This window comes from Phaseolus vulgaris, chromosome 4 (assembly GCF_051622355.1).
Source record: "Phaseolus vulgaris cultivar YP4 chromosome 4, ASM5162235v1, whole genome shotgun sequence".
NCBI classification, from domain to species: Eukaryota; Viridiplantae; Streptophyta; class Magnoliopsida; order Fabales; family Fabaceae; genus Phaseolus; species Phaseolus vulgaris.
In genome coordinates this window covers 15,477,232-15,549,320 of record NC_143501.1, presented here as the reverse complement: position 1 = coordinate 15,549,320, position 72,089 = coordinate 15,477,232, and the positions used below count along the sequence as shown (strand labels likewise).

The 72,089-nt window shown below is 32.1% G+C and overlaps 2 protein-coding genes, 2 long non-coding RNA genes and 3 other non-coding genes across 12 annotated transcripts in view; 6 read left to right on the top strand and 1 right to left on the bottom strand.

The window, feature by feature from the left end:
* LOC137837387 (cell division cycle 20.2, cofactor of APC complex) overlaps positions 1-2,887 on the bottom strand; it is a 2,963-nt gene extending 76 nt beyond the window's left edge. The window contains exons 1-6 of one of the 2 annotated variants that reach the window (XM_068646362.2): positions 2,572-2,887; positions 1,956-2,031; positions 1,759-1,895; positions 1,095-1,364; positions 419-1,000; positions 1-324 (exon numbers count right to left, since the gene is read on the bottom strand). The exon at positions 1-324 is cut by the window's left edge and continues 76 nt beyond it. In XM_068646362.2, the coding sequence (XP_068502463.1) occupies positions 181-324; positions 419-1,000; positions 1,095-1,364; positions 1,759-1,895; positions 1,956-2,031; positions 2,572-2,670 (1,308 nt within the window). In that variant the 5' untranslated portion in view covers positions 2,671-2,887 and the 3' untranslated portion in view covers positions 1-180. Of the gene's footprint in view, positions 325-418; positions 1,001-1,094; positions 1,365-1,758; positions 2,032-2,571 lie in introns of both variants that reach the window. The other variant, XM_068646361.2, reaches the window with a different exon arrangement.
* Positions 2,888-26,358: 23,471 nt separating this feature from the next.
* LOC137837386 (uncharacterized) lies at positions 26,359-28,390 on the top strand. 5 transcript variants are annotated; one of them, XR_016520621.1, is made up of 4 exons: positions 26,359-26,685; positions 26,948-27,206; positions 27,655-27,753; positions 27,832-28,390. It is a non-coding gene; the product is annotated as an uncharacterized LOC137837386 (long non-coding RNA). The 5 variants fall into 5 exon arrangements; XR_016520622.1 differs by having other exon boundaries at positions 27,411-27,753; XR_011085448.2 differs by lacking the exon at positions 27,655-27,753 and having other exon boundaries at positions 28,155-28,390.
* Positions 27,465-27,592, top strand: LOC137838970 (small nucleolar RNA U19). The gene has a single exon (XR_011085576.1). It is a non-coding gene; the product is annotated as a small nucleolar RNA U19 (small nucleolar RNA).
* Positions 28,391-33,704: 5,314 nt separating the features above from the next.
* On the top strand, positions 33,705-33,830 carry LOC137838922 (small nucleolar RNA U19). Its single transcript, XR_011085563.1, has one exon. It is a non-coding gene; the product is annotated as a small nucleolar RNA U19 (small nucleolar RNA).
* A 4,481-nt stretch (positions 33,831-38,311) lies between these two features.
* On the top strand, positions 38,312-40,085 carry LOC137837384 (uncharacterized). Its single transcript, XR_011085446.2, has 2 exons — positions 38,312-38,537; positions 39,681-40,085. It is a non-coding gene; the product is annotated as an uncharacterized LOC137837384 (long non-coding RNA).
* LOC137838921 (small nucleolar RNA U19) lies at positions 38,725-38,852 on the top strand. Its single transcript, XR_011085562.1, has one exon. It is a non-coding gene; the product is annotated as a small nucleolar RNA U19 (small nucleolar RNA).
* Positions 40,086-54,590: 14,505 nt separating the features above from the next.
* Positions 54,591-64,183, top strand: LOC137837385 (TCP-1/cpn60 chaperonin family protein). The gene is made up of 13 exons (XM_068646360.2): positions 54,591-54,974; positions 55,341-55,603; positions 55,697-55,843; positions 55,931-56,092; positions 58,493-58,570; positions 59,441-59,574; positions 59,690-59,762; positions 59,840-59,917; positions 60,128-60,250; positions 60,648-60,742; positions 61,720-61,929; positions 62,196-62,253; positions 63,942-64,183. The coding sequence occupies exons 1-13, from the start codon at positions 54,827-54,829 to the stop codon at positions 64,008-64,010; spliced, it is 1,638 nt and encodes a 545-aa protein (XP_068502461.1). The 5' UTR covers positions 54,591-54,826; the 3' UTR covers positions 64,011-64,183.
* Positions 64,184-72,089: the final 7,906 nt, after the last annotated feature.

Here is a 72,089-nt window from a genome sequence, read left to right as displayed (position 1 = left end):
ACACTCCATTCTCTCTGTTTACTGCCTCTATCTACTGTAATTACTTTTCCCTGATCCCATGATTTTTTTGATTATATTGATACAACAAAATGTTGCAGATGATAGAAATTACATAATTAAATGTATTTGCAGCAGCTATTAATAGGTTTAGTGGTAGCCGTGGTAACAAATGTTGGATCTCTATCGTAAACCATTCACATGCCCAAATGGCTCAGTTCTAGCTCTTGGTTTAGCTTTAGCTGCTTTCTCTGGGCCTCCAAACACATTCCACAACCTCAATGTTTCATCTGCCGCTGCTGATGCTACAGTGCAACCTTCAGGACTCTGCAGAAAGATGACATTACAACACAAATCAGGAAAATCTCAAAATTGACAATCTGATGAGGTTTCTACTCAAGAAAATAAAAAACTAAATTACTTGAGTCATGGAAAGAACTCTTGAAGTATGACCGGTGAGCTCTGCCATCTTGACCATTGAAGGATATTTCCAAAGTGTTAACTGATTTCCGGCATGACCATGAGAGCTGAGCAACTCCCTCTCATTCTTGTTCCAAAGCAAAGAAGTCACCTGAGAACCAGTGTCAACTGAGTTCAAGCATGCACCTGTGTGAGTATTCCAAAACTTGATGCACTGATCGCCACTGCCTCCACCAGAAGCTACCAAATTTGCTTGGAAGGGGCACCAAGCAATGGCTTTAACAGCAGATGCGTGATCTTCAAGCCTGTGAAGCCACTGTGTTTCCCTATTAGAAGAAGCTCTAGCTCTGTCCCATATATAAAGTAGATTGTCATTCCCTCCACTGGCTAACTGCGATCCAGAAGCTGACCATTTCAGCCCACAAACCTCTTGCGAATGCCCTCTGTAGGTGTCAACAATATGCGATCTAACTCTTACGTCGTTGTTGACAATTATACCATCCATCCCCCCAGTTGTGAGTATGTGATTGTTCCATGCCAAAGACCCAACTCGCTGCCTGTGCCCCCCTCTCAAAGTTCTCAACTGCAAAAGCAAACAACAATAGCATTAGTAAAGTAGAAACAAACAAGAATAACGTTACTAATTTATTATAGAGCTTTTTCTTAAGATCATAAACCTGTATATACGAAGCTGTATCCCATAGTTGCACTTCAGAGTTGTTCAAACCAACAGCAATATGCTGTCCATCAGGAGCCCAGCTAACGGATGTGACAGGGCCATCTTCATCATCAACTGTGACAAGTTCTGAGGTAGAACGGTTTGTTTCATTCCACAAGTACACTGTGTTTCCAAGAGCAATTGCAAGAACATTTCTACTTCCCCAGTCTAGTAAATTCAGATAATAGTCATCAAGAAGATCTGGAGCATCCAAAGTCTTCTCGGAAGTCTGATGATAACCAACAAATAAATTAGCACAAAATGTTGAATAATGGTTTACCACCAAACTCAATCAATTAAGGTTACAACTCGGACCCACTTGAATTGAAAAAAAATCCACTTAGAGTGTGTTGGGTTTTATGGTGAAAATAATGAGAGTTGATTGTGACAAGAGTCAAACTTGATTTTATAAAGAAAACATATAGATATTTTGTTATTGCTAGATAAAATTGATGTTAGCCCCAAACCTCAGTTTGACTAAAAAGTGATAAAAAGTAGCTTTTGCTTTAAATTTGAAAATTTTACACAGCTTCATAGACAACTTAGTAGAGATAATCAAACCTTCAATTATAAATTGAGGAACAATATTAAGTAAAGGATGCTAATAGATCCAAGTAGTGCACCTGAGGAATAACTCGTCTGGGCTTGGCTGGTTTATTATCCTGGATAAGAGTGGAGAACTGAGAAGGGATCAAGTCATGTCGCTCTGGTGGCTTGTTCTTGAAGGCAAGAATTCTGGTCCGGTTCAAGTTTAAAGATTCTGCAAGCTGCTTCCTGTAAGCCTCTCTAGATGGGGAACTAGCAATTGGATTTTCCTTACCTTTGTTCCTCTCAGTAAGCATGCAGTGAGCATAATCAAAGTCCATTGCCGACCTATTTGGTATGAATCTGTCCAACTGATGATGTTCAAAGAAAAAGAAAAAAACACAACAGAATCAAACACTTTCATAAACAAATGATCGTCACTAAAAGATTTACCATGTGTAGATTTATTTAACCATGAACTATATAGATTGAATACCAAATAATTATCAATAAGAACCTATCAAAACGAACGCAGAAGAATCAAATACCTTTTTCAATATATAAATTCAGAAAGAGAAGTAAATATTTATAATGTATATATTTATTTAACCACCGAATTATATAGTTAACCACCAAATGATCATCACTAAAAACCTCTATTCACAGTGACAAAAGAACAAACACAAAAGAATCAAACACTAGTTTTTCATAAAGAAAATCAGAAAGATAAATAAAGAGTTGTTATGAGTAGAATGCAACCATCTAATGTATTACAAAAAGATTAAACACGAAATGAGTATCATCATTTAAAACCTCATTTCACATTTGAAACTCTGTTTGCGGAGTAATCGTGGAAGCTACACACACAAATTCCACAATCATGAAGAAAGACATCAAAATTATTTTCTTACATTTTCTTTGGAATTCTTTCTGTGAATAAATTGCTGCTGAAGAGGGTAGCGTGATCGGGTTTTGATGATTGGAGAAGAATTAAAGAATCCTGTTTCCATTGTTAGGAAAACAAAAACAAAGACAAAAAAAGAAAAGGAAACAATATGGAAAATAGAGAAAGAAAAGGAAAATAAAGCATAAAAAGAACCCTGCAAAAATCTTTAGACAAAGCACAATCTAATAGAATTGATGAGTAAAATTTAACAGAATGAAAGAGTTTGGAGAGTCCTGTGATGAATTTTGAAGCAAATAGAGAGAGATTTGAATGATTAAGATAATTAAATTGAGGGGGATTATATGTATATATAGTAGAAATTTTGATAGGTAAATGAGAATTTGGGTTTTGCAAATTATGTTACGCGAGATTACGTAGAAACAACTATTTTTTCCTTTATTCGTGAAATAGCCGTTGTAATATTTATTTACTAAATTACTCTTTGTTTAGAATTGACAAATCGCCTACAGTAGCCAATACTCAGTCTTTTTCTACACTTTTTTTTTTGTCAGAGATTGTTAAACCGAATATAATATTAACATACTGTTTAACATGTTATTTTTAATGCATATTTTAATCGTTAGTTAAATTTTATTAAAAAAATTATAAAATGAAGAAAGATATTTGATTTTATCCTCCAAATAATAAAATTATTGTTATTTGTAATTTACAAAAACACAAAACATTTTCATGTCTACATCGCATCATACCATGAAATAAAAAATAGCTACTAAATGGGGACAAAAAATCAAATACATTTTTTTTTATAAAAGTTAGGTGTCATTATACAATTTGACATTTTAGCTAGGCTGACATCTCAAGTAACAATTATCACTGTCTCACCTGAAAAAATATTATTAAAAAAGAGAAAACACAAACAAAAATATGGGGAACTAGACCAAAACACATATATTAACAAAAAACGATATATAGGTAGATTATACTTATTCATAAAGAATTCTAAGAACAAACTATATAGTAATTCTTTGAAGAAGGTTAGCAATTTTCGTTTCTTTTCTATGTGGCTTCAAGACGCTTCATGTATGAAGCTTATTCATGATTCTTGGGCTAATAAGGTTGTTGGTTGTCCTATGTTTATTTTACATCATAAGTTAAAAAGGTTGAAAGTTGAGCTACGTGACAGGAATAAAAATTCTTTTGGTAATGTTCACAATGCAGTTCTTCTTAAACAGGGTCTTCTGCTTGGTATTCAACAAAATTTAGAGACTGCTAGTATGTCTGATATTGATGGACTTCTCTGTCAAGAAAGGATCGCTAAAGAGGAGCTTGATCAGGCTCTTCACTGTCAATATTTGTTTTGGAAAGAAATGACTAAAATGCTTTGGTTTAAAGATGGGGATAGAAATACTGCTTTTTTCCATGCTGTGGTCAAGAGGAGGAATAATTTTAGTGGGATTCATCGTCTACGAATTGATAATGTTGTTACTGAGGATCCTACACTCATTGAGGAACATATTTTGGACTTTTATAAAACTCTTTATGCCGAGTCTATTTCTCATGATCAGGATGCAAACAATATGGAAGATTTTATTGGTACTTATATTCGTGAGCTGGTTTCCTCTGAGGAGAATATGATGTTTCTTAAATGTCCTGATTTTTTGGAGATCAAGAATGTTGTTTTTAACCTTAATGGTAATAGTGCTCCAGGTCCTGATGGCTTTGGTGGTGTTTTTTATCATTCTTGTTGGGATATTATTGGGACAGATGTTTGTAATGCAGTCCAAGAGTTTTTTAAACAAAACTGGGTTCTCCCTGGAATGAACAGTAATGTGGTATCTCTTATTCCTAAGATTCAGGGTGCTGAATCTATTAAAGATTACAGGCCGATTGCTGTTGCTAATTTTAAATTTAAGATTATTTCCAAGATTTTGGCAGATCGGCTTGCTCTTGTGGCTGCCAGAATTATTTCTCCTAATCAGTATGGGTTTGTGCAGGGCAGACAGATTCAAGATTGTATTAGTATTGCTTCTGAAGCTATTAACTTGCTTTCTAAAAAGGTTCACGGAGGCAATGTGGCTTACAAAGTTGATATTCACAAAGCTTTTGACACTCTAAGTTGGAAATTTTTACTATCAATTTTGTCACGCTTTGGTTTTCACCCCTCGTTTGTCGGTTGGATTAATACTATTCTCCGTTCAGCTATGCTTTCTATCAGAATAAATGGTAGTTTGGTGGGTTTTTTTCCTTGTAGTAGAGGTGTTAGACAAGGTGATCCTTTGTCTCCTATACTTTTTTGTCTTGCAGAGGAAGTTCTTAGTAGAGGTCTCTCAAAGCTTGTGAATGATAAGAAGATTCTACATATGGCTAGTCCACAAGGTTTTCTCACTCCCTCTCATATTTTATATGCGGATGACATTTTTATTTTCTGTAGGGCGGATACTAAGTCTCTTAGAAATTTGAGAAATTTTCTTAAAACATATGGTGATTTCTCTGGTCAATATGTTAATAATTCTAAGAGTAGTTTTTTCACCATGGATAATTCTACAAGATTTGTCACCAAAATTCAGCGTATTCTTTCTTATAGTCATGGTTGTTTGCCTTTCACTTATTTAGGAGTGCCTATCTTTGTTGGTGCTCCAAGGGGTCGTTTTCTTCAACCTTTGGCTGATAAAGTCAAATTGAAGCTAGCTTCTTGGAAAGGTAAATCTCTTAGCATGATGGGTCGAGTTCAGTTGGTCAATACGGTGATTACGGGTCTTCTAGCTTATAGTTTTAATTTGTATAAATGGCTTGTTTCTCTTCTTAAGCAAGTTGAACAGTGGTGTCGAAATTTTATCTGGACTGGTGATATTCTGAAAAAAGGTATAGCTACTGTTAAATGGGATACGATTTGTTCTCCCCTTGAGAATGGAGGTTTGAAAATTATTAACCTTCACCATGAAAATAATGCTTATCTTCTTAAGCTTGCTTGGAACTTTGCTTATAGCAACAAGCCTTGGTCTCTGCTCTTGAAAGCTAGGGTCCTTAAATCAAAATATGAGTTTCAAATGGTTTATAGATCGTCATCTCTTTGGCCTGGAATTAAGCAGTTTTATTCTACTATACTTGATTATACTTCTTGGACTGTTGGTACAGGTTCTCTTATTAATTTTTGGAATGATAAATGGTGTGCTACTTCTTCTTTAGCAAATATTGCAGGATTATCTGATGGTGCTAGTATTCCGAATACAGTCTCTCTGTTTTGGACAGGTAGTGATTGGAGTATTCCATTGTCTTTACAACAGATGCCTCATCTTTTTAGTCATATAATGGTTAGGGCGGTACAGGATATTCCTAATTGGATTCTAGATGAGTCTGGTCGTCTCACTCTTAAATCAGCTAGGACTTTTTTCTTGGATCCAGGGGTTTCTTGTGGTTGGGGTAAATTTATTTGGTCTTCATATATTCCGCCTTCCAAAACTCTTGTCCTTTGGAAAGTTTTTCATGGGCGGCTTCCTACAGATCAGCATATTCAAAATAAAGGTTTGCATATTTGTTCTATGTGTACGCTTTGTGAAAAGCACGAGGAATCTATTCAACATTTATTTTTTGAATGTGCTAATGCTTTGCGTATTTGGAGTTGGGTTCAACACATTTTTCCTACTTATCATTTCTCTAATAAGGATGATCTTCTTTCTTTTATTAAGAGTGATGGTAGTCCGTTGGTTAAATTAATTAAGCTAGTTGTGATAACTTTTTCTATTTGGATGATATGGCGTATGAGGAATTATGCTCGTTTTCAGGATAAGATTGAGGTTTCTAGGGCTATTTTGGTTATTAAAGACTTAACTTGTCTAGTGGGTAATTCGTCTAAAGCTTCAATGAAGAATGATATGTTTGATTTCAATGTGCTAAAGTTTTTTGGTATTAACACTCGTACTGGTAAAGTTCTACGTCCTCTTCCTGTTAGATGGGAGTTTCCTTCACCAGGCTGGGTAAAAATTAACACTGATGGGGCTGCTAGGGGATATCCTGGTCTTGCTACTTGCGGAGGTATTTTTCGTGGGAGTATGGGGGAATTTATTGGAGCTTTTTCTGCGTTTCTTGAAGTTCAGACTGCTCTGGTTGCTGAGTTTTATGGGGTTATACATGCTATGGAGGAAGCTCAAAAGATGGGGCTTACTAATGTCTGGCTGGAATGTGATTCTGCTTTGGTTTGTGCTGCGTTTACTGCTAGGACAAATGTTCCTTGGATGCTTTGTAATCAGTGGAATGCTTGTCTTAATTACTGTGGGAAAATTAGGTTTACAGTTACTCATATTTTTCGTGAAGGAAATGCGTGTGCTGATAAGTTGGCTAATTTAGGATTTTTTCATAGAGAACCTTTTCTTTGGTAGAATAGGCTTCCACCTTGTCTGTTCTTAGAATTCTTTATGAATAGGTATAGTCTACCTATGTATCGTTTTTGTTAACATATGGGTTTTGGTCTAGTCCCCCCGTATTTTTGTATTTTTTTTTTCTTTTCTTTTTTCTTTTGTTTAATAATATATTTTTTTCATGTGATGGTAAATGATTGTTGTTACTTGAGGTGTCAGCCTAGCTGAGATCTTAAGTGGCATAGTGATACCTAACAAGAAAGCTTTTATTTAAAAAAACTATATGAGAGTCTATTAAACCAATGAAATGACTCTCTATGAATAAATCGTAAATTAGTCAACTTATCAGCACATGCATTCTATTCACAAAAAATATTTGTAACCCTAAACCTGATTCTCCCACAATAATTAAGACAATTATTCTGTCGATTATGAAGCATCCACGGAACATTAGTCATTGCATTAAATAGGCACAAATCTAACAAAAATATTAACAAAAAATATTATTAAAAAAGAGAAAACACAAACAAAAATATGGGGAACTAGACCAAAACACATATATTAACAAAAAACGATATATAGGTAGATTATACTTATTCATAAAGAATTCTAAGAACAAACTATATGAGAGTCTATTAAACCAATGAAATGACTCTTTATGAATAAATCATAAATTAGTCAACTTATCAGCACATGCATTCTATTCACAAAAAATATTTGTAACCCTAAACCTGATTCTCCCACAATAATTAAGACAATTATTCTATCGATTATGAAGCATCCACGGAACATTAGTCATTGCATTAAATACGGCACAAATCTAAGTATGATCACATTCTAGCCATACATTAGTAAGTCTCATCTTTTGATCTTCCTCCATAGCATGTATAACTTCATAAAACTCAGCAACCATAACAGTCTGAACTTCAAGAAACGCAAAGAAAGCACCAATAAACTCCCTCATACTCCCATGAAAAATACCTTCACAAGTAGCAAGACCAGGATATCCCCTAGCAGCCCCATCGATGTTAATTTTAACCCAACCTGGTGAGGGGAACTCCAATCTAACAGAAAGAGGACGAAGAACTTTACCAGTATGAGTATTAATACCAAAAAACTTAATCACGTTGGAATCCAACATATCATTCTTCATTGAAGCTTTAGACGAATTTCCACTAGACAAATTAAATCTTTAATTATCGAAATAGCCCTAGAAACATCAATCTTATCCTGAAATCTAGCATAATTCCTCATACGCCATATCATCCAAATAGACAAAGTTATCACAGCAAGCTTAATCAATTTAACCAAAGGAAGAAGGTCATCCTTATTAAAAAAATGAGAAGTAAGAAAAATATGTCAAACCCAACTCCAAATATGCAAAGCACTAGAACATTCAAAAAATAAAAGTTAAATAGATTCCTCGTCCTTTTCACAAAGTGTACATATAGAACATATATGCAAACCTTTATTCTGAATATGTTGATCTGTAGGAAGCCGCCTATGAAAAAATTTCCAGAGTACTAGAGTTTTGGAAGGCATAATATATGAAGACCAAATGAATTTACCCCAACCACAGGGAACTCCTTTTCCAAGAAAAAAGTCCTAGCCAATTTAAGAGTGAAACAACCAGACTCATCTAGAATCCAATTAGGAATATCTTGTTCCTCCTAACCATGATATGATTAAAAACAATGAGGCATCTGTTGTAAAGATAAGGGAATATTCCAATCACAACCAGTCCAAAATTGAGAGTTGTATACGGAATGCTAACACTACCAAATAACACTGCAATATTTGTTAAAGAAGTAGTAGAACGCCATATATCATTCCAGAAATTAATAAAAGTACTTGTACCAACAATCCAAGAAGTATGGTCCAAAATAGTGTCATAAAGTTGCTTAATTTCAAGCCAAATAGATGAGGATTTATAAACCATTCTAAGCTTATATTTTGATTTAAGAACTCTAGCTTTCAGGAGAAAATACCAAGGTTTGTTGCTATAAGCAAAGTTCCAAGCAAGCTTAAGAAGATACGCATTATTTTCATGATGAAGGTTAATAATCTTCAAACATCCATTCTCGAGAGGAGAACAAATCTTAGCCCAATTAGCTGTAGCTATGCCTTTCTTCATAATATCACTAGTCCAGATAAAATTTCTACACTGCTCAACTTGATTAAGAAGGGAAACAAACCATTTATACATATTAAAGCTATAAGCTAGAAATCCAGTAATCACCGTATTAACCAACTGAATCCAACACATCATGCTAAGAGATTTACCTTTCCAATATGCTAGCTTCAATTTGAATTTATCAGCCAAAGGTTATAGAAATCAACACTTTGGAGCACCAACAAAAATAGTCACTCATAAATAAGTAAAACGTAAACAACCATAACTACAAAAAGAGAACTTCCAACTCAGAGTGTCAAATGTTTTATGAATATCAACTTTGTAAGTCACATTACCTCCTCTAACCTTTGTAGAAATAATGTTAATAACTTTAGAAGCAATACCAATACAATCATGAATTTGTCTATCCTACACAAACCCATATTGATTAGGAGAAATGATTCTAGCAGCCATAATTGCAAGCCTATCCGCAAGTATTTTTGGAAATAATCTTAAATTTGAAATTAGCAACAACAATCGGGTTGTAAACTTTAATGGATTCAGCACCTTGAATCTTAGAAATAAGAGATACCATATCACTTTTTATTTCAGGAAGAACCCAGTTTTGTTTAAAAAAACTTTTGAACAGTTTTGCAAACATTTGTCTCAATAATTTCCCAAGAATGATAGAAAACACCACCAAAACCAACAGGACGAGGAGAACTATTACCATTAAGATTAAAAACAACATTCTTAATTTCCAAATAATCAGGGCATTTAAACAACATCATATTCTTCTTAGAGGAAACCAACTCAGGAATATAAGTACCAATAAAATCTTCCATATTACATGTATCCTAATCATTAGAAACAGACTCAGCGTAAAGATTTATATAAAAATCCAAAATATGATCCTCAATGAATTGAGAATCCTCAATAACCTCATTATCAATCCATAGACGACGAATCACACTAAAATTTTGTGTTGCAGAGTCTCCTCTTAACCACAACATGGAAAAAGCAGTATTTCTATCCTCATCTTTAAACCAGAGCATTTTGGCCCTTTCTTTCCAAAACAAATATTCACAGTGAAGAGCATGATCAAGCTCCTCCTTAGCAATCTTTTCTTGACAGAGAAGTCCATCAATATCAGACAAATTAGAAGTCTCTAAGTTGAATACCAAGGAGGAGACTCTTCTTAAGAAGCACTGCATTGCGAACATTACCAAAAGAAATTTTATTCCAGGCTCGGAGCTCAATTTTCAACCTTTTTAACTTATGTTACAAAATAAACATAGGACAACCAACAACCGCATTAACCCAAGAATCATGAATAAGCTTCATACATGATATATCCTTAAGCCACATAGAAAAGAAACAAAAATTGTCAACCTTCCTTAAACAACTACTAGCAAGACTATCAAGAATCGGGAAGTGGTCAGAACAATTTTTAACAAAAACTTGATAAGTACAAGAATCTCATTCATTCAGGCACACTCCATTACATAAAGCCCTATCCAATTTTCTATGAAGTTTGTGTAACGCTCTCCTCCCATTACACCAAGTATAACAAGGTCTAGTAAAAGACATACAAGTAAGATCATTGGTATTAATCCAATCAAGGAATTCATTACAAGAAACTTGTGATCATTGGTATATATCACACAAGTCAATCTTTACACACAAACAATGTCATATTCTGTCAAATGTTCTTTGTGTCCCTAAAGGGGGCAACTCTAAGCTAGTTTGCACGACCTCCACCTAATTTCGTTGATTGCTTTAACATATTAGTGGCGAAGTTTGGCACATAGTTCGCAACAAGTCAACCATATCATCTAACATTCATTGTTTTGATCAACATCTAACAAAAGAAGGGTGAACTACTTAGGTTGTTCATGGAAAAGTTTGGGAAGGTGGTTTTGAATATTAGGAACCGAAACCCCAAAGTGATCATACATCATATGGTCACAACTCTCAAGTTTGGGACCCTTTGCAAACAACTTATGCAAAAAGTGAAGCTAAGATCTTAACGAGCTACAAACACAATCTGCCAAGTTTATGCATCTATATGAATTAAGGGATTTTAGTAACAAAGTCCATGTGAAAACTACGACAAAGAAGTAATAATGCAAGAAGGATCAATTAGGCTTGCACAACCTACTAATTCCTACACAGAAAAAAGGTTTCCACACCCCTAACACGAACACAAGCATGACAGGTAGGTACCACCGTAGTTTTGGTCACAACACCAAAGAGTGGGTCGTGCTAAAAGATAAAGTATAATAGTTTATTCAAGCGAGACACCTACAAAAGTTCATAAGAAAGGAGCCAAGACATATGGAAGAGAGTACCACCCCAATAGGAGAGAAGATTATGATAATCGATAAGAAGTGAGACACGATGATCGAGAATAACGACAATTTAATGCCTATATATTTAAGAACACAGTTGTACCCGGTATCTTTTTCATAAACACATTTTATTCTCGATTTCAGCTATTCTTTTTTATTAATATTTTTTTCAATAGCTTCATAATATCAAAACGAGTGTAGAAAGCATATAACAATCATTTGAACAATATATAGAATGGAAAATCCAAGTTTGAAAACTTCCCTGTTAAATTGGGCATCGTCATCTATCATATGCATGACTTTATTATCGTTTTGCACCTTGATGATGCTTTCATCGCCTGTCAAGTGTACCACTTAATAACAATACATTGAGTTCTTTTGTAGATACTAACTACTGTCTTCCTACTCTTTCACAGTATGATCAACTTATATTATTTCCAATTTAGTATTGTACTCGTTCTTGTCATTGTTTGTTACTTTGGGTAACATTATCTTAATTCTTTCATGGACAACATCTGGTGTCCATTTATTGTATAGTTAAGCACATGCACCCATTCCATCGTCTGTCACCTGTATCATTTAATGAATAGTTTCCAAAAAAAAAACACTTATAGTATTTGTTGTCATAAAAACTCTTAAATGCTCATTCTGATGGGTGGAAGATCGTGTAGTATCTTTACATTTCTAACCAAAGAATTTTTACGGGCCTCCTACATGAGTGTGAAGCCAGTAAATAAAGATTATAGATAAATAAACACATTGTTCAAAATTATAGTTTTTGGAAATAGAATGACAAGTAGGGGTTTTTTTTCCTGTACAAGTGAAATGTCCAAATATTGCATGTTTTGGCATAAAAAATGAAGGTTCATGCATGAACTTCATCCAAATAATGAAAAATTTAATTAAAATGCCCTAACATTGTGTAGAACTCTAATAAATGCATGTTTATTAAATATATGCCCTAACTTGTGGGTCATGCACTCATTGGAGTACATGGAATGAAGGAGGTTGATGGAGATTCAATATAGTAATACCTGTGGGTGCCACCTTCAACAACACTGCAGAAAAATAAATGTTTGACGCTGCAAAAGGCCAAATGCTGGTGGTGGAATATGAGAATGGAAGGTGGTGGGTGTTATATGCAATAAAGCCACGAAAATTGTGCTACTTGTGGAAAATTAGTTGCATTAATGCAACTCAACCACCACTGTGTTGAAGTGACAATTGTGCCAGAATAATAAATACCACTGTGATGTCATAATTAATCTAAAGTGGGTGAAATGAATGTTGTCATAAAAAGTGCTTCAAATAAATGCTATAGATATGTCACATTGTAGAGTGAACCACCGTCATTTGAATGGTTCTTTCTTAGATAAAGAAAAAACCATTGCTAAACCACGATACTGCATGTTTTGAAATATCAAAACAATATTCAGTAACACTTTAGCTTTGTTGGATGACGTATATTTTCCCGCTCTTGCACAAACCAACATGAAGTATCTTAATTCTTTGTATTTTCCTCTCTTTGAACTTCTTGTTCTAATTTTCTGATGGCATATTCTCCTTAGAAATTTTTAACAACACCTGCACTATCAAATGACATGCCAACCGTAAGAACTATTTCACTAACATCATTAACATCAGAACCTGTGTTATCAATTTTTTGCGAAGGTTGACCGTCTTCAAACAAGGAAATGTCATCAAGAGAAATATTATCCATGTCTATCCAAAGCTGCATTATATACAAATTTCATATCGCAAATTAACACATGTTATTTGTTAAGAAATATGTCCAATTTTTTATCAAAACTAGGGTTCTTTTTGTGACTTTGGAACTAAAATATGTAATAAGGTCCCACAATATTTGGTGCGAAAAATTACACATTTAAGAGGTTTAACACAACTCATATGCAACCATACTTGATATTGTCATGACATTTTACAAATTATTTATAAACAAACACATTGTTCAAAATTATAGTTTTTGGAAATAGAATGAAAAGTAGGGGTTTTTTTTTCCTGTACAAGTGAAATGTCCAAATATTGCATGTTTTGGCGTAAAAAATGAAGGTTCATGCATGAACTTCATCCAAATAATTAAAACTTTAATTAAAATGCCCTAACATTATGTAGAACTCTAATAAATGCATGTGTATTAAATATATGCCCTAACTTGTGGGTCATGCACTCATTGGAGTACATGGAATGAAGGAGGTTGATGGAGATTCAATATAGTAATACCTGTGGGTGTCACCTTCAACAACACTACAGAATAATAAATGTTTGACGCTACAAAAGTCCAAATGCTGGTGGTGGAAGATAAGAATGGAAGGTGGAGCGTGGTATATGCAATAAAACCACGAAAATTGTACTACTAGTGGGAAATGAGTTGCATTAATGCAACTAAACCACCACTGTTCTGAAGTGACAATTGCTCCAGAATAATAAATACCACTGTGATGTTATAATTAATCTAAAGTGGTTGAACTGAATGTTGTCATAAAAAGTGTTTCAAATAAATGTTGTCATAAAAAGTGCTTCAAATAAATGCTATAGATATGTTAAATTGAAGATTGAACCACCATCGATTGGATTGTTCTTTCTTAGATAAAGAAGAAACCATTGTTAAACCACTATACTGCATGTTTTGAAACATCAAAACATTATTCAGTAACACTTTAGCTTTGTTGGATGACGTATATTTTGTTACTCTTGCACAAACCAACTTGAAGTATCTTAATTCTTTGTTTTTTCCTCTCTTTGAACTTCTTGTTCTAATTCCAAATCCTTTTCTGATGGCATATTCTCAGCAGAAATTTTTAACAACATTTGCACTATCAAATGGCATGCCAACGGTAAGAACTATTTCACTAACATCATTAACATCAGGACCTATATTATCAATTTCTTGCGAAGGTTAACCGTCTTTAAACAAGGAAATGTCATCAAGAGAAATATTATTCATGTCTCTCCAAAGCTACATTATATACAAATTTCATATCGCAAATTAACACATGTTATTTGTTAAGAAATATGTCCAATTTTTTATCAAAACTAGGGTTCTTTTTGTGACTTTGGAACTAAAATATGTAATAAGGTCCCACAATATTTGGTGCGAAAAATTACACATTTAAGAGGTTTAACACAACTCATATGCAACCATACTTGATATTGTCATGACATTTTACAGATTATTTATAAACAAACACATTGTTCAAAATTATAGTTTTTGGAAATAGAATAACAAGTAGGATTTTGTTTTCCTGTACATGTGAAATGTCCAGATATTGCATGTTTTGGCTTAAAAATTGAAGGTTCATGCATGAACTTCATCCAAATAATGAAAACTTTAATTAAAATGCTCTAACATTGTGTAGAACTCTAATAAATGCATGTGTATTAAATATATGCCCTAACTTGTGGGTCATGCACTCATTGGAGTACATGGAATGAATGAGGTGGATGGAGATTCAATATATTAATACATGTGGGTGTCACCTTCAACAACACTGCAGAAAAATAAATGGTTGACGCTGCAAAAGGCCAAATGTTGGTGGTGGAAGATGAGAATGGAAGGTAGTAGGTGTTATATGCAATAAAGCCACGAAAATTGAGGTACTTGTGGAAAATGAGTTGCATTAATGCAACTCAACCACCACTGTGCTGAAGTGACAATTATGCCAGAATAATAAATACCACTGTAATGTCATAATTAATCTAATGTAGTTGAAATGAATGTTGTCATAAAAAGAAATTCAAATAAATGTTGTCATAAAAAGTGCTTCAAATAAATGTTATAGATATGTCAATTTGTAGAGTAAACCACCGTCGGTTGGATTGTTCTTTCTTAGTTAAAGAAGAAATCATTGCTAAACCACTATACTGCATGTTTTAAAACATTAAAACACTATTCAGTAACACTTTAGCTTTGTTGGATGACGTATATTTTCCCGCTCTTGCACAAACCAACATGAAGTATCTTAATTTTTTGTCTTTTCTTCTCTTTGAACTTCTTGTTCTAATTCCAAATCCTTTTCTGATGGCATATTCTCTGTAGAAATTTTTAACAACATCTGCATTATCAAATGACATGCCTCCGGTAAGAACTATTTCACTAACATCATTAACATCAGAACCTATGTTATGAATTTCTTGCGAAGGTTGACCGTCTTCAAACAAGGAAATGTTATCAAGAGAAATATTATTCATGTTTATCCAAAGCTACATTATATACAAATTTCATATCGCAAATTAACACATGTTATTTGTTAAGAAATATGTCCAATTTTTTATCAAAACTAAGGTTCTTTTTGTGACTTTGGAACTAAAATATGTAATAAGGTCCCACAATATTTGGTGCGAAAAATTACACATTTAAGAGGTTTAACACAACTCATATGCAACCATACTTGATATTGTCATGACATTTTACAGATTATTTATAAACAAACACATTGTTCAAAATTATAGTTTTTGGAAATAGAATAACAAGTAGGATTTTGTTTTCCTGTACATGTGAAATGTCCAAATATTGCATGTTTTGGCGTAAAAAATGAAGGTTCATGCATGAACTTCATCCAAATAATGAAAAATTTAATTAAAATGCCCTAACATTGTGTAGAACTCTAATAAATGCATGTGAATTAAATATATACCCTAACATGTGGGTCATGCACTCATTAGTGTACATGGAATGAAGGAGGTTGATGGGCACTGAATATATTAATACCTGTGGGTGCCACCTTCAACAACACTGCAGAAAAATAAATGTTTGACGCTGCAAAAGGCCAAATGCTGGTGGTGGAAGATGAGAATGGAAGGTGGTGGGTGTTATATGCAATAAAGCCACGAAAATTGTGGTACTTGTGGGAAATGAGTTGCATTAAGGTAACTCAACCACCACTGTGCTGACGTGACAATTGTGCCAAAATAATAAACACCACTGTAATGTCATAATTAATCTAAAGTGGTTGAAATGAATGTTGTCATAAAAAGAAATTCAAATAAATGTTGTCATAAAAAGTGTTTCAAATAAATGCTATAGATATGTCAAATTGAAGAGTGAACCACCGTCGTTTGGATGGTTCTTTCTTAGACAAAGAAGAAACCATTGTTAAACCACTATATTGCATGTTTTGAAACATCAAAACATTATTCAGTCATATTTTAGCTTTGTTGGGTTCAATATCACTCTCAATGGAGCAATGGGAAAACCTTGACATTGACACCAGTGACCTTGCAAACTTCATGCGTCGTTGTAACACCAACACAAGCTTCATTCCAGGTCCAGCTGGTAATGTGCAAGCAGTTATCGTTAATCGCAACTTCAAAGAAGCAGTCAACACTCAAGAATTTTTAAACAATATAGCTTACGAAAATCATAGGCATGATTTTGATTCCAACCCATGGAATTGGGCACAACATTTTTTTCACTTTCATGGTAATATTTATGACAATCATTTTCAGTTTAACAGTTATTGGTGTGCAAAAATTAATTTTGTTTTTATTTTAAGTACAAATTGATGGACATGATTGTGAGCAGATATCTTCTTTGGCTAACATTAAGCAACATTTTGTTTTTCCCTTGCTTACTTGTGTTGTGAAAGAATGCCAACCAAATGGTTTAGGAGACATGTTAATATCTATTAAGGTAATATATGACTTATGTACTCTTTCGATCCTTTAACTTTATGCAACACAAAAATGACTATTATACACATCTTTGTTACAAGATCCAACTGGAACAGTTAGAGCAAGTATGCAGGCAAAGGTGTTAAAAGATCCAAAATTTGAATCACAAATTGCAGTAGGATCAGTCTTAGTGCTAAATAATGTATTTATCTTCCATAAAACTTTTTTTTCAAATAAGTCCATATCATATTTCATGAAAGCATTAATATTGTTGTAGGTAGCCATATTTAGTCCGAATCAAAGAGCATTCTACCTTAATATAATCGTAAACAACATTGTTAAGGTATGTGGCTTTCATTATAACTATAGTACAAACAAGTGTGCCTTGGGGTATGTCTTGCTCTTCGAGTGCGTCTTACTCAGGTGAATATGTTACTTTTTTCTTCTCCCTCATCTTGGTCTTCGGGTACGTCTTGCTCTTGGGGTATGTCTTGCTCTTCGAGTGCGTCTTGTTGTTCGGGTACATGTTGCTCTTCGGGTAAGCCTTGCTCATCAGGTAGGCCTTGCTCTTCGGGTAAGCCTTGTCCTTCAGGTATGCCTTGCTCATCGGGTTCGTCTTTATCATCAACGTAAAACGTCTGCAGATGTTCGTCATCATCTACAAAAGGACTATCACGCACATAAGATTTTGCACGTGCACTTAAAAATTCTTGTAACTCTTTCAACTCCTTATCCAAATTGCTGATGACAACCTGTTGTTCCTTTGCTTGGCGAAGCATATCAACTATTTTCACCTTCATTTTACCATAGTCCTTTTTTTTACATGTCAGTTGTAAATTCACGTCGAACTACCTCAAATGCTTGTACAATGAATTCTTTTTGCAACTCTTTGTTGGACGCAGATAACTCCGCAATAACTTGTTCAGACAGACAACAAATACCAACATAAATGAAAAAAAAAAAACTAAGTATTGTACATTAAATAAAAAAAATTTAATGTATTCTACACACCACATTCTGTTGTAGTCCAGATGCAATTTCAATGTCACCCAGCCTAACATTCATCCAATGTGTGATACGAGGATATCTATTTCAAATCCTCAGCATTTGCCGCTTGTAAGAGAACAAATGTTCAAGAGCTCATATCTACACAATTCATGTCAAATTAATGTCAGTAACCAGAAAATGTATGCGAATTATTACACATACGAAGTAAACATTTTAAATTACCTGCATCAAGTACACACAACCACGAACATGGATATTTGTAGCATAGTTTTCCTCCTCATACACATTGAAGCTAAACACAAACTCTGAACTAAAAAGTCATAAACTAAACCTCCCCAATTGAACCTACCAAATTCACCCAGATCATCCACAACCCTAAACAACCCACCAGGAACTAAACCCATTCTACTTGGAAATAAAAACTCTGACATTCCTAACAAGATGTACAGCCTGCAAAAGTCATCTATGGAACATTCGTTGTGACGTTTAACAATTTCATCATAAATCATTTTCACAGATACATGACTACTTTTGAAAAAACTCCTACTCTTACAATTGTTTTTTGTTTTTTTAAGTCAAATTTGTCTCCAACAACTCTAAGACCTATACCTAAACAAACATCTAACAAACTAAATGGGACAACTCTAGAGCTAACTACAAAACCATGACTTCTCTCCACTCACCTAGTACATAACTCCCTTAAAAGGCAGCGACTCAATTTCAGGTTCCCATCCAACATAATTAGCCAACCAAAGGGGGTTGACTCAATAATAAACTTTTCTTCAGCACTTAAGGTTTTGTTCAAACTTCCCAAAAATTTAGGCCTGCAATAATGCCTAATGATCTGCATTTATAAAAACATGTACACTTTACTAAGAATGTGATGTCATCGTATGCCTAAGAAAATAAAGCATATTCGAAATCAAAACCTTATCATTCACAAAAGATTTTGCATGACTACTTTCTTGAGTTGCCATTATATCCTACAAAACATAAAAAATCAACAATGAATATGTTATTCAAAACCAAACAACAATGAAAGAACATCAATCTTTAAAAAATCAAACAATTCATAGTTAATGTATTTTGTAAATGTGCTTCTGCAATAAACTGACTTTGGGTCAACACAAGGAACATAAGAAGGACAAAAACCTTACATTATTCCCCACCCCACCCTAACTAATAACAGAACAAACCTAAGATTTTAAGAAAAAGTTACCCTACCTCTGTCATAGAACTATAATGTGGGTCACCAGATATTCCCTCTAGGGTCACCACATTCTGCAACTGTCTAAGTTGAGTGAATTTTGTGGTTAGTTCGCATTTTCCTACTCTCATGGGTTCTAAAAAACCCAATTAACCCACTTTCTCCCCACCTCATGGCCCACCCTTCACCAACACGAACACTCACTTCCCATATCCAGGAAAAAGTTTCACTTGGTTTGTGCACGAAGTGTAATGTGGGTCACCACATATTCCCTATAGGGTCACCATTTGATGATATTCTCTTAGTTGAGTGAATTTTGTGCCCACTTCACACTGCTCTAAACTCATGGCCTCTAAAGACCTCAATTAAACCACTTTGTCCCCAGCTCATGCCCCACTACAACCAAGACGAACACTCAATTCCCATTCCCAGAAAAAGTTTCCCTAGGTATGTGCAGGAAGTGAAGTGTGGGTGACAACATATTCCCTGTAGGGTCACCATTTGATTATATTCACTTAGTTGAATGAATTGTGTGCCCAGTTCACACTGGTCTACACTCATGGCCTCTAAACACTTCAATTAAACTACTTTGTTCCGACCTCATGCCCCACTACAACCAACATGAACACTCACTTTCCATTTTCAGAAAAAGTTTCCCCACATCATGCCCATCCGGACAAACATGAACACTCACTTCATATTTTCATAACAAGTTTCATTGGGTTTGTGCATGAAGTGTAAAGTGGGTCACCACATATTCCCTGAAGAGTCACTACATACTGTCACTCTCTAACTTGACTAAATTTTGTGGTTAATTCACAAGGTTCTACTCTCACAACCTCTAAATAACTCATTTAACCCACTTTCTCCCCACCTCGTGTCCCTTCCTAACCAACACGAACACAATTGACATTTCAAAAAAGAGTTCCCCAGTTAGGTCTGTGCAGGAATTGTAATGTGGGTCACCACATACTCCTATTAGGGTCACCACATACTGCAACCCTCTAAATTCAGTGAACATTGTGATTACTTCACACTATCCTACTTTGATGACCTATAAAAAACTGATTTAACCCACTTTCTCCCCACCTCGTGCCCCTCCCCAACCAACATCAACAATAACACTAACATTCTCTTTTTACCTTTCTTATCCATGTCAACATTACAGAATTTCCTTAAAAAATTTGGTACCTCATGAACCTAACATTCCAGACAATCACTATGCATTATTTATACACCAAGACACATATTTCCAACAACAATATTTTCCACAAAAAAATCAAGTCATACTTCAGAACTATAACAAGTCATTTATCTTAACAGTTTGTGGAAAAAATCAGTTTTGACTCATACAAGGGTCACCACAGGACAAATAACAGGAATGACCCAACAACAAAAATCACACAACATCAAGGTTTCACTTAATAAACAAATGAAAAAAATAAATGTATTACCTTTGAAAAGAGGATGTCCAAGAGGAGAACACCGCCCAACCACCGTGAAAACAGGATGTTGAAGACGACACCGCCACCCAACCACCGTGAAAGGAGGATATCGAAAACGACACCACCGCCAAACCACCCTGAAAACACATGCACCTAGGATGACGACGAATGTCGTTGCACATAAAAGTTGCGGACAACTTCGAACAAATAGGTTGCGGAGAACTGGAAGACGATGTGGTGGAGAAGAAGAAACCTAAACTCAACCCCTTTCTTAAAACCTAATTTCACATTCTACCGCACCCTAAACACTAAATGTTCAGATTTTGTCTAGTCCCACAATCCAAATAAAATAATATTTTTTTTACCACGTTGACAGTTGTATGGTGGAGCAACTTATTTAAAGTTGTCAAAAAATCAAGACTCTAGTAAAAGAAAGTGTTATATTTAAAATGTTACTAAATCTCAAAGAAAGGATAATTTTATGTGTCTATAAAGAAGGTGAGAAATCTTAGAAAACCTACAATTTTCAAGTTCTAGAATATCATAATGTCCATTTTTTTATCAGACACTAATTATATATAAAAAAAAAAAAAAGCTTACAATTATAGCAGTGCCCCTAACCACATTTCTGTTTTCCAGAATCACGAATAAACTTTGTTTTTCAGTAAGTTTAATTGTAATTTTTTCTATTTAGATCTTAAATAAAAATTCAAAAGTTTAGATACCATTAATATTTTGCAGGTAACTTTGTTATTTTATAAGTATTCTGCTTATCACAACTTAATTTGTCATATGTAGCAGAGTTATTTTTTATAAATATTGCATCCTGAAATGTAGTTACATATTATTTATGCGTCTGCATTTTTATTACGTGTCCTATTATTAAGAATGAAAAAAATACTAGATATTTATACTAACAAAAAAATGCATACGTTAATTTAAGTCTGTTGTTTAAAGAATGTCTGAGTCATTACTATATATTGTAAAAAAATTATAAAAAAACATAAATTATTTAAGATGTATCTTAAATTGTCTTCTCTACTTGTTTGATGTAAGAAATTCTAATATTGCACATCACTTTTACCTTTTATGATTGTATATTTTTCTTGTATGACTGAATATAGTTCATCAATTTTAATATTATTTAATATACTATAATTTGTTTGACTATTATTATTTTATTTTTTGTCAAAGTTTGTTATGTGTTTTATAATCTCTATATAAACATTTATCTTTCAAAAAATTGTGATACATGTCAATGTTGACGACTTCTCTTGTGGTATTCATCAATTAAAATGCTTATATTTTTCTTGCAACAATATTTCAATGATGTTGGCAATCAATGAAGGTTGTTGCATCTGGTTGGTTTTGCAAGCAACGTTGATTGGTTGTGAATAATTTACAAATAATTGAAGATCTATTGGAAAGATAGAAAAAAAAATACATTCTTTAAAATTAGTTCAATTAACTATAACAACATTTTATAGATTCTATTGGATTGTTTAAAATGAACATGTGTCAAGAATAATGTTTATAAGTAGTTTCGTAAATTACTATATTTTTAATCCATTTGGAATAAGATACTAATGAACTGACGATGATCAATAGACTAAAGATCAAACTGGTAGACAGTGTTTTTTTACCTTTTATTTATGTTTAATGACAATATTCTGCTTTTCTTAAAAATAGTGCCTAAAACTTAGTTGGACATTAATGGGCCTAAAATACTCTCATTCCATTGTAATTTGAAGTAATGACTATGTGATTTTTGTTATATTTTAATGAGTAAACAATTTGTTATGTGTTTTATAGTCTCTATATATTCAAATTAAAATGATAATTCCATATACACACCTATATGTGCTATTAGAAAACTTGTTTACATTCTTCCTCTAAGATCAAAAATGCAAAAATTTGAAACCAATTTACTTTTTAAAATTTTAAAATATTTTCCTTTTATCATTTTTCGGTTCTTTCAGGATTTATATGCATTAAAAAACAACCCATTATAAAAAACACAAACCATTTAAAAAAACTCAAACCATTTAAAAAAACAAAAAATAAAATTAATGGGGATTTGCAGAACCCCTAAAAGTAACGAGGTTTGCAAAACCCCTTAAAGTAATGGAAGTTTGAATTTTGCAGAAGCCCTGGAAGTAATGGGGGTTTACAAAATCCCTAAAGTAACGAGAGCTTACAAAACCGTCGAAAAATAATTAATCTTCCAGGATTACTTAAAATCACCGATAATTCGTTAATGATGCTAGATCTTCAAAGAAAAACAAATCACAGATAATGCATAAGAATGAGTGCAACATAAAAGAAAAAAAAAATATCTTCCTTTTTTTTATCTTGATTGTAATTATGACCCTCACTTACCATTATTTAGTGAATTTGATTCCTCCATTATTTTTTACAAAATTTATACTAGTATAACTTTTATTATAGGCCACACTAAATATTTTTCATTTGATTACATTTTTAAAACTTATCATGAGACTGAAAGTCTCATTCTAAAAATAAATTTTAATATTTTGAAAAGAAATATTGATCGGTATATCAATTTTATAATTAAAAGGCTAAAATACAATTTTGATCCTCTATTTGAAATTTTATAATTTTGGTTTTAGAGTTTAGGGTTTATTCTCATTGTAAAATTAGTCTCCTAATTTTAAGAAGAATATAGTTATTTTAATGCAATCATCTAATTAAGACATTATTCTAATTTGACACATTCTAATCGAAGTATTTTACATTTTTAAGGTGATTACAATGATTTTATTAGTGACCTCCACACATACACTATTTTTCTTTTATTTTTTTTACATCAAATCCAATAGAATGAAAGAAAAAGAAAAAAAATGATCTATACCTATATCTAAAGAGGATTCCCCTATTTAACTGTCATTTTATTTTATTTCAATTTTATCCTTATATTTATATTTTATTTTATTATTTATTATTTATTATTTTAAAAATATATGAGAGGAGATACTTGTCATTTTGTGAACCATTTTAATTTTATATCTCAAAAGGATAACAAAAGAGATAACACAAAGTGAGGTTGATTGAGAAACATTGTACAATTGCATATTTTTCTCTCGTTCATCTTCACTTTTATCCCCCAAACACCTTTTTCATTTTTTATTTTCATATTCAAAATTCAAAATATGAGAAATCGTAATTTTCTTTCAGAACCACGAAACCAACCAGTAAGTGTTGTTTTTCAATTATAAAGTATAAGATGGAAATATAATGTCTGAATTTACTTTTTTTTATTATTTATTTATACATGTCTTTGGCATTGTTCGATGACAATATTGTGATTATTGTGCTGACACAAGTAACGACACAAAATACACGAAGACAACAATTTAATCAAACTTATAACATAATATTAAAGAAAACAATAAAAAAATAGTAGAATTTTGTTCATTGAATAAAAAATTGAAAGGTAGAAAAACGTACTTAAGGATATGAATGATTTGACTAAGTCTATCTGCGGGTCCAAGGTAAAGAAAAGATAAACATATTTCATTATATATTTTTCTTTTGTATAAAATATTTTTCTTGATTAATGTTGATGGTGTTGGGTTTAATAGTGTCAAAGTTCAAGAGGGGGGGTGAATTGACCTTTTAAAGAGGGGGGGTTTAACACAGTTTACAGAAAATAAATCGATTTATGTGAAAATGAACAGATTTATTTAGGCACTGTTTTTGTTTGAAAAGTGTTTATACAGCAAGGTTAATCACAAGATTATGCAGATAGATGTTCCAGATGCACACACACTGATATTAGATTGAAAACAGTGAAACACAAAAACAGCAAACCTTAATATCAAATAATGTGATTTAGGTTCAGTTAAGGGCTTGACAATTAGTGAGGCAATCTATCACACTCAACCTGTTTTATTAGCCTTTAACAGATTATCAGTGTTCTTATTGAAACCAGACAGTTTTCCAGAAATTAAGAACAGTATGCACAGCGCCCAGAAAGAACAGATTTATTTTCAATTGAACAGATTTATTTCTTTGCTGTTTTATCAATTATGCAGAAACGAAATTGCAGAGAGTGAGAGAGAATGAACACACGCAGTTATACTGGTTCACTCAACTGAGCTAGATCCAGTCTTCACCAAAACCAGGTGGAAATCACTAAAACACAGTACAACCAAGTACAATTCCCACTGTTCTTGAAACCTACAAGAACTTAGGTACTCTTGTTGAAAAAACCTATTTCAGCTCACACACACTCTCCAAGAAAACCTATCAAGAAGAGTGTTCAACCAAACTATTACAAGAAATGAGAAGTGAAACGACTACACCTGATTGAGGATACAAAGATCTGCCTTAAACCAGTAGGCAAGATTGTTAGAACAGTAGCAACACCTCACACCAAGCTTTTGGAACCAAACCAAGAACAAGCACTTTGTGATTTTTGAAATCTTTGAAGAACAAATGCTAATCCTTTGTAAACTCTTAATTCTCTGCTGTCAAAACTTGTTTTTGCTAATGTATGAACGAACGTTTAAACTCAGAAACAAGTTTTCATTTTATAGAAAACTAACTTATAACAAAATTTTGAAAATCAGTTAAAGCTGTTATAAAATGAACAGATTGAAAATAAAATGAACAGATTTATTTTCAAAAGCAGTTAGAGAATTTGTTAAGTGAGGAGACTTAGTCAACCATTCTGGTGCTGAGATAAAACTAAAAATCGTTTAAGCTTGACATGGCACCAGATACAAAAAGAATCTATTCATTTACAGATTAACAGATTTATTTTTCAAAACGAAAATAGAAAAGCTTAACTGTTTGAAACACAGTCGTTTTGAAAGATAAAAGACTTAGTCAAAATACATGATGCACAAACTCTAATTTTCACAAGACTTAGCCAAGGCATCAGTGTAAAAATGAATATGTTTATTTAGAAAAGAACGGATTTATTTTTATGCAGTAAACGTGTTTTTTGTAAAACATGTGAAAAACAATTTAAGAAAACTTATGTTTGTTCTTATCACATGGCCAGTGGTTATGAGGTGAGTTACTCAGCAAAAAGCCTACTCTTAAATAACCTCTAAGCACTACCTAAGACACACTTAAAGCAAAGCAAAATACAAATGAAATGTACATAGAAGTCTTCATCAAACACAATCTTGAAGGAGCAGCAACCATCTTCAACAGATGGAACAATTGATGATGACTTTTTCGTTTATTGTTTAATGGTGTCACATGTGTTGTAATGATACAAATAAAAAATGCGAACACACAGGCGTTAATAATAATATAAGTAAAAATTAAAAATTACTTTTTTAAATTTTTTATATATAGATTTTGGTGTAGTCCTCTATATTTGTTTGTATTTGTTTTTTTTTAATAACATTTTTTTCATGTTATCATAGATAATTGTTGTTATTTGATAGATAATTGTTGTTATTTGATGTATCTATTTAGTTTATATGTTTTTATAAGAGAGTTTTTATATATAAAAAAAAGTGTAATTAAGGTATGAGACTAAAGTAAGCCAACCTTAATATTCTAAATTTCAAAACCTTAATTTCAACTATGGGCTTAAAAATCATTAATTTTGGAAAATTACAAGACTAAATATTTTTATTTTAAAATAAGAAGACAGAATTGCGATTCAAAGTAACAAAAAAGAATAAACTATATTTTAGTCTAATAAAAGAATAAAAAATAATCACTAGTTTTCTATAAAAGCAATTATTTGTGTAGTTCAAAATAATTAGGGTTTAGTGAGACAGTGGCGAGGCAGTGTAGCCGCAAAAGTTTGATAGTTGAAGAGAGAAGTTAGCATTTGCAGGGTTTTAGGGTTAGGGTATTCTCAAATTGCAAGAACATGGGTTTCAACATTCAACCCTATGGGATTCAATCCATGCTCAAGGAAGGCCACAAACACCTTTCTGGTCTCGATGAGGCCGTTCTCAAGAACATCGACGCCTGCAAACAACTTTCCACTATCACTCGAACTTCCCTTGGCCCCAATGGTATGTGGGTATGTGTACGTTTTCATGTTTGTTGATCTATCGTTTATTCCTTATGCAGTACTAAGAGTAAATGTAATGTGCTTGGAAGTTTGAGGAGTGATAAAATAATGAGTAGTTTTTTTTTTTCTTTATTAAGGGAATTTTTCATTTTGGGTTCTGGGAAAGTTCGTGTATGAATCTGTTGGTGATTGGTGTTTACAGAAGGAAGGGTTTGTCTGGATAGTTTTAGATTGTTTGTAATCGTTTGTTTGATCTGCTTTAGGTATGGATAAGATGGTTATAAATCACTTAGACAACCTATTTTGTCACGAATGACTCAGCGACACTTGTGAACGAACTTGAAGTTCAGCATCCTGCTGCTAAGCTTTTGGTTTTGGCTGGGAAGTCTCAACAAGAGGAGACTGGGGATTGAGCTAACGTTACTATTTCCCTTTGCTAGGGAGCTCCTGCAGGGTGCTGAGTAACCTAAGGTGTTGAAAATTGATGCTGTTGGGGTTGTAAAGCAAGCAAAGAAGGCAAAGGTGAGGTTTCTATGTGTTGAATTTTTTTGGTTTTATTGATAATGAGATCCTTCACAACACAATTTGACATCGTTGTGTCACTTTAACTCTCTGTTTCGTTTACTGTAACTCATATTCTTCATTTATTTTCTGCGCACGATTCCAAATTCATCAACCTTCGAAAGCACTCTAAACAAACAACATATAATTTTATCCATTTGCAAGATCACTTCCTGAACCTGCCTCTTTGAGTAGCCTTATGAAAACTCCAACTTTCATACGCGGCTTAGTTAGGAGGCGCACAGTAATCGGATCCGAATTCGCGTTTGGATCCCTTCAGAGAAAGGCCTTTTGAAGGGACTCTTTGTCTTTCTTATCAATTGTTCCTCAAGCAGCTTTTCACATTTTTTTTCAATAAATCAATTATTTTATTTTGACTTTTTTGTTATTGTTTTGAATCTGCCTTCAGAATATCCAAACGATGAACAAGTGTCGTATGGTCCAGACAGAGGCACATATAAAATATATAAAATGTTGAAATGGTTCGATTATTCGAATAGATTTGAGGGTATGAACCGCTGTCTCGCATGTTCCTTCCCTCCTTATATTTCGATATTAACATTTTTTATGATTTATATGTATAAAGCCTCCATCAGAAAGCTGAAGGAACTCAAACTGTTTGTCTTTCGGTTCGCACGGAGGCTAAGAGCCAAAGGGTTTCCACCCACCGGGTCCTTTGAAGGAAATGAACAGTTTTTTGTATCCCTGTTCGTTTCTCATCTAAGATTCCGACATTTTTTTTGCATATCCTTTGCCCATTACAAATTATCAAAGATTACATTTTCTTATTTCTTAAATTTGCATTGCATTTACCTAATATATATGAATATTCAAAGAAGAAATGCAAATGATTTTGAACATTGCTAGAAATACCTCTTGAACTAATAATTATTTTTTGATGATTGAAAGGGTCGTTGGTTAGAGTGGCAACAACTCTTGAAGATTCAGTTAGCCTTTTCTCCAGAGAGATGCATATAGCAGCTAGCCTTTTCTTCTGGTATTTATTTCTTCCATAGGACTATGAGAAGAGAGCCTCAGTAACCCCAATGCAAGTGTATGTGGAAAGGCTGAAAGGAATACCTGCCTTTCAATTTAGTCTTTCTTACACATTACGAAGTTCATCTATGTTAATCTCATTAGATCAATGTTTTTATTGGCATATTTAGTCAACAAACCTTAAAAGAGTTCATAGTTCAATTAAAATTGAAATAATTAAAAACTAATTAATGTCATAAATCTTAACAGTTGATAATAAATATTAAAAAATTTATTTGGAAAATAGTCAAAATTAATTTTTATGTGTACTTTTATATAATAATATATCACATGATGTTGTTAAATTTGGAAGATTAGCATATTGTTAAAAGATTTGGAATAGTCTACAATTTTCAAGTTTAATCTACAAATGGAAGATTATTTAAAATACCTGGATCCTCATGAAATATAATCATAATTAAATATACTCCGGATTTCACATTTTGTGGAATGGTCGACAATAGATAAACTAGTTGTCATTTATTCAGACATGGTAATTTTTACAATTTTTTAATCATTTCACAACTTTTTATAAATGTAATAAAAAATTTACTAAGAATGTATTTGAAAAAAAAAATTAAATTGATTTTTTATATAAGATTATGCTCTATGGGGCCCTAAATAGCTTAAGGAAGTCTCGATCAACCTTGAAAGAATTCTTCATGTCTAAGGGAAATGAAGTTTTGTGAAACTTTTGCATTGTAACTCCCTATTAATCAACCATGAATTTGAAGCAATCATGTAACGCCCAATCATAGGTGCAAAATGCATCTAAAGCTATGATTTCAATTCTCTTCCAATGGAAGTTTTGTGAACAATTAAAAATGTATTTTTCAAGTTCTCAATCATGACAAAAACACATGGCCAACAAGGGAGAATAAAATAACGAGATTAGTTAGTCCATTTAAAAATTATGGATGTTCATAAATTACATATAATTGGAAGGGGCAGTGAATCCAGCTAACAAAGTCTCTAAACCAACTCAACATGCATCACCCTCACCATTTTCTTAAATTATCCACACTTTCAAAATACCTAAACAACAAATAAACTACAAAATGAATCACTGCAAAACTTTGCAGAAATAATTAAATAGAAACAACTACTTATTATATGCTATTATTGTTAAAACATATAAAATCTAACAAGTAATAATACTTAAGGTTGCCCGACAAAAGCATTGTTAATTCATGAAAGCGCAATCCTAAATTTTCACTAAGCACAAAATTATTTTGTGATAAACAAACTATTTTTATGATGAAAATATGTATATTTATTTGAAGATGAGAATATAATTTATTCTAATAAATAGTATAAGTTTTTTTGTTTTTTTTTTATAAAAAACTTTCATGTTAGGAATCACTATTCTACTTGACATCTCAGTGACACCTCAAGTAACAACAATCATTTACCATCATATGAAAAAAATATTATTAAAAAAAATACAAAAATATGGGGGACTAGACCAAAACTCTTATGTTAACAAAAATGATGCATAGATAGACTATACCTATTAATAAATAATTTTAAGAACAGACTAGATGGAAGTCTATTATACCAATGAAAGGATTCTCTATGAATAAATCATAAATTAGCCAACTTATTAGCACACGCATTCCCTTCATGAAAAATATGAGTAACCCTAAACCTGATTTTTTCAGACAAGTATTTCACCGATTACGAAGCATCCAAGGAATATTTGTCCTAGTAGTAAACGCAACACAAATCAAGGCAGAGTCACATTCCAGCCAAATATTAGTAAGACCCAACTTTTGAGTTTCCTCCAAAGCATATATAACTCCATAAAATCCAGTAACCAAAGCAGTTCGAACGTCAAGAAATGCAGAGAAAGCTCCAATAAACTCCCCCATACTCCCACGAAAAATACTTCCACAAGCGGCAAGACCTAGATAACCCCTAGAGCCCCATCAATGTTAATTTAACCCACAACCTGGTGAAGGAAACTCCCATCTAACAGGAAGAGGACGTAGAACTTTACCAGTACGAGTGTTAATACCAAAAAACTTGAGCACATTGAAATCGAACATATCATTCTTCATTGAAGCTTTAGACAAATTAAATCTTTAATAACCAAAATAGCCCTAGAAACCTCAATCTTATCCTGAAAACGAGCATAATTCTTCATACGCCATATCATCCAAATAGGAAAAGATTATCACAACTAGCTTAATCAATTTAACCAACGGACTACCATCACTCTTAATAAAAGAAAGAAGATCAATAAATAGTACAAGTTTATAAAAGTTAACCTTCATCAAATTATTCATAAATATATAGTTTTATATTTTTAAGATGTATAATTTTGAGTTAAAAATTATATTTAAGATCTTTTTGTCTAAAGAATGTATTTAAATTATAATATATAAATATAAATTAATACTTATTTTACCAGTCCATTTTATAGGATTAAATCCGAACTTGTTCTCACAAGATTAATTACTATATAAAGGATTAATTATTTTACATAATCTCATTTAATTTCAATTTTTATAGTTTAATTGTTCATAAACAATGTATTGTTTATTTGATTATTTTGTTTTGTGTTTCATTTTTATTAATGTTTCTATTCGATTTTCAATTTTAAAACTCATTCAAAACCCCATTTTTAATTTGCAGAAGAAAGATTATCAAATAATAGAGTGAATTAGCATGTCTTATCGATATAGGTTTATCTCTATATTAAATTTGAATGAGGAACTTAGTTTTATTTGAGAAACTTAATGTGAGAAGACTTTCATCATACATCAAGCTATTGGATATTGGGATGTTACGTAAAAAATTAAAAAAAAAAAAAATTAATGTTGCAGAAAGCACATTAATGCATCATTCACAATTAAGTTCACCAAATATAACAAAGACATTCAAGTGAGCTAAATTTGTTCAACAGCCAGAAATGGATTTGCATTGACTGCACTAATCTTTAGAACTGCTTCCTTAGAAGCTTCAAAGAGAACATTGTTCGTGTTCACTTAACAAACTATAAGAAATTGCATAAACTTTGTATGCAACAAAAGACATTATTCCTCTTTATTGAACAATCCTGTCATTTGTGAATCACTAAACTAATAATTTATTTTTTCTTAGCCAGGAATGATTATTTAAAAAAGAATACTTGGTTATCTTAATTTTTTTTTTTTTATTAATTTTAGTCATCACTTTAAAGCTTGAAATGTTTAAGGGGTTATTTTTTTTCTATTATTTTCAACCAACATTCTATCACATTAATTAATAGCTTTGTTAGTGGTGTTAAGTTGTCTTCTAATTTAACTTAACATGATTTTGTGTTTATTTTGCTATTAAGAATGGGTGTGCTACTCTACAGGGTTAAACATGAAACCAAATGAATTTGGTATTTCATTGAACCTAAAAACTAATTTCTTACATGGAAAATATAATAGATATAAACAACCCTCGTGTCAACTCCACAGCCAACCCCTTTTGAAAATCTTTTCACAAAAGGTATATATTTGTAAATTGATACGATTATGTGTGAGTGTCACATTTAATTGGAATTCAATAATCAAATGAAACGATATTTTAATCCCTCAAGACTCTAATGACCCAATTATTGGACTTGAAAATAGGGGTAAGCCATACATCTTGAAGATGATATAGTTGTCGATTTTTAGGATGATGTTGTTGATAAAGATGTATTGTGTGTTCATAGCTTTTTTTTGCATGAGTGTGCGTTTGTGAGTCTTACACATAAGGTAATCACAATATCATGGTAACTAATCACTCAAATCATAGCCTTATTAGAAATGTTATAAAATATAATTGAAATGGTTTAAAATAATTTCAAAGTGTTTTTCAAATGAATTAATCGATTAGGTTGAAGTAGTAATATATGGTCCCTAAAATGTTTGTAAAAGGTTTTAAATGTGTTTTAATGGATTAAGGTTTTATGTAATTGATTAATTTGTTCTTAATATATTTTTTGAACTGGATAATCGGTTATCAATTTTGATAATGGATTAAAATAAAGAACATACAAATGTGTTTTTAGCTGATCTATGAGAATAATTGATTAACACATTTAAGTAAATAATTAAATATTCAAATTTATTCTAAAAAATATCGAAGAATAGAATAATCAATTAATTGAGAATATAATTAATTAAAATAGTGTATTTTTATTAATTTTTTTTTTAGAATAGTCAATTAACAACTTAAAACAATTGACTAAATGTATCAAAGAGACTTTTTACTAAGTTTTGAAATCTTATAAATCGAACGATGTGAAACTATTGGGTGTACCGGAACAAGTCTCCCAGTCGAGGTTTAAGGGGAACGGATTCCCTCCAATCGAGGTCTAAAGGGAACGAATTCCCCCCAACCGAGGGCTCAAGGAACGAGGGTTCATATTTGGAACCACTTTTTCCTTGAGGGACAAGGACTCGTCAACCGAAACACCTTTTAAGGACAATACAATGACAAAACTCCAAACTCCAAAGCAAAAAATATCTCAAATGCAATGATTGACCTTAGTAATATTATCTCAATGACTTGAGGTCAGAGCAACAACAACAATATTATGATATTATAAGCATGGATGAAGTTGAGTCATTTTCTAACATTTGATCATTTGTCAATGTTAATTTTCATTTGTATGGAGTCTTACACTTTCTTTTATTAAGAACTTTGAATTGGAATTTGGTAGTTGATTTTCATGACTTTTTTGTGGTATTTGTATTATAGTACTGCTATTATGTTGTGAAATAATTGATAAATGAACTATTAGTGTTAATTGTCATTCTTTTAGGGTTGTAACATTGGTTAGACCATAACTATTTTGACTTTGACTACTCAAGGTTGTGCGCGAGATTATGTTGTGAAATAATTGATAAATGAACTAGTGGTGTTGGATTGTCATTCTTATAGGATTGTAACATGGGTTGGACCATAACTATTTCAACATTAAGCACTCAAGGTTGTGCGAGTGTAAGTCAAACTTGCATCCCATGCAAGGTTATTTATGGTTAGCACGCTCTTGTAGTGACGTTGACAAGTCAAGGCTTTTTGGTGGAGTGCATGTGTCACTGTTATGCATGCAATGATTCTCCAATCACCCAATGCATGCTAGATTCATATTTCATCTAAGGTTACCTATAGTTAGCACGTCTTTCTATGGACGTTGACAAGTCATGATTGTGATAATGTGAGTATGTGTCCTTTTTGACATGGTATAGAGGCACCTCAACCACCTAATGCATGCCAAGCTTACATCCAATTTGAGATCACTTAAAGGTGTGTTACCTATTTTTGAATGTTGTATATGAAGTTCATGCATCTTTATCAGTATTTGAAACCTTAGATTCTAAACCAAAATTTATTTTCTCTATTTGCAAAATCACTTCTTGAACGTGCCTCTTTGAGTAGTTCCATGAAAACACCCAATTTCTCAAGCGACTTAGTTAGGAGGCACACATTAATTAGATTCAAATTTGTGTTTGATCTGTTCATATAAATGCCTTTTGAAGGACTCTTTAAGTTTCTTATTAGTTATTCCTCAAGTAGTTTTTCACATTTTTTCAATCAATCAAATATTTTATTTTTATTTTTTGTTATTTTTTAATTTGCCTCTAGAATTACTTAATGACGAACAAATATCGTTTAGCTAAAATAGACGTTCATATCATATATATCAAATGTTGAAATCGTTCGATTATTCGAATAGATTTGAGGGTTTGGAACGTGGTCTTGCAAGTTCCTTACCAAGTTATATTTTGATATTCACATTATTCCTTACCTAGATGTCCTACCTCCTAATTCTCCTAAATCGTCCACAAATAAAAACTCACCCCCCATTTAAACCCAACCTTCAACATCACATCAACAATCATAGTCACCTATACTGATATTGTATACCTCAACCTAATAGGACTTTAACCTTAATTGTTCAAACTCTATTACATTTGAACAACTAGCTCAACCCCCAAACACTTTACCTTATCCTACACCCATCAGGTCTAAGGTTATGAAGCCCTTTCTGATGCAATTTTTCTTGAATGTTTCATGGGGGTTGATGGAAGGTAACGAAAGACTTGTAGATTTGTGGAGGAAGCACCGAAAGATCGTGGAAGTTCTTGGTTTGGGTATGAGTTTTACAAAGGGCAAGGACCAAGGAAGAAGTTAAGCTAACTTCCTTGAGTTTCTAAGAATGCAAGAAGCATCATAGAAGAGAGACTTGGATAAGTGTGCTGAGAATTTTAGAACCACAATTTCATATATCAATCAAGTCTAAAAATTACAAGAGATAAGTATTTTATTTATAATAGAGACTCCTAAAAAGGATAATTGGTTCTCAAAATAATTTCCACTCCTAACATGTCATGTGGCAATTATATGTATAGAAAACTCTCTATTCCTAGCTTGCCATGTGGCAATCCTATTTACAAGAAGCTCTCTATTCATAGTTTGTCAAGTGTCTTTGAGTGATTTGGAGAGTCGTGGAAGGAGGCGCCTAGCTTCTTAAGGAGCTTAAAGAGTCAACATGTAAAGAAAGAGGCGTCCAAGGTAGTCTTGTTTGGAGAGAAATATATTCTTATTCTAAAGTTGGCTAAGAAATACAAAGCCAGAAAATGCTATTCAACTATTTACATTTTATGTAAAAATAAGACATATTATTTCTGAATTCTTCCAAGTTGAACCTCAGCTTTTAGCTTAGAAGAATGGTGACTTTAGCAAGGATGGTCATCCATCACTTTGACTTGATAATATCCTCACTAGAATCACCTACCGCCCCACCTTCCATAAACTTTCAATATTTTCACCCCAAAATCCAACACATGGCCTTTTCAACCATCATCAACCTTCCAACCTTCACCTACAAACCTTAGCATACCAAACGATGTTATTGTCATGCTAGAACCCTCTAACATGGCAACAACCAATATATCCCCCTAACCATTCTAGACTTACGAGTCTAACCAAACCTCACCTAGTCACATACAAGTTAGCTAAAATAGTCAAGCTAGCCGATTCTTTGTGACTATGGCCCATGGATCAGACACTAAGGTCTTTATCACCATTGACTGATGGATTATGTCCTTCTTTAGACAACCTGATAAACAATGGCAACATTATGATTTAGCCATTTGTCAAGGATCATATCTTTTCATTCCTCCTACTCTAAAGAGGTTTAAGGACATAGAGTTCAATATGCATCTTGATATCATTTGTTTGTTTACTTGCTCTCAACACATATTCATTAATGACTTCACCACCATGTTTCTTTAGGAGCCTGATTTTGCCTTCTGAGAATTTGTTCAACGCATTCCACATGGTGTCACTAGTCGTTATAATTTTCATCAGACATCGTTTGCTGAGACCAAGCCTTTTTTGGAGCACGATGTTTAAGCTATTGTTTCACATAAATGCTTAACGGGGGATTTATTAAAGGGAAATATAATCTTCCTTTTGGATTGGCATAAAACGGCTACAAAGTCATTCCCTCTTCACATGGATGAAATAGAAGCTATCAAATTGGAAGTAGAAAAGATCTTAGATATGCATATGAGTGTTTCCACTAATCCTCTTAAGAAAGTTGTTTATTGATAAGTGTCGTAATTCAATATTATTTCATATTAAAAGATAGGCACTTATGGATTTTTATTGATAAAATAGCTATAATTCAACCCCTAATTTAGGAATTTAAACCTTTTTACATATTTTAAATTGTAAGATGAATGTAAACAACTTATTTCCAAATTTGTGTTAATTTTAGGATTCTATGGGAAAATGAAGATGAAAAGGCTAAAGGAGAATGAATAAGATAAAAAGACAAAGTTGGAACATTGGAATCTCGTCCAAAACTCGCCCAAACTCGCCTAAGCAAGATCACTCCAAAGGAACTTACCCAAGCGAGTTCACTCCAGTGAAGTTGGGTTTTTTCTCATCAAACTCGATTAAGCAAGTAATAACCCGCTTAAGCGAGATATCACTTAGCTCAAACCCAATTAGGTTAAATAGAAGGCATGGGGCATAAGCCTAAACATTATTGGGAGAATAGAGAGAGATAGAAAACCTTAGAGGAAATGATCGTTAAGGAGAAACATCCTGGATCTTCTTTTCTTGCTTTCCATACTTGTAATGGCCAACATGAGTGACTAATTCTTTCCTTTGGGATTGAGAGTAATTTGTTCAAACTTTTATGTATTGAGGTGATATTTATCTATAATATTCAGTTTTTGATTGATGATTGGTGTTATCATTTTATTCTCAAAGCTTGAATTATTCATGTTTTAATCCTTAGATTTGATTGGAAAGTATTTCTAAACATCTGACCTAAATGATAATGCTTAAAATATTTGAATGCTAGGAATATATTTGAAATGTTAATTGTTTTATAACATATGTTCGTAATGATAAGGAATTTTTATAAATATGCAAAAAATCAATATTTAAGAGACTCTCTTAATAATTTTGTATGCGTGGAATCGATATGAAGGATTTTTATATGTGCATCAATATCAATCAAGATTTAATATTACATGCTTTTAAAAAATACAGACGAGTGAGAAGGATGAACCTCAATCTCAATTTTTCCAATTGACTCATACAAATCTTTTACTTTGCCTTATTTAATTTCTTGCAAATTCACAAATAGACAACCTATCAACAAACTTTTACACATTTTCTTATATTTAGTGAATACTATACATGAGATTTTAGAATTGTTCCTTGTGGGTTCGATATCCTCTATAGGGACAAAATATTATTTCTGACTCGGTACGCTTTCCGTAAAATAGTCATCATTGATCAAGTCCCTAAAGTAGTTATCTCTTAGTCTCTTGAAGTTGCTTAGGAGAATTCCTTCAGAAGGCTTTACAAATAATAAGAACCACAAAGCCTCTCGGCAAGAGTCTAAAGAACATGCATAAGTCTCTCAACTCTTGGATATAGTGTTTTCTCCAAAACCAATTTCATCTTCTTGTGTTGCTCAAGCAATTCCATACGCAATATTCAACATAATGTAATTGATAATCCAATAAGCTTTTCAAAGTGAAAGAGAAGTCGTCCAACAACGATTAAGAGATATGAAGGAAAGATAGAATCAAAGGCTAGAACAAGGTGCTCAATCCTCTGTCACCCAAATCCAAAACTCTTTTGTTGAAATACTAAATTAGCTAAGAGCCCCCTAACCCTTCCACCACCTCCTCAACAACCCCCTCAGCCTCTATAACAACCATGATGATTTCTTTATAACAACTTGTGTCAGACGTGCTCAGACCCGACCCTAGCACTTAAGCCTACTATCCAGGTCTGCATAATTTAAATGGTCAACTTGTCCCAAATAAGAACAGGGTCCAATGGCTCCAAAGGGAGTCGATCCTAACAGTTGGCAAACACATTAGTTTTTTTATATAGTTTATAGTTTTTGTCACCATAAAAAATGGAGAGATTGTTAAGACATTAGATGGTTTGATTACTTTTAAACAATCTAAAACCTCACTAAACGATCTTATGTATATAAATAATTTATGAGATTTTAATGATAACAAACATTATAAAATATAAAATGTTTACTAAACGAAGTATTTTCATGTGTAAAAGTAAGAAAGAATGTTATTATTGTGTTGGTGTTTAACATATTAGACAGTCTTATTGTCTTTAACGCATTAAAGAGTCTATCAAAATAAACTTGAATCTTATTAAATATTTAGAATCAAATATTTACTTCTAACATTTTAAATATATAAGTTTAGAAAGAATTTGAATCCTAATGTTAAAATGAATTTTTTCATAAAGAAGTTTTTAATTATATAATGATGATTAATATTTATTTATTATAATGACAAAGAGTGTAGTGAACAAGAGAGAACAACCGATAAAATGTGAACTAAGAGGAAGAAATAGAATTAGATTTTCTAAATTTGTTTTTATATATATCCGATGAGGTGGAGTAGGAAATCAGAGTGGTGCAAAAAGCAATTATTAGATTATCCATTGGATCCAAATAAGAACAACCCCCTAAATAAATAAAAAAATGAAACGGAGGGTAATGAGGTGAATAGAATCCGAAAACCTTCATTTTAAAATCACATAAGAAGAAACCCTAAATCTCAAACAAAAAAAGTGCATTTATTTTCCATTTCTTTATTATGAGTATTGTTCTTCACCTATTCTCTGCACATGATTTCACCTATTGTTTCAATCCCTAACACGTTCCTCTTCGACGACTGCGCAGAGTATGCGACAGCTGTGGCAGAGTGATATGAGGAGAGTGATCTAAAGGTGCGTTACCTGTGTTTTAAGTTTTGTGTATGAATTAGGATTTCTTCTTTGTCAATGTTTGAATACCTTCAATTTTAAATGACAAAGAAGAAACCCTAATTTCTAAACCAAAATTTGCTTTCTCTGTTCGCAAAATCACTTCCTGAACGTGCTTCTTTGAGTAGCCTTATGAAAACACCAATTTCATACGCGGCTTAGTTAGGAAGCGCACAATAATCGGATCCAAATTCGCGTTTGGATCCGTTCAGAGAAAGGCCATTTGAAGGGACTCTTTGCGTTTCTTATCAATTATTCCGCAACCAGCCTTTCACATTTTTTTTCAATTGTTATATTTTTAATTTATATTTATTATTAATGTTCTACTAGTTTATGTGATAATAATAATTCATAGGTAGATAAAAAGTGAGTCTGAATGAAAAGCCTCCACCAGAAAGCCGATGGAACTTGGAAATGTTAGGTCTTTCGGTTCGCATGGAGGCTTAGAGATAAAGGGTTTGACCCCATGGATCTTTTGAAAGAAATGAACAAATTTATTTTATTCTCTTCTTTTCTCATCTAAGATTCCACATGCTCTTTTTTGTATCTTTTTGTTCATTAATATTTGTTTGCCAATTTTTTTCTTATTTCGTTAATTTTTATTGCATTTTAATAATTATAAAAAATATTTTTCGTATTTGTCTCGTTATTTTTTATTAACCCGGTTATTTTTAACGTAAAAATATATAATAAACCGTCTATTTTGAAATTTTATTTAATCTAATATATCAATATTTTAACGTTGGTAGAAACACCTTGAGACTTAATATGAAATTTTATACCCTTGAGGCCTAATATGAATTTTATAGGTTTAATATATTTTTGGTCCAGTATTTATCGTAATTACTAATATGAATTTATATGTTTAATATAATACATAATGCCATGACATATGTAGACTTTTTTTTCCCTCAACCATACTGATTTTGATTTTGATTTCTTATTTTTTATAAAGAAATCAAATGCAAAATCATTATTCCAACACCTACCCGTTTTAAACATTTTCATACAATTATAAAGAATCTTAAGTTGAATAGTGTAAATTAAATATGTTAGAAATTTTTTGCTTTGATAATTGATGCCATTTCTTATCAACTATAAATGTAGGTCATAACTAGCTACACAAAACATCCAACCAATTGTATACTGATCTGGTCAAGTATCATGGTTTTGGTGAGTAATGACCAAATCATCATTGAGGTTGATCAATTCATACCCCTATCAATTCTAATAAACTCCATTCTATGTGTGTTTGTTCTAGATGATTTTAAGTTATATAATGTTGATTTTTGTTATCAGTGTCTAGTGTATATGAATAAAATTAGGAATTCATATCATTATATCCATATTGAAGACGACGAATAAAATTAGGAATTCATATAGTTATATCCATATTGAAGACGATGATGATGTACAATGTGTCATTGGTTTTATTGGTTTTAGAAATTATATGAACTTCATACCAGTTTTGACATTTGAATTTATGATTTATGGAATAAATTACTTCCAACATGTGGGACAGCATTGAAAAACATTCAATTGAACGAGGAATAAGTTAGTGTATGTTCATAGTTGGTTTTGTTTTTAAAACCATTATTAACCCTTTATTGATGTTGTTATTATTTTGTACGTTTGTTATTGTATGGGTTTTAAAAATAAAAGTTGAAAATTGTCATAGAATTTGACCCATCAGTAACTAATCCTTATAACATTTAGTTATTGAATAATTAAAAGTCAAAATTATAATTTTTAGAAACTGGATTTTTATCACCTTTTAAACGACCTTATTCTGATTTTGTTCATTACCATTGGAAAAAAATACTATGAAAATTCGACTCTTTGGAAACCAAATTATAAAAGTATTTATTTTTTTGCAAATAAGAAATCCTAATATCTGAATTCTAGCCATGGCACAAATTAATACTATTATAGAAAATAAAGTGTGCAAATGCTGCTACAGTGGTGCTATAGTGAGAAATAATACTCAAATCAGGCTATTGAGGAAAAAAATCACATGTAAAGTCTGCTTTTTAGATAATTATAAAAGAAAATAGGTACTAGGAAATCAAGCCCTAGCTAGAACCATGATACACTTTTTATTAATATTGTGCAATATAATAAAGTTTTAAGTGAAATTAATTATGTAACAATAATAATACTGTTATTATTAGTCTTTAATGTTAATAACACAAATAAAATAAAGAGGATAATAAAAAATTGTAATTCATTATAAAATCCTTAGAGGATGTTCTCGAGATAAGGTATCTTTTACGAAATAAACAAGATTTAATAAATAAATTATATAATAGTATTTTTTTCTAATATGAAGTTTGATATTACCAAATACTCCGTATAATTTTAAAATATTCTGAATAATATTTTAATTTCCTACTTTGTAATAGTATTTTAGATTATGATCTAATATTTCCATAATCTATAGAGTATCATAAAACTTCTAAAAATTTAATTAAACAAAACAAATTTGTAGTATGGCCAGAAAGATGCAAGTAATCCAATTCAAAATATCTTCAATATTAAGAAGTATTGAATTTGTTGAGAAATTCCCAAATGAAATAAAAAATAAAAAGAAGATTTATATGCTGTTAGATATTGTTAGGCACACTTCTCGACACAACAAAAGAATCACCCATTCTATTTGTAACTAAAGAACAATGTGACTTAATTATGTTTCTTGAACTAGAATTGTTCATATTGGATTAAGACTTTGGACAACTTCTTATATCTATTTTTTGTTCTACCGTTACTATTTTTTTTTTCTTCCATTTCAATCATATACTATCCTCTGAACATATTGGTAATTTTTGTTTTATACATTGAAGATATTTCTAATTTTGGCAGCTTTTATTTACATAATTGGGATTCTATTTTGGAAATTCTTAGTTCATGATGGATTATATGATTGTTCATTTCTTCATCACTTTTACATATTCTACCTTTTCTTTATCTTTCAAGAGATCAAAAACGAAAGAAAAGTTAAAGTATAAAATCTGAAGAAAGAAACTTACAAGAGGAATTATCGTGCTTTATAATTTCAAAGAATTTCTAGAGTTTTAGATACAAATTTTAATAGGAAAATTGAGGCTACACTTCTCCTCGATTCAATGGATTAGATTATTGTTATGGATTATGCCTCCAATGAATTAATGCTAGATAATTTATAGAATTAATGGCAATAATCAATGGAAAAGACTTATTACTTATATTAGGAAAGCGTCCTAAAAAAAAAGTAACATATAGAATTTTGAATTTTGGTTTGTATATAAATAGCAAAAACCATGTGAGGGGAGGGGAGAAGAGACCTAGTACCCTCTATTCCTTGAAAAAAAAACTCATTTCATTTTAAGTGGATAGAAAATTCATTATCATTATTTTAAGTATTCTTTGTTGTGAGAAATCAAATTGTTTCTTATAAAGTTTTATATAGTGCAAGAAATCAAATTGTTTTCATCTTTCATTTCTTTTATTTCACTTCTAAATAGAACTATAAAGGTTGATCAATTGTTTTAGTGTCTCTCTTAAGTCTTACGACCAAGACCACCTATCTTGCTTACTAACATGTAAACTAGTTTGAGATATTAATTTTGTCTAAATTATTTTGACAACTATAAATAAATAAAGTATGAAAAATCATTTAAAGCAAGAGTACAAGAATCGAAAACAAGAAAAAAAAACAATTTTCTATATTTTTCACACAAAAACTTTAAAACTAGCTCTTAAACCAATTTGTATAAAAGTAGTGCAAGCGAAAGTAAAAATGTAAATTTTATTCATAATTTTAAGGAAAGTAAAATTGAAGATAGTGAATAAAAGAATGATCGAATGAACACTTACAAGAATGCGATATATAGAAATTTTCAAGAAACAATTTAATTTTTTTCATAAAGAATACTCAAAAGTTAAAAGAGGATACACGAGTTTTTTAAGAAGGCACCTCGCATGGTCTTTTTTATTTATACACATCGAGATTCAAAATTATATATGTTGCGAAACTCAAAATTACAAAAGATTTTGCAATTATTTATGCTTTTGTAAGAGTGATTTTTCCCCGTGTTTCTTTAGTAAAAATATTATTTCATCTTTTATCATTTTGCAACAGGAATATTTATCTTTTGTTTTTTTTCTTCATAATTCAAAGTTTCTTAGTTCACCTTGCCATCAAGGTTGAATCTCAACTTTCAAAGAAAACTCATTTCAAAAACTCTTATAATGATGGCTACTGCCAATCATCTTGGAAAAACAAAAACAAAGTTTCTTCAAAAACTTTTCCTTCAAATTTTGTGAAAGATTCCACTTACAATCCTAGAAATTCTAAATCCTCCACTTCTACACCTAAGTCACTCACCAAAACCTCAAGTCAAAAGTGTTTTAAAGGTTTAGGTTTTGGGCACATTGCATCCTTCTAAAAGAAATATGATGGTTAAAGAGGGAGTTGTCATGAGTGACCATAGCTCTCAAAGGTCTAAGTCCCCTACCTCTCCAAAAAGCCAAAGTGAGGAAGAGTATGAAATTCCATGTGAGGGAGATTTGTTAGTAGTGAGGCACATGCTTGGCCAAGTCCAAAAACCTCTTGATGAAAGTCAAAGAGAAAACATTTTTCACACTAGGTGCCTCATTAATAACAAGTTGTGTTCCTTAATTGTGGATGGGGGTAGTTGTACAATTGTGGCAAGCACAAGAGTGGTGGAAAAGCTTGGGTTAACCACCATCTCATGCAAAGCCCTACAAGCTCCAATGGCTTAGTAAAGAGGGGGGAATTTTGGTCAATAAACAAGTCTTCATAGCTTTCTCAATTTGAAAATATAAGGATGAGGTCTTGTGTGATGTTGTACGCCACACATATTCTTCTAGGAAGGCCATGGCAATTTGATAAAAAGACTTTACATGATGGCCTTACTAACCACATTTCTTTTACCTTCCATGGGCACAAGATCACCTTAAAATCTCTTTCTCCAAGAGAGGTCCATGAGGACCAAATAAAAATGAAAAATAAAAGAGAAAAAGAAAAGGAGAAAGAAAGAAAAGATAAACCAAGTCACAAAATATCATCTTCCACAACTAAATCAATCATGTTGACTCGTGTCATGCTACAAATTGCACCTCCAAGGTGTACTTCTTCCTTGTCTTTTTCATTACCAAATAAAAATTACTTGACATCTTGGACAAAGAAACTTTGGGATGAACATCAAACACCTCCTAAGGGTTCTCACCTTTTGAGAGTATTTTTATCACCAAGCCCTTTCATCCTCAAATATTCTTTCCCAACATGGCTTGTAAGAATGGCTTACCTTTTTGAACTTCCCAAGCTCAAAGAACATAAGTTTGTTTCACATCCCACACCTTGCACTATCTTATATGTGAACAAACTAACTATGTTATCTGCAAGAGTTCTAAATTCAAGGTTGAATTCTCTCAAACCTGGGGGGCATGATACAAACCAAGCCAACAAGGAGATCACCTAGGATGCACACTATGAGAAGTCATCTCAACAATCAAGTAAAGACCTCACCAAGGATCTAGCAAACCTCACCAAAGGGAGAAATGGACACAAACCAGAGCATCTTATATTCTTCTTGTCGGTCTTCTTAAGAATAAAATAAGTTGTAAATAAATTGGGCTCACTTGAGGAGTCCAAATAGCAAGATAGGATAGAATAGGTGCCTTTAGCATAAATAGGAGTGCTCATAGCAAAATGGGCTTGATCCAAGCCCACCTTTTCAAGACAAGGCACCTAGAATTAGGGTTTTTGACATAATTTCTAGAAGGAAAGCCTAAAGGTGCAGTTTTGACCTTAGTCAACCCTCCTTGGCCGCCCCTCCCTTATTTCCCATCCTACCCTTGCCTTTCTTGGCTACCAAGGCACTCATTCCTATAAATAGGGTGCCTTACTCCATGTATTACATATTAATTTTGAATATAAAAGTTACTCTGCACAAATTGTGTGAGGTGTTTGTGAGGTTTGAATCCTCTTGGCTAGATCTTATCTTAAGTTGTGTGAGACTCTCAAGTGACGGCCCTTCACTCATCTTGGTGGCTACTACACCCCAAGTGGCGTGAACCATTTTCACCATCGCTCCATAAGCTTCTCTTCTCCCACTCTTTTTAATTCATTTCCATTCCCACCTTTTATACATGTCTTTATCTTGAATTCTTGCTCTTGGTTTTGCTTTTGTTATATGCTTATGGTTCATCATTTGGTTTGGCCATGACCACCATTGATGCTTACCTTATTGTCATTTTCATTCCACATTGCATTCCATCTATCACTTTATATTGATTTTTCATCTTTGCCTTTGTGAAGTGAACCTTCACACTTACTTAACCATTTGGTTAAGTTCGTGTCTAGTGAGAATCTTCCTTAGGTTTCACCAATAAATTGCTAAAATTTCAACTTTAAGTAAAGTGTCACCATAAAATGGAACCATCCAAAAATCAACTTACAACATTGGGTTTGGCTTCACCTTAGAAAAAATAGATTCCCTAACCAAAAGAAGTCTAAGCTTAGTCTCTGGGGAGATGGTTCTTTCCAAGTCGCAAGAAAATCAATAATAATGCATATCAAATAGACATGCTTGAGGAATATGAAGTACGTGCTACCTTTAATGTTATGGATCTAACAGGTACTCCAGATGAAAAAGGCATAGACATGTGATTTGAGGACAAATCCTCTTTAAGAGGGAGGGGATGATGGCAAAAGGACCAGCTCAAGACCAACCACTAGGTCAATGGCAAAGAAGATTCAAGAAGATTGAAACTCTGTTATTGATGGCAGAGACACCCTTTTATATATGTTCAAGAATGCCAAAACTTAATGTAATTTCTCTAGAGTAGAATTTATTTTCTTGCTAAAGTAGAATATGAAATTTAGTTTAATTTTTCTTATTTTTAATTAAAGTTAAAATTAGGCATCTAAAACCCAACCTATGTTAAATTAGGGTTTCATGAAGACTCTTAATTAACCTAGGTCGGTCATTTAGACCTAAATAGGTCACACAAAGCACACTTGAACATGCTTACCATGTGATCTCATTTTAGATGCCTAATTCAAACTTAATTAGTTTGAATTTTCCCACCCTTTCTTGTAAGCAAATGGTCGAGCCTCTCACTATATAATGAGGTGTTTAGCTCACATTTTAATAAGATCAATTTGAGAGAGTTATGCTACCAAGTTGCTAACTTACTCACTCTCTTGTCTAAACCTCTCTAGGATAGACACCTTTGGTCTTCTTCTTCACCTCTCCAAGTGATATGGCCCAACCAGTCACTCTCCCTACTCTTCATGCACCTCAAAGAATCCATAGCTCCATTGGGGTCATCCTTGTTCCATTCCCTCCATCAAGCTTCTGCCAATCCTCTAAAAAATCCAAGGAAATAATATGACAATGAAGGCACAACTCAACAATAGGGGTAACGAAGGTCCTTGCCTGGTTCAATGCGGGCTTCCGCAGTCGAGGGTTAAGGTCGACCAAGGCAACCATGTGCTCATTTTTTGGGGATTTTCTCTCTCGAGACCGATCTCTGATTGGCCCTTTAGATCCTAGCGAGCGTTCTCTTCTTCTGGTGACCGTTCGTGTGGAGATGTCATGTAAAGTCGATTAGTTGATTAAACTTTCAAGCTTGCGACATAGCATTCGCGAGTTATTTTTTTATCGACATGAACGGTAACTATGTCACCTATTACCGAGGGAAACTTCATTGCAAAGTGTGGAGTGGACACTATTGCTTTCAGGCGATTAATGGATGACCAATCAAGCAATATATTACAAGAAGTATTTGCTTTTACTAGAACGTACCTAATCTTTATAGTTTTGCAAAGATATCTACCTTTCCAAATGTGGTATACAATTCGATGTAACCCCGTGTGCCCACTCGCTCTCTAGAAACCTACAATTTGGTTGTCATAGGGTTGGATTTTTGATTCTAGAATCCTCACATTTTTTTAAATTCTTCTAGTATAAAATATTGATCAAGCTACCTTGATTCACTAAGACCTTAGTGATGGCGAATTTATCGATCTCTACAGTGATGACCATGGGATCGTCCTGGGCCGGATCAATAGTAGTAAAATCGTCATCTGTGAAAAGAATTAGGGGGATTCTCGGTCGGTCCCTAGTAGTTACTGAGTGGACCGATTGGATAGTCCGAAGGTGCTTTTTACGAGCAGAACTAGAACATCCTCCCCTTCAAATCCTCTAGTGATCGTATTTATTTGTCCCGCACAATGTTTGGGAATTCTGCTTTCCCGAGAAAGACTTAGACGTGGTCGTCCCTCCCTTCGACTGTTATCTCCCAATGGAATCCCGTCAACGATGGTGTATATAACCTCGTGCACGCCACATCTCGAGCGATCGTTCCACCAAGGACTTTCACTTTGAGGTCGACCCCGTCCTATAGGACTTTCGCTCCTTCTCTATTGTTTTGTAGGGCGTCGGTTGTCTTCAAAGCAACGTGATCCTTCTCGGCCACATCGAATGTATTGCTCTTTTTGCTCTCTAAAAGGGTATCTTTCCCTTTGTGGGGATCGACAAACTTTTGTTTGTTTGGACAAACTTGCACAAATAATCGATCTGAATAAGCTCTTGTATTTTGTTCTTCAAAGCTTGACAATCTTCGATCATATGTTTGAAGTTCCAATGATACCGACATCGTTTGGACATGTCCACATTTTTGGGATATATATATATATATATATATTTTTTATTTTTTTTTTATTTTTTTATTTTTTTATTTTTTTATTTTTTTATTTTTTTCACGTGACAACTTTTTTATTAATTTTAAATGGTTCCTAATTTATGCCGATTTACACTCTTCCATGAAAGCATTCAACAATCGCACCCATTGTTTCATAAATACTTCATTTTTCTATTTCTCGTTGTTTTCCAAAAATTTCTTCTACTTATTCAAACAAAATAATTGATGTGACATGCATAAAGAAAATCACAAAATTAACATAGAATAAATTGGCTTCTACAAATCTTTTTAGGGTATCTATAGGGTTAATCCATGTTTTTTTACCTCTTTTGTGAAATCATTGGTAATGTCGTAAGAAATATTTAGACTTAGACACAGTTTCATGAAATCTCGAAGCTGCTCTGTACCATCCATTTCCCATCTAAAATGACAGAAATCGAATTGTTGTGATTAGAAAACTAATACTCGAATTAGAAACCAAACTAATGTAAAAATCCTTTTTTTAAGCATAGTAGAAGTTAAAGTTTGAGACCAAAAAAAAAATATTAATATAATTTTTTTTTTCAATTACTTATTCAACTTCATCAATATACACTTTGCTTTCAGTAAAAATTGTAGAATTGTAACTTGTGATTCTTGATAAATTTTTTGATAAGTTTAATGAAGAGAAAACATATTTACAAAGAGAGACATGTAATGTGTACTCTCCATGGAGACATCGAATGTGAACAAAAAAAGAAGAAAATATTTTGGTTTCAAGGGAAGAGAGAAAGAAATCCAAAGTATAAAAAAGCACCTGGTTAGAATTAGGGGTCGCAAAACGGATCGGTCCCACCTGTTTAGTTCCGTATTGGCCTGTAATAGATATATGAGCTAAAATTAATAAACTCAGTCAGATAGTGGGTTGGCGCGCTGGTGCATCACTTTTTTAATTTTTTTCTTTTTTTATAACTATTTTATTTTAGATCTATTCATTGATATCCCTTCTTGCACAATAAAAATGTAAAGAATAACAGTAAAATTGAATCAAATTTTAATATTCTAATCAAAGAAAGTTTAATTCTAACAAAACAAAGTGAATATAAACAATACTTCAATGAATAAAATAATGTATAAAGAAATTAATGTAAATAAAATTCTATATAAAACATTGACCACCACCAATTTTAATTTCAAAAGTATGAGATTTATCTTTAAAAGTGTCAAAGATAAAAGAATAGCGGGTTAACTTGCCCACTTGTGACCTGACGAGTTGACAGGTTAGATAGACCGAACCAATACAAATTGACAGATTCAAAAAATTAATTTATCACACCTAAATGATGTGGTATGGTCAGTTTTGTCATCCTTAATTATAATATGGGAGAAAATATTGAATGTTATTAATTTTTGGTATAAGTTTGAATAGAAAAAGGTAAATTTAGAAAATATTTTTTTTAGTTGTATTTGATTGCCAAATTAATATTTTTATTTTATTTTCTTAGATTGGAACTTTCAATATAAAATATTATTATTTAAGTTTTTATTAATAAAATACTATTAGAAGTATCCAAACATTTTTCCTTTCGACCTTCAACATCTAACGGCGAAAACCCTCATTCTTAGTTCCATTTGTCTCGAAAGAAGAATTTAGTATTACTAAAAAATTCACATAGTTATTTAAATAAAATATACAAGAGTTTACAAATTAACTAAATCATCATATATCGTTGGCATGCAACAATGATAATTTGCAAAACAGCAAAGCAAAATAAAACATCATGTAAGACGAAGAATATGTAGAATAATATTTATTAATAAAAAAAGGAGTGATAAAACAAAACAAATGACCAACCAATTGCACTATACACTATGCAATCTAAACCTATTTAGATAACAAATTCAAAAATAGCTTAATCTTATGAGATTATCTGCATAACTCAAGTGAAGTAGGATCATTGCATTATGCCAAGAAAAAGGAATAACTATCATGCAAATTGTACAACAAAATAAACATTGATTTAAAAGGGAAAAACATATAAGCAAGAGTAATATTTATTACTGAAACAAAATGGGGTGACACAAAGCAATTAAGTAACCAACAAAATGCTATTTTACACAGATAAAAGTACTCAAAAAGCATATGCAATGCAAGCAAAGAAATACACAGACGTGCAGCCAATGACAAAAATACAAATGGGATGTAAAAGTAAAAGCTAATAAAAAAATTTAAAAACACAAATAAAAACGAAATTTAAAAATTAAAACAAGATCTTTGATCAAAATCAGTCCAAGCAAGTATCTGGTTTCAGATCACAAGTGCCCAAAAGTCACTGATCCATATCATCATTACATAAAACACAGTTTTCGCTTTCAATTTTATTTTTTTTTGGAAAATATTAGAAAGTAAAGTGTTATCAAACCCTTTTAATATTTTCTTATTTTGAAATTTTAATATAAAAATATTATTATTTGAATTTTATTAATGGAGTTTTGTATGATATATAATAGACAAAAAAAAAATCTGTCAATGTCATCATGATTCGTAGTATATTAATTTGTAAAATGTACTTACATGGTCGGGTTAGTAGTTTCAATCCTCTTCGCCTTCACATCCTCACGGTTCTTGTATTCATTGGTTGTCTTGTTGTTCCTTCTCCAAGATGAGTAGAGAGGGTACTCCGAAAGCACTCCGATGTTCAAGTTAGTCAAAGTACAATATGCAAGTAAGTTAAGGATGAAAAATTATCTTTGGCATTGATTTTCCTTTAATATTTATAGTTTTATGTTGGGTCTCAGTTATCATGGATCTGCTTTTGGACTCAGACGAAGGTCCAATTGTACCTTAATCATAGTTTATGATTAAACTGGCTTAATTATGGTTAATCGCAGATTTATTGTCTGCTTCCAAGTTTATTCAGTCTTGTCGACCATTTGACCTCACGGTCACCCGATAATACATAAAGTTAGTCTATATTAAATATAAAAATAATATTTATATTAATTTATCATTTTACAATTTTATTATTTCGGTATTTGTTCTTATAAAATGTAGGGAAGAGTAGATTTGACTAATACTTCTTTGACCTTTAACTACTTTACCTTTCTTCTGGTTACTAAGTGGGGGTTAACAATCTCTCAGTATGACATAGTGAGTGAAAATACATGGAGTAACTCTATGAACCTTAAAAGTGATATTTAGTTATTAAATGTTCATTAATTATTTAATTATTAAAATAAATGTATTGTTAATGGGACTAATACCTAATGGGTATAATGAGTCCATTAGTCTTTACTTTAGAATAGGTCAATTACTTTCTTTAATATTAACTAGTTAACATTTATAATTAAAATTTATTTTATAATTTTAACTTGAATTAATAATTAATATATTTTTTATATTTACTTCATTAATAAACCTAAATACATTAGGTGTTGTTTAATAAATCATCTTAAAAATTATTCGATCTACCTGAGCTTTAGATCTATATCAATCTAATATTAAAAATATTGTATTTTTTTTAAATAAAATTTTTTATATTAGGTATCACTATGTAACTTAAAATTTCAGTTAGGCTGACATCTCAAGTAACAATAATCATTTGCCATCACATAAAAAGAAGTATTATTATAAAAGGAAAAAAATGAAAGAAAATACAAAAATACGAGGAGACTAGACCAAAACCCATATGTTAACAAAAACGATACATAGGTAGATTATACATATTCATAAAAGAATTCTAAGAACAAGACAAGATGGAAGCCTATTATACCAATGAAAAAATTCTCTATTAATAAATCCAAATTAACCAACTTATCAGCACACACATTTCCTTCACGAAAAAATATGAGTAACCCTAAACCTAATTTTTCTACAGTAATTAAAACAAGTATTTCATCGATTACGAGAAAACATTTGTGCTTTTAGAACATGATAAATAATGTAATGCATTTTTTATGATATATTATTTCTTCTCTTGTGTCTTTTGTTAATGGTGAAATTTTAATAATATAAACTAAGTTAAAAAATACATATTACACATATAATGATGAATAAAAAAATTATAAATTTAAATAATGAAATGAAAGTTTAAAATGTTTTAGTTTTCCTAAATTATAAATATTTTTTAGTATAGAAATAATAGAAATAACAATTTTTTTTATTTCTTTCACTATGTAAAATGTTTTATTTTTCAGTTATAGGTTAGATGAAGTTGATAATAGGATAAATAATGTTCTATTAAATATTTTAACTATTAATTTATTTGATTTATAAATTTTAATTTATATAAAAATGTTTGATAAAATCTTTAAAGTATTTTATTAAAAAAAATAGTTTCAATTTTAATTAGATTCTTTATTATGCATTATATTTTTTAATATTTTAATTAATTAATTTTATTATTATTTATTTTTTAATTTTATAAAAATATTTAATTATTATACTATTTTTATTATTTTTTAATCTCTTTCTAATTTTTTTATTAGTTTAAAGTAAAAAAATTAGACACTAAAATTACTAACCAATGATTCGTGAAAATTATATTCAATAAAATTTGTAAGAAATAAATCAGAAGAGCTCTTCAACTTGCCTTGGAAATTAGGAGGTTTAACTATGTTAACAATATGTTTACTTGCTAATTAAATCAAGAAAAATTCACATTTAATTTCCAAAGCTACTTTATTCAGTTTCAAGAGTTTGCACTGATGTTTGATCCACATTTAAGCATACACTACCAATAGTGTATTCTGCAATTTTTAATCAAATTGTAACGGTTTTGGAAAGACAGTAGGCTTCCAAACACACACTTAGTCTAAAAGGAAAAAGCTTATGTCATTAGGCCAAGAGCATACTAAACTTTATGTTAAACGCTCCACCTCAAATTCACTTCTTTGTTTTATGACATGTATTCATGGGAGAATCAAAATTTTGTTTCCCATGTTTTTTTTATAGAAAAAAATAGTTTATTGGTATAGAAGTAATAGGATGTGGTATATATAATATATATAAAAGGTAGGATGACAATCAAAAAAATAATTCAATTTCTTCAAACATAAAAAAAAAATACATCAGTTGATATTTTACTGATATTCAAGAAGTAGAATATGTGAAATATCAACTAGTGCATTGGAAAAAACTTCATCTAAAGTGGCATGAACTTGATTTTGGAAAATCCTATTCAAATTCAATAAGATTCAAATATTTGGATCAATTCTAAATCTAAATTTATATTTTTTATAAAAATAATTTAAATTTTTATAAATCTAAATCTAAATATTTAGATTGGATTTTAAATGTAGATACATAATTTTATAAAAAAAAATTGAATTGGATTTTAAATTCAAATTCATATTTTCTAACAAATTTAACATAATATTAATATAATATTATATAAAATATTCAACATTATATAAATATTAAGGAAATATAATAAAATTATAATTTAATAATACTAAAAATTAAATATAACATAGTTTGCCAGCTTCTGTTAGACTGATGGTATGAGTGAGGTACCACTAATTTATCCTTCTGCTCAATTATATAAACCAGATTTAATGTATAAAAGGTGGGGTTGATTTCTATGTTACTTCAACCCAAACCAATTAAATTGATGATAAAAAACAGTTTTTCTTAATGTAAGTTAGTATCACCTTTTTGCACAATAGTATTATAACTTCAACTTTTTTCATGCACCTACATGCACTCTAAAAAATTTAAAAATTATTCTTTCATGTCATGAAAAATATTTTGAATTAAATGATTAAAATAATTACAAATTATACAGTATAAAGGTTAGAAAATTAAATGATGTATTACAGATTGCAGTGTCAAACTGTAAAAATTCATTATTAAATTTAAATATATTTTCAATCTGTAAAAGATAATTATTAGCTCTAAATATATTTTTTCAATCATTAATTTTTAGATTATATAATCTAAAATTATATTTTAAATTATATAATATGTAATTAATATTTTTAGTTTATATTTTAAACTATAAAATTTATAATTAATTTTATAGTGTAGTGTATATGAAAATATATTTCGAATTCAAAATTAATTTTTGTACTTTCAGAACTTGCAATTAAGTTTCATAATTTGAAATGAATTTTTCTATTTTCAATTAAATAAATATTAATTTTTTCTTTTGAACTATGTTCTAAAAGTACATTTCCATTTCAAATTCTGAAATCTAAAAAAATAGATAGCTAAATTCAAAAGTTTATTTTTCTCTTTTCCATTGGCATGTCAAATGCATATTTCCCTCAAATTGATATTTCAAGTATTGTTTCCTTCCAGTCAGTGCACTTAATATTCTTTACTCCACTATCCAATTAGGTGTCACATCTTATAACACCCCGAGGTCGTGGACAGAGAACAATAGAAGTTTAAAATTTGAAAATTCAATTTTTTTAATTTTTAAAATCTGTATAAACAAAATGAAATTTCAATTTTAAAAAATTTAAAATAAAAATAAAAATAAAAACTGAATTTAAATATATGAATATTTAATGGATTAAACCACCGAAAAAAAATAATAATAAAGGAGTTTATCTAACTAGATTTTTTTCACACCTTTACTTGCATCAAATATGTTCCACTATATTTAATTATTCAATTAAAGACTTATATTAACATACAAACCTAATCAAATTAAGTTTATTATAATACAAATTAAACATATACACACCTCATGGTGGTAAGAACTCCCCATTAAATTCTCATCATTGATATTTTATTTTACATAACTTAGATTATTACTAAAAAGAGGATCTTTATTACAATATTTTTTTTTTACTTAAAACGACAATTCAACTAATAGTTTATATATCATATTTTATTTACGAGCGTAACCATTGTCATATAATATATGATTTAAACAAAATCAAAAATCCGTTAAATATATAATTTAATATTTTATTTACATTTATATTAAATATTCCCCTTCAATGAGTTAAGACACGGAAAAGAAGAAAATATATTTTTTAACACTGAAATTTTTCTCATCCAAGTAAATATTGAGTTATAGTCTTATTTTCAAATGGTTGAAAAATCCTTCACTTGAAAAAAATATGGCTTAGAACAAAGATTGAGTTTCAAAGTCTTAATTTTAACCATTGGTTTAAAAATCATTAATTTTGAAAAATTATAAGACTAAATATTTTTATTTTAAAATAGAAATACAGCATTGGCAATAAAAAATAACAAAGTTATATTTTAGTCTTAAAAAATAAAATAAAACAATAAAAAATAGAAGTAATCATCACTAGCTTTTTTAAACCAATTATTTGTGTAGTTAAAATGTGATATTATTTATTTTGGAGAAAGTCACGTAGTTTTTGTTTATTGTAAGTGTTTTTGGATTTAATAGTTTTTCTTTGATTTTCTCCATATTCTTCCACTCTCTCTGCTTTTCACCTCTCAGTTTGTTGGGCGTTATTATTAGGGTTTAGTAAGACAGTGCGAGGCAGTGACACAGTGTTGCCACAAAAGTTTGATAGTTGAAGAGAGAAGTTAGCATTTGCAGGGTTTTAGGGTTAGGGTATTCTCAAATTGCAAGAACATGGGTTTCAACATTCAACCCTATGGGATTCAATCCATGCTCAAGGAAGGCCACAAACACCTTTCTGGTCTCGATGAGGCCGTTCTCAAGAACATCGACGCCTGCAAACAACTTTCCACCATCACTCGAACTTCCCTTGGCCCCAATGGTAACGATCGCGCTTACCCTTTTTCGTTTTTACGTTTTTTAACTCACCCCGAGTGGATGTTGCACCTTCAGATTCCGAAAGTTTGGATTTTTATAATGCGGGCATGTGTACGTTTTCATGTTTGTTGATCTAGCGTTTATTCGGGACGCAGTACTAAGAGTAAGAGTAAATGTGATGTGCTTGGAAGTTTGAGGAGGCTTGAGAATGAGTAGTTTTTGATTTCGTTTTCCAGGGGAGTTTTTCATTTTGGGTTCTGGGAAAGTTTTTTTCTTCGTTCGTGTATGAATCTGTTGCTGATATTTACAGAAGGAAGGTTTGTCTCGATAGATTTAGATTGTTTGTAATCTTCTGTTTGATCTGCTTCAGGTATGAACAAGATGGTTATAAATCACTTGGACAAGCTTTTTGTCACGAATGACGCAGGGACAATTGTGAACGAACTTGAAGTTCAGCATCCTGCTGCCAAAATTTTGGTTTTGGCCGGAAAGGCTCAACAAGAGGAGATTGGGGATGGAGCTAACTTAACTATTTCATTTGCTGGGGAGCTCCTGCAGGGTGCTGAGGATCTTATTAGGATGGGTTTGCATCCGAGCGAGATAATCAGTGGATACACTAAAGCAATCAACAAGGTTTTTTGGTTTTGATTGGAGCATAGTGATTCATCTTTGAATATTGTCTGACGTTGCTGCTTTCTCTCGCTCTAATTCCTTGTAATGTTTCAGACTGTTCAAATATTGGATGATCTGGTTGAGGAAGGTTCGGAAAATATGGATGTTCGTGATAAGGAGCAAATTGTTTCTCGAATGAAAGCAGCGGTTGCTAGCAAGCAGTTTGGTCTAGAAAATACCATATGCTCACTTGTTGCTGATGTGAGTACATCCGGATCCATTTTACTATGATAAAGTGCTTTACTAGCATAAAACTGTTTATAATCTGAACTTTGTTTTGGAAAATAGGCTTGCATCCAAGTATGTCCGAAAAACCCAGCAAACTTTAATGTGGACAACATTCGCGTTGCAAAGCTCTTGGGAGGGGGCTTGCATAACAGCACAGTAGTTCAAGGAATGGTGTTGAAAAGTGATGCTGTTGGGACTGTAAAGCAAGCAGAGAAGGCAAAGGTGAGCTTTCTCTGTGTTGAATTTTTTTGGTGTCTACTCGATTTATTTGTTGAGAACGAGATCCTTCAAAACTGTCTTATCATTGTCATTTTTCCGTACTCTATGCTAGATGATTTTAGGACATACTTTCAGGTTTTCTAGTTCAGTGTTTTCTTCACTGGTTCATTAATTTGATATTTGATTAGTGGTAAGGCCATACTTTTAGTTTGACCTGTGTAATATGTGAAGGCTTCATTTTTAGCCTTAGTCTATTATTATCTTCTTCAACATATTCTCTCACATAATTATGCATGACTGACTGTAAGAAAAAAGGCAAAATTAGTACCTTAATTGTTTGACTCTATTTTTTGTTTTGGTTTTGTTCTCTAACCTTTTTTTGTTTTGTTTCCTCACTTCAAAGTTTAATTAAAATGTTTAACTAGTTAATTCTTTCTTTTAGCTCCAGCAAACATTCTAACACCTCTAGTTAATAGCTCTGTTAATGGTGTTAAGTTGTCTTCTAATTTAGCTTAACATGGTTCATGTTGCTCGTACACTTTAGAATGTGCAACATTTGTCCATTCTACAACAAAAAATTAGAAAAGGGGTGTGCTACACTTGAGGGTTAAATCATGAAACGCATTGAAATTGGTAACATGTTGAACCACAAAAACTAATTTCTCGCATGGGAAATATAGCATATATATAACACAGCTGTGAACTCCACAATCAAGCCATTTGCAGCAATTCAAAACAGACTCTCCATTTGAAATTCTTTTCACAGAAGTTATAGATTTGTACATTGATACGGTTATGTATGAATGCCATATTTCAGTGGAATTCGATAATCAAATAAAACAATATTTTAATCTCTCTTGTACCAAAAGTCTAATGATCCGACCTCTCTTTAAAAGAGGTCATTGTTGACATCTTGAAACAAAGTCTAGTTAATAAACTATGCCTCAACATATTTTTCCTTCCTTTCCACTTTGTTCTTTTCTTCATCTTTTTTTTTTCCTTTGTTATTGCTACTTTTCTTTTTGTAATTTCAATACAAGGGAACATTATTGAATTTGATTTGAACTTGGTAGCAGAAAACAGATACTGCATTTGAAATTGTATGTCCTAAGTAGCAAATTGCACGACTTTTTTTGTATATGTTAAGAAAAAAGGACCAAATAAACCCAACTACCTTTCATCCTAACAAAATATCACTGTCTTAGATGCAATTATGTTACTATAGAGATCTACCTCAAGCCTCCTTCATCAGTATTTGCTATCAATGAGTCCAATATCTTCTCTCAAACCTCATCTCCATTTGACTTAGACTTCAACGTTTTGAGGCCCACTGTTCATCACATCCCAATTTCATGTTTATATCAGTTTTGAATCTCCTCTACTAATAATTCTCCATTCCAATATCTCCAAACCAAATAGTTCTCCATTCCACCATTAGGCATACTCTTGCTTGAGATTGGCGTGATTTTTACGAAGATCAATTCTGTATGCCATAAGATTAGTGGCAATAAGACAGAGTCTTGCAGTGTTGACAAAGTTATTAGTGGAATTGAATTTGGATGTATTTGTTAATTAAAAGGACTAAGTGGGGTTGGGTGTTTAAATGTTAAGAGGGCCAAAACAAATAAGGTGAGAGGACTAAAGCATTATTAATGTTTTAGAAATAATAAGAAAAGGAAACAACAATAAAAACCAACATAGTAAGCCAAGTCGAGTAGATGGAATACCTGCTATAACTTGAGGTTTAATTATTGAGTTGTTATGTTACTGCATTTATAAAAGTCTTCGAATTAGATTCATATTTTTGATAGAATGTATAGTCTACAGTTTGTGTGTGGAGTTTTCAATGCTAGCTATTTTTAGTTTGCAATGGTTTGTGACTTTGTCCCAAAATTTTGGCAGGTACGTAACGTGAATTTATAAAGTACTTTCTTTAGTAGTGTTCTTTGATGAACCATCATTAAACATTATTTAGTCATATTTCTGTTGGGTTCATTTGTGGCTTTAAAATTTAAACTGTATATGGGTTTGTAAATTTGGAAGGCTACACATACTACCTATTGCAAAAAGGGATTTAGTATAAGTATGAATTGACTAATTTTGAGATGTATTTTTAACTGAGTATTACCTGCTACTTATACTAGATTAGTGTTGTGTCATGCATGTTGCATTATATGCTTCAACATTGAAGCTCTAGTAATTTCAATGAAGTTATTTGTTCTCTCTCACTTTTTGTTGACATGCATAGTTTCCTATCATCATGGAGCAAAATCTGTTTCTATAATCTTCTACATTGATTATATTTGATAAAAATCAATATATCAATACTTTTCTTCCAATGAAAACATATTGGCAAATTGTTAAACTGTCTTGTGCTGAGGTCTTTTATCTGTGTTGTTTAAGGTTGCTGTGTTTGCTGGTGGTGTTGATACATCAGCAACTGAGACTAAAGGAACTGTCCTCATACATACAGCAGAGCAGGTATGTCAAAACGACTAGAGTTTGAATTGGATCACTATCTTCTACTTACTGTTTTTTTGTAGTTGTATTTTTTTATTGTTTGATTATATTGTGTCTGATCTTATAAGCTGGAGATCTAGCTGTCTCCAAAATAACAAGATTGGAAGTGGATTTTGGTTGGGTACTATAGCTAAATCCTAATGCAGTAATGAGAATCATAAACTTGTGGTATTGTTTCTTTTTACAAAGTTTAAGTTTTCTCCCACTGATAATTTGGAAAGTTCTGATAAGGTATTATTTTGGGCTAAGTCATTGTCTTGTAGATTTTGTCTGGTGACATTGCTGCTGAGGTTTCTATGTTCATTTATCATGATATTTTGGGTGTGACTATGCTTTATTGCTTCTACATAGTCTTCTATTGTTATAACTTAAAACACGAAAATCCTAAAAGGTCTGTAGTACTTGGTCAATACGTGATTAAAGTTGATAAAGAACTCCGAATGCTGAGTATTTTCAGCTATACATAATTATTTTTATGTAACAAGTCTTCTTTAATGCACACTAGCATGGAGTTTCTCAAATTATGCCTTTATTTGTGCCTTCATCTATTTTTTTCATGCTGATATTTTTTGAAGTGATTTGTGGCTGGATTTTTTTTATTGAAAACAATTTTATGTTTAAATTTAAAGTTGTAAGACAATTTGGCAATAATCTGTTATTTTGATCCTCAACTTTTCTGTATTAGGCAATGGTTTTATTTATTATACCTGATGCTGTACCACCAGTGGAGCCTTGGGATTTTATGTACCCTGATTTTTCTAATGTTTTGTTTTCTTATATTATTTGATGCTTTGCTAATTGGATTTTCTCTCTTCATTTTGATGTATATAGCTGGAAAATTATTCAAAGACTGAAGAGGCTAAAATAGAGGAGCTTATCAAGGCAGTAGCAGATTCTGGTGCCAAAGTGATTGTCAGTGGAGGAGCAGTTGGAGAGATGGCTTTACATTTCTGTGAGCGTTACAAGTGAAGTCTTTATCCCTTTTTGGTGGTTTTAATTGTTTCTTACTATTGAATTAATATGAACATCGTAAGTGTTCAAGCCTATATTGTTTTCTAACTTCAAGATTACTGCTTATAGGCTTATGGTTCTAAAAATCAGCTCAAAGTTTGAACTACGTCGATTTTGCAGAACAACTGGTTCTGTTGCTATGGTTTGTGTTTTTGCTTATTTGGTTATGTAAAGATGTTTTATACTTTCTGTCTAACCAATTTTATTTTCCTGCCATAGCTGAAACTCTGCCAACCAAACCCGGATGATCTTGGATATGTGGATTCTGTTTCAGTTCAGGAAATTGGTGGTGTCAGGGTATGTTCAAGCCTGAATGAGTTCTGTCATCTTCTTTGTTCCATGTTTCTTGTTTATATTATTTTATGAGAAAATAGGCTATGCACTGACAATGTAAAATACACTGCTTATTTCAAGTATGACGTGCACTTAGTTGATTGGCTTGATTCTTTTTGTTCCTCTCATTTATAAGTATGATAGGCAACTTCCTCTTGTATTATTGATATGCAGGTGACTATTGTAAAAAATGAAGAGGGTGGAAATTCTGTGGCCACTGTTGTTCTACGAGGAAGTACTGATAGTATACTAGATGATCTTGAAAGAGCAGTGGATGATGGAGTGAACACTTACAAGGTAATTTCCAATGTTCTGAAATTTTGAATGATCTTGAAGAGGTAATTTTCTGATATTTCTATGTGTTGGAAATCCCACATCAACTATATGGCCAAATTATAATATATAATTGGTTGTAAACCTTACCTTGTAAACTTGTTTTGTGAGGTTGAGTTAGATTTAAATTTCACTTTCTTACTTTCCTCCATTAATCATGTAAACTCAGCACTGCAAGCCTGCAAATCTCAGAATTAATATTGCTTATTACATCTGTTTGGAGGCACTTTTTTTAAAAGCAATTTAATGCTTTAGCTAATTGAAATATGGATTAATTGTTTGGAGGCATATTTTAAAAACAATTGAATGCTTTAGCTTATTGGAACATGGATTAATCATTTTCCATGCAATTATTTATCAGGCCATGTGCAGGGATAGCCGTACTGTACCTGGGGCTGCAGCCACTGAAATTGAGTTAGCTAAACGGGTGAAAGACTTTTCTTTCGGAGAAACTGGGTACTTTTTATTTTCCTTTTCACTTTCAAACAGTGGTTAGAATTCTTGGGGATACATTTGTGTTTTTTTCACACACATCCTTCTTCTATTCATTATAATTACACGAGGAATTTGGTTGTATGATTTTGATTTTTGGTAATGCTATTAATTATCTGGTATAAGGCTATCAATATCCAATTATTATTTTATGAAGATTTTATATCATTTGCTGAAGTCTAACAAGTAAGGCATTTTTAAGCAACTGCAATATTGAAGAGATGCCCGAGTGGGTAAAAGAACTGTGAAATTTTATTATTATTCTAATTTTTGTTTCAAACAGAAGTAAGCTTTTAATATGTTAAGTTCCATGTGCAACTGGTTATAAAGAATTTGATACATCCATGAAAAATTGTTTAACAAATTGTCTACATCTAGATACCGCATGCTTCAACATACATTTGTTATTATGTATTTGCATTTCATTGACTATTAGCCCTTTGGGATCATTCACCACTAATGTGTTGTTATCTTCTTGGATATGTCTTCCTCTGTTTCAATGTTGAGGCTCATTTTTTTTATCATGTGTCTGATACAATTTTTTGGGTTATGTCAATATCATTTCTCACTGGAGTCATTGAGAAATATTAAGGTCAACAAAACATGTTCTAATATCTATCTTAATCTCAAATATTTTTAACCCTGCAATTACTGTGTATTATTATTTGGAAATAGTTACACTGTCTGGGTAGGGTTCACATGTTAGAATAGGTTCTCATCCTTTGTATTGCTTATCTGGCCCTATGTGTAGATCATCATATCTTTTTTTGTATTTTACTGATGTAAGATTCCATATAAGTGAATGAATCAGCTAGCAGATAATTAAGCTCTCTTAGAGATTTTTTTCTTCATTTTTTTCCATTATTAAGTAATTTGTTCAATGCTTATTTGGTATTTGACATTTTAATGGAATTGACTAAACGTTTGCAATGGCACTGCAGGTTGGATCAGTATGCTATAGCAAAATTTGCTGAAAGTTTTGAAATGATTCCTAGAACTTTGGCTGAGAATGCTGGGTTAAATGCAATGGAGATCATATCTTCGCTGTATGCAGAACATGCATCTGGAAATGCTAAAGTTGGCATTGATTTGGAAGAAGGTGTTTGTAAGGATGTTTCAACCTTGAGCATTTGGGATCTCCATATGACTAAGTAAGCTATACTTAACACAAGAATGTTTTATATGGTGACAACCCCAAAATTTGAGCAAATAACAAAGGGTCTCTTCATTATTGTTTTGTAGATTTCCTTGATAAGCTTTGTCCAATAGTTTTTTTAGACATTAATTAAGAGCTCTTGTAATTGATGGAGTTTATGCATTCTTTCAATTTATATGATTTAAGATAATTATATGGAATCAGAATTTATCTTCATATCACCTGAAAGACCGGTTTCATCTTATTGTTTTTTCTGTTCAGGTTCTTTGCTCTTAAATATGCTGCAGATGCTGCATGCACTGTACTGCGGGTGGACCAGGTAATCAACTAATAATGATCATATTTTTGCCTGTCAATTCTAGATTCTGCCACAATATGTACCTCGAAGCATATTTTTATTAAGCCACAATAATAACAAGCTTTGAAACAAGTTTTTATCGTTAAAGAATATATTTATTGTTAGAATGGGTATTAAATATAGGTAGTAAGTTATATTGGAAATCTGCTATATGCTATACTTATGAGCTGTACCTATCTTTGAACCTAGGGTTTTTGATCTTGGTTCTTCCCTCTAATCCCTTTAATCATTGTATCAAAGTTCTATCAATATAATTATGATAACCTAAGAACATAAGAGATGTGTGATCAAGCTCTTTGAAATACATTCTCTTTTATTTATCTTAAGTTGGTATCAGAGCGGGTTTATCTCGCCCGCTCTACTAGTCTCAATCTTCTTCGGCGAAGTATCTGCCATTTGTCACCATTCACCATCACCACGATTTGTCTGCTAACCACTAGCACTAAAGCGTCTTTCCAAGCAACAACCAACCTGTCGGTCTTGGAAGCATAATCTGCTTTACTTTTTCCCAGTGCACAATCTTGGCTTGCTGCTGCTAGACGCATGACATCCAAGCGCTGCCTTCTTCTCGCTAGACCTCCTCGTCTCTGTTCTAATTGTCGATTCTTCATTTATGGCAGGGTTGAAGGTCAAACCTTTCTCTATTTGTTTCTTATTGGCTATTTCTTTTCTATTGGTCTCCTCCAACGAAAATGTATTTTGGACCTGTTGTCTCCTTTGGAACTCCTACCATTACTTTTGAAAAATTGAATGGAAAAAATTATCTCTCTTTTTCCAAATGATCCTCTCTTTAATATTTCCCGGGTTTTTGTGTGTTTTGTTCATGATTTGTTTCCAGGGTTGGATAAACTCTCTGCATGTGCTGCTAAATGTGTCTTGTGCTATTTTTGGCTTCAAAGAGTTATTACTCTTCTGAACCAAGAAGTAGTGTAAGTCCAAAATGTTTATACCATCCAACAGGTCCTCGTTATAGTTGAGTTCGTTGTTCCTTGTTGCTCCTAACAATCTCAAATGTAATCAAAATCCTCTAAACCATCATCACCTCCTCTTATTACCTACCAACACATGACCCAAATGACTAGTGTAATGCTCCAAGGTGAATCCTATTCATCAATTTCTTCTCAATCATCATTCAATACCACGACTCAAGTTCTTCTGATGCTGCTAAAATATCTTAGCCACTGCAACTGAATATAGGGCAGCGACGTCTCTAATTTGTGAACTTGTATGGGTGAAACAATTCCTTCAACAACATAATAGCAGGTCTAAGGCTTTTAGGCTGGTAGTAGAAGTGTCTTGTGTTTAAGTAGTTTAAAAAATATAATGTAATGACAACTTGCGGTTTAAAAAGCGCAACAATTGAGGAATAAATGGCTATGATGATGAGCCTATAAGGCCTATGTTATGATGATTATTACAATTGTATATATAACTTATGTGAAGTTGGATGCAAGATTTTCGTCTATTTTTTCTTGAAAGAAAGTTAGATTATTGAAATGTAGATATGAGAAGTGATATATGATGTAACAAGATACACTGAAATTAGGGGGTTTCAAATAGGTGTGTTTTAATATGGATGTTTCCATACATCATTGTTTAAATTTCAGAGTGTAAAGCTGTGGAATATGATTTTTAATTTTTTTCTACAGATTATCATGTCAAAACCAGCTGGTGGTCCAAGGAGAGGAGATCAACCTGCAGGCGCAGATGAAGATTAAGTAAAAAATTGTGGGAATTGATTATTTATTTTGGTCATGTTTGTATCTCAACGTGATGGCTTGAATTTGGCTTAGGCAATGTTTTATTTATTTAGACTTTAGTAGTGGTGGTGATCTTAACAAATTTTGAATTTTGTTTTTACCATGAAATACAAAGAGGCGTGTTCTGTAAATTTAAATTTTATTTGTTTGTAGCCTTGTGAGTGGCGATATTAATTTGCTGAGCATTATCGCCCTGGCCTTTGATTGATTATCGGGAAAAGCTGTTACTGTTACAATTTATCCATTATTGAGAAAGAAAACTTGGAAAGTGCAAGAGAAACACTAGTAGGTTACAAACGGATACCACTTGCACACCTTGGGTTTTGCATAGTGCAACCTGCTATAATTATTGTGAAAAACCAAAAGCAAACAGCGCCTAAATTATTTTCTTCCTCCAAGATTCTTGTGGTCTTCTGTGTGAACTCATCTCTGTCACCACATTGTGTTATTAGCACAATTAATGACTAGAGTTACTTAAATCTTGGAACTTTTAAGTTTGGAATCTTCCCTTCAAATTCACTAAATGTTTTGCAACTAATGTAAAAACAATATCACAATTCTAACCTTCTAGCTTTTTGCCGGCTGCTACGTTGTGGTGGTATACGCTATGCATGGTTTAGTTTTCAAAGAAAATCTAATTGAAGTGAACCACTTTAAGTACCAGTTCTTGATACAACCTTAATGAACTGGTGTGGATCAACCAGACTAATTTAAACCACTTTCAAATTGTCCTCTCTTAAATCGGTTTCTAAACTAGTGTTTATAATTTGTTTTTTAAATCACTAATAGCACTCTAATTCTCCACAACTACTTGTAGTAGTGCATAATGGTGATGAATGCTTGGATGAGTCAATGTGAGTAATCCCTCGATATTGGTTGGTATGTTGGTCACTTTGCCATTAGTAAGGCTGCTAGGAAGAATTCAACATGACCAACCAGCCAATTACTCATGGAGACCGGATCAGCTCCTCCATATCAATGCCACGACATTTGAATGAATTTCAAAAAACCGCTGACCTCCGTAAGACTCGATGTAGGCACCATTCTACTATCTCTTCCCAAAAGACTGTTGTACTTGCAATAATTTTGGTGCCACCTTTCTATTAAAAGTGTGCGTATATCAGTTGCATAGGTGGATTTTTGTCCAGCTTTTAGAAGTTGAATTTTCTGTTACTTAGGACCTAGTCTTTAGAGTTCTGATTTTCTGTTACTTGGACTTAGGACCAAGTTGAATTTTCTGTTACTTAGGACCTAGTCTTTAGAGTTCTGATTTTGTTTATACCGACAAATTGTTATAGTTATGCCTAAGGGAAATGCGTTATTCTATTTGAGTTGAATGAAACACCAATGAAAAAAGATATATACACATTGGGTTCACCTTTTGATGGTAGAAGTATGAGTTATGGACTCTATGGATGAGTACATTTTGAAGTATTGGTTTTTTGAGAAGTAGAAGAAAAATATGATGTTTATGAATTGTCTATGAAACCAACAATGACAATGCAAGATGTTTTTCCTGAGAAAGGAAAAAGTTTAAAAAGAGGAAAATACAAGGTGAACACAAATGGAAGAACAAAAAGTTAGAAAACTCCAACAAAATTGAAGGTGAGATTTTCCTTCTTATCCATATTGGAAAAGGACATTGTTCTCAGAGAAAATGTTTGCAAAGGCTAGATATCAAGTACAAAAAATGTAGTCATTTGGAACTTCTAGAGTGAATCTACAAGAAGGTGAACAACTTTTTGTTGCAACATGCTTTGCTACAATCAACAATTTTAGTGATTAATGGTTGATTGAAAACAAGTGCACAAATCATATGACCAACGAACAAAAAATATTTAGAATTTTTCAACGTAAAATTTGGAAACAACGATTTTAGGTCAACCATAAAAAAATTGATTGTTGTTATTGAAAGTTTGGTATGTTTGAAACATATATTCAATGTATTAAATGTGACTGATATTGATCAAAACTTGCTCAATGTTGCACAACTTGTAGAAAAAGGCTTCAAATTCACATGAAAACAATTTGTTCTTGATCAAAGATGCAAAAATAAAAGATATACTTAGGGTTAAAATGAGAGTTAATAGTTATGATCTAAATCTTATGAAAGAGGGAGAAATAATTTTTTCAACCACAATCACCAATGTTGATATATAACACAAAAGACATGGACATTTCCATTTTGTTAGACTATTATACATGCCTTGGTGAAAGATGTCTCAATGCTTAAAGAGAAGTTGGTCGATTATCTTGTTTGCCAAGAAAATCATTTTCTCTAATAGTTTTGAGAGTTACTCAAAGACAAGAGTTATGTTGAAGATCTTAAAAATGTCATATTTAAATCATAATAAATATTATTATTTTATTAATGATTATAATATGTATTGTCAATTTTTTTTTTTAAATACAACAATAATGTTGCTAGTATTTTCTAGAAATATAAAGCATTGGTGGAGAATAAAAATGGTTGTAGGTTGCAAACAATAAGAATGAATACATAAATTATTTTTGTAATAAATTTGTGAGAATGATGACATTGTGCACCATTATACCATTTCTTACACCCTACCATAGAATGTAATAATTGAGAGAAAATCGATGCATCATGAAAATGAAAAAGTGCATACATTAAGAAAAAGAGTTGTCAAAGAAGTTATGGGCGAGATCACAAACATTGTTGCATTCTTACTAAAGAGGATTTCAACTAGAGTTTTGAAGAAAAAAAGTCCATTTAAAGATTGGTTTGGATACAAGTTAGACTTACAATTCTAAAAATCTTTGGTTGCTTTTGTTTTTTATTTTATTTTCCACATGTTAAAAGACAAACTTTATAAGAATATTAAAATTGAGAGTTTTCAATTGGTACAATAACACTTTAAAAGCTTACATAATTTTTAACCATAACATTGAAAAATTATTGTGAGTAGAGATGTCTTGTTCATGGAAGATAACAAATGAAGTTGGGAGGAACTGGTAAGCTAGGAACTAATAGAAACACACAATAATTCGATGATGATGTTAATGATATTATATTAAAGGTACATGATCTTTATCTAAGATTTATAAAGGTGTAATGTGGGTGTCATAGAGCCTGCAAAATTTGAAGAAGCTGAGAAAGATAAAAAGTGGATAAATGTTATGCATGAAGAACTAAATGGGATTATTTGAAGAAGCTGAGAAAGATAACAAGTGGATAAATGTTATGCATGAAGAACTAAATGGGATTGAAAAAAATGACACTTGGGAGGTAGTAGTTATACCTAAAGCAAGTAACATGTAAGAGTCAAATGAGTTTTTTAAAACCAAAATTAGTATGGTTCCATTAATAAATACAAGGCAAAGTTGGTTCTAAAAGGATATGCTTAGCTATTTAAAGTGGATTTTTAGTAAACATTTGCTTCAGTTGTATGCCTTAATACAATTAGAAAGTTACTTGCCTTAATTTCACATAAAGGAAGGATAATTTATCATTTAGATGGAAAATCTAATTTTCTAAATAGTTACTTGTAGGAGGAGATTTATCTAGAACATCTTGAAGGATTTCAAATCAAAGGAGAAGAGGAAAATGTTTACTAGTTAAAAAAGCCTTACACAATTTTAAATAGGCTTTAAAGGTCTAACATAACAAGATAAATGCTCATATTCTATATCTTTGATTTATTAAAAGTTAAAGTTAAAATCATTACATGTGAAGTTTGTTGATAAAAATTTAATCATTGTTGTTGTCTATGTTGATGACCAACTTTGGCGAAGCGGTAAGAAATTTAGAAAGAAGTTGAAAGTTAAAATAATCAAGGATTTTAAAATGAAAATTGTGGCATGATGGGTTTCTTTATGAAAATGAAAGTGAAACAAGATCATGGTGGACTCTTCATTTGCTAAAAGAAGTATGCAAAGGAAATAATAAAATCGTTTCAGATAAAGAATTGCAAAAGCACGACTCCAATGAACTAGGAGAACTTTAACAAGGATGATAAAGTTGATGAAAATTATTACAAAAGTATAATTTGTTGCTTGATGGTCTCTTCCTTTTTGCATATCGCATCGCCACTACCTTTGGTAACATTCACTAATTCAAAACTTAATTTGAAAGCCATATTCCGATCCAAACATTTTTGGGATGCCCTCAATAACCAACGAATGACAAGTGTTTTTCCTTGTGTGAATTCTATTTCAATGGAAACTTGATGAGTTGATCTGCATACGCATCTTGCTTTTATTGCTATATCGGGAGTTACTCCATGCTTGACGTAAAATGGATAGTGGATTTATTATGTCTTTTGTTGAATCTTTTTCATAGCTCGATAGAGAATTTGGTAAGACAATGAATTATTGCAACCAAACCTAAAAATTTATTTGCATGAAGTATACTTTTAATGTTCATGCGTTGTAATTAGAATACAAGGTCTATAAAATATATGCCTTTTTATAGACTTTTGTACTTAGAATTTGTTCATTTTGGAATTTGAATTTTTTTTCTAAAATGAAAAAGTTGGAACTTTTGGTACGTATCTTTGAGTTTTCAATTCAAAGTGGCAAATCTTTCTCTACACATTAATTTCTTTCAATTGCATTATAAATCGAGGTAGATTGGAATTTCTTCACTTCTAATCTCTTTCATGTTTTCTATTTTGTCAATTGTTTGAAACGATCCTACACAAAGTTATTTTCCATCACATGGTAATGAGAGCTTAAATTCAACATTTCCAGGGTTAGTTTCAAAATTTGCAAAACTTCTATGAAATATTTTATAGTGCAAACAAAGAAACCTGGTGGTGCGAATAGTAGTTTGTTTTTGTTTTTCAATATCTGGTTGGTTCAATTGAATTAGTACATTAGTATGTTTCTTCCTGCACCTCCACTTTTTCTTCATGCACCCCCACACTCTTATACAAAGACGAAATCACCCTTATTAGTTTTTAAAATTCCAAACATATCCCTAATCTAAAAAAACCCTAAAATGAAGGCAGCGTTGATGTTCTGATTTTTATGCAGGCAATTTTCTTCCTCTTCCATAGCAGCGGCGACACCTCCACATTCCTCTTCCTCTTCTCCTTTGAATCTCACACAATCCTTTTTGGTGAGGCTTCTTCTTCCTTCTCTTGGCAAAGGTAAGTAAATTTTTCTGTTTTCGGATTTAGACATCCGTTTTTTCCATGGATTTATGTTTTCGTAATCATTTTTTCACATTCCGAACTGATGCATCTGATAGAATCCCGAATTTATGATTCCAGGAATGTTCTGGATTTCGGGATCCGGTAAGCTTCCGAATTTATGGATCCGGTAAACTGCCGAATTTTTGGATCCGGTACAATACCGGATTGATGTGTCCGGAATAATGAGTTGCTGTTTGTGTTTGTGTTACTCGAATTACTAAACAACAATTGTATTGGGTCAAGGTTTTGTAGTGTTTTGCTTGGTATTATATAGTATTGTACTCTCACTTGAGTGGGCTTGGCTATATTTATGATTAATTTTGTATGCTAGTTAATTTTATTATTGGTTTCATGTTGATTATGAAACCTAACCTTGTGTAAATTAAAGAATATGACTGAATATCGTAGTTTTCTCCAAACTAAGTCTTAGTGAATATTTGGATAATGTGTGCAAACATACTTTTGAAAGTCAGCATCATGCAACTAGGGGTGAATATTGGTGACTAAATGAATATTGGTGACTTTGAATGGTGTAATTGAACAGAAATGGTGAAGACTAGGGGTGGAGGTTCACAAGGTGATCGTCTACGTCCCACAGCCTCTGTTAGAAGAAGAAGAAGAAGACATGTGAATGAAGATGAAGAACATGTTGAACATGAAGATGCAGAACATGTTGAACCTAAAGAAGCTGAACCCCAAATGGAGGTGGAGGATGAAGACACACCTGAAGTTGAAGATGAAGGTTATCCCGGAGGTCCACGAGATAGGACATTGTTGACAGGTTATGAAGCCCATGTAGCCATGCAATTATGGAATGGTGTGGTAAGTAAATATGTTGTAATATGATACTTGTTCCCTGTTAATTTGATATGATTTGCGTTGATTAAATTGTATATTTTATATGATTTTGGTTGGTTAAATGAGGATCGAGGAGAGTTAAAATTGGTGTCTCATGGCCGAAAAATGAATAAGATGGGTGCTCCTCATCCTCGGATACTACCTGCAGTGGAGTTGTCAGGTTTAGCTGCACTTGTTGGGGCAAGCTATGACACGATAGACAAAGGACTGTTGTGTGCCTTTGTAGAAAGGTGGCACCCAGAGACAAATTCATTTCATCTGCCTGTAGGTTGGATGATGTGCCGAATTTGTTGCACCTCCCAATTATGGGACAATTCTACACGTGTCCGACCTTGGATGCAGCTGCGGCGACCGATTTGCTTGTTGATTCACTTCGTGTAGATCGGGGAGTAGTAGCTGCTGAGACTCGTCATTGTAGGGGCGGACATGTGCGTCTAAGCTGGTTGAGGGAGATGTATGAGGACACATGTACCAGGAGACAATGGACTATTGCTACACGAGCATATTTGCTACACCTAGTAGGTTGCACCATCTTTGCAGATAAGAGTGCTACGTCGGTTAGTGTATCCTACTGGGGAATATTTGCAGATGACTTCTCAATATCATCATCATCCCACACATTCACACCATCATATAATTCTTGTTCAAATTCTTCACTACTATCCATGCTTCTACAAATAAAAAAAATAAAACAAAATTATTGCATTCCGGATCCATGAATCCATAAGTTAAAAAAATCATTCCGAATCCAACAATCCATAATTCAAAAAGACTATTCCGGATTCAGGAATCCATAACACAAAAAAACAATTCTGGATTCATAAATCCATAATGCAAGTGATGCATTCCGGATTCATGAATCCATAACACAAAATACAATTCCGAATTCATAAATCCATAATGCAAGTGATGCATTCCGGATTCATGAATCCATAACACAAAATACAATACCGGATCAACCCATCCGTAATGACATTTAAGCTTCCGGATTCAGAAATCCAGAGAACAACATATTATGACATTTTACCTTCTGGAACACCCCCTCATCCAGAACACATAATTTAATTAATTCTGAATTCATGAATTCGGAATATATTACCGGATCCCAATATCCGGTAATCTCGAAATTTCCATAACCACCGTGCTCCTTAAAAAAACCCTTAACTCTTACCTCTATAACCCAAACAACACTTCGGCGTGTACTCCTCTCCCTTGCTCTCAACAATTATGAAGAACCTCCACAACAGTTGATACCCAAGGATGAAGATGAGCAGTGATTGTGGAAGTGCTGAACGTTGCCCTTTTCAAATTATTGATCAAGGTTAATGTTGGAATATTTAAAATTATGGAGTGCAGGAAGAAAAACATGGGGGTGCAGGAAGAAGAAACCTAGTATTATTCACGAGACTTTTTTTCGCGAAGAGTATAGAAATTGACAAAATTTCCCTAACTGGACAACTATACATTTTATTTCCCAACATAGAATTCTTTACTGTTAAGAGGTGAGAATTTGGTTTTTGAGGATTCAAGTTCTCACATATTTTCCTGGATTCCGACAATAAAATTTGTCAAGAATTTGGTTTCTAGGGGACTAAATTCTGTTGGAGAAAAGAAATGAAAAATGACTGCTAAACAAACTGAAGCAGAAGAATACAAAACTGGGAGAAAAAATACACTTTCTGTTATATGCACACATTTGCACGTATACACACAAACTCTATTTATAGTGGTACCCACAACAAACTAACCACTAATTTATTCTCACTTTTGACTTTTGAATTAGTCAACCTTCAACACTCTCCCCTAATTCAAAATCTACAAAAACATTTAAAGACAAACAACATTCAGTAGTCTTATAAGTTCTCTGAATCTATCAGCTCTTAATGACTTAGTCATTATATCCGCAATTTGTAAATCTGTTTTGCAATGCTTCAGTCTGATCTTCCCTTTTCCAACTTGATCTCTCAGAAAGTGATACTTCGTTTCTATGTGCTTGCTCCTTCCATGTGCAACCGGATTC

Bases quoted from the DNA above. Each gene is read 5' to 3' on its own strand.
- LOC137837385 (XM_068646360.2), top strand. From the start codon at position 54,827: ATGGGTTTCAACATTCAACCCTATGGGATTCAATCCATGCTCAAGGAA. The intron at 59,575-59,689 runs GTGAAGTCTTTA...TACTGCTTATAG, and splicing joins CATTTCTGTGAGCGTTACAA to GCTTATGGTTCTAAAAATCA. The intron at 60,743-61,719 runs GTACTTTTTATT...ATGGCACTGCAG, and splicing joins TTTTCTTTCGGAGAAACTGG to GTTGGATCAGTATGCTATAG.